The sequence below is a fragment of the Tachysurus vachellii genome, chromosome 7 (genome assembly GCF_030014155.1).
Source record: "Tachysurus vachellii isolate PV-2020 chromosome 7, HZAU_Pvac_v1, whole genome shotgun sequence".
Taxonomy (NCBI): Eukaryota; Metazoa; Chordata; class Actinopteri; order Siluriformes; family Bagridae; genus Tachysurus; species Tachysurus vachellii.
In genome coordinates this window covers 19,061,515-19,119,014 of record NC_083466.1, presented here as the reverse complement: position 1 = coordinate 19,119,014, position 57,500 = coordinate 19,061,515, and the positions used below count along the sequence as shown (strand labels likewise).

General features: G+C 38.6%; 2 protein-coding genes across 3 annotated transcripts; both read right to left on the bottom strand.

Moving 5' to 3' along the window:
* Positions 1-10,960: 10,960 nt before the first annotated feature.
* tmem102 (transmembrane protein 102) lies at positions 10,961-24,458 on the bottom strand. 2 transcript variants are annotated; one of them, XR_009648766.1, is made up of 4 exons: positions 24,269-24,458; positions 22,948-23,159; positions 13,221-15,145; positions 10,961-13,091 (listed from the first exon to the last, which is right to left on the bottom strand). XR_009648766.1 is itself a non-coding variant. In XM_060874780.1 (3 exons), exons 2-3 carry the CDS (start codon positions 23,147-23,149, stop codon positions 13,785-13,787), a joined length of 1,563 nt encoding a protein of 520 aa, XP_060730763.1. In that variant the 5' UTR covers positions 23,150-23,159; positions 24,269-24,458; the 3' UTR covers positions 10,961-13,784. The 2 variants fall into 2 exon arrangements, 1 of the variants encoding a protein (XP_060730763.1); XM_060874780.1 differs by having other exon boundaries at positions 10,961-15,145.
* Positions 24,459-29,116: 4,658 nt separating this feature from the next.
* On the bottom strand, positions 29,117-30,618 carry tmem256 (transmembrane protein 256). Its single transcript, XM_060874779.1, has 4 exons — positions 30,468-30,618; positions 30,239-30,276; positions 29,914-29,994; positions 29,117-29,761 (listed from the first exon to the last, which is right to left on the bottom strand). Exons 1-4 carry the CDS (start codon positions 30,547-30,549, stop codon positions 29,618-29,620), a joined length of 345 nt encoding a protein of 114 aa, XP_060730762.1. The 5' UTR covers positions 30,550-30,618; the 3' UTR covers positions 29,117-29,617.
* Positions 30,619-57,500: the final 26,882 nt, after the last annotated feature.

Genomic DNA, 57,500 nt, shown 5'->3' with positions numbered 1-57,500 from the left:
CACTGACTAGGGTGTAATGTGGAAGTAGAGGTGTCATTAAAAGGAAAACACACTATCTGACTATATGATTAATGCCAAAATGACAGAACACGCATAAGACACACTGACTGATATACACTACGTGGCCAAAGGGTCAGAGGGTCATGACCCTTTCAGAGTTTTATAAAAGCAAATGTTATAATAATATGAATAATCTACGACATCACAAAATCTCAAGCCATTTTAACATCTATGGAAGACATTGGAATGATGAGCAATAAATGATGCAGTCACTGCTGGATTTCGTGATTTTGTGATAGCAGAAATTGACACAAAAGTAAGCAAACTCCACAATATTTGAAGATGCTTGCAATTTGCAAAATTACCATAGATTGTCAGCCGAGATGCAACAAGTGATGTCGTCACAATAGACATTCAGACAAAGCCCTCTTCTATTTATTTGTGTCAAACATGAGTACAGCTATATGAGTATATGAGTACAGCTATAGAAAGGAATTACATGTATCTTTAAAGCTAGTAGTTTAAAAGAGAAATCCTGTGCTTGCAATAGTGCTTTGCAAAGCTGCAGCAAAATAAAAATAAAAAAATCACAAAGAAACTGAGAAATTTTAAAGAATATTTAAAATATATTTTTAAGAGAATATATATATATATATATATATATATATATATATATATATATATATATATATATATATATATATATATATATAATATTTATTTATTCTTATTTATTTATTTATTTATTTATTTATTTATTTATTTTAAGAAAAAAATCCACGCATATGTAGAACTGATGGGAAGACACACTTGTGGCTGATAGTCGTAAAACACCACACTGAGACACTTCACAGTGGTGTTTCCATTTAATTTCTTGCAGGTCAGTATTTCTAATCTAATCTAGTTTCTAACAAATCAAACCAAAGACCACTCCTCATTTTCTATATTAGGTTTCTTGAAAACTGAATCAGCACAAACTGTTAAGTTGCCAGAGGACCTTGACAATGCATTGCAGTTAGACATTGAACATGATGATAAACGATATAATCAACTGAATAGAAAAGAATAGAAACAAAGCTTAAAGTATTTTGGAAAGCAGTAATCATGTATCACAAGCCCGAGCAGAAAAACTACACAGAGGGCAAGAGAGTAAGACAACAGCACTGCAATATGTCCTAGTCCAGGGACAGATAAACTTATGACTGCAATCAATAAGCTTTAATTACATTTAGCACTTACAATGAACCATCAGATCACAATTTTCACTTCAGCCATTCACTTCAGCCATGTTATCTGAAATCACATGACCTTCAACCTGTTAAACAGGACATTCTGGATAAGTGGCTTTTTTATTTACATTTCTACACACACATTTTCAAGCTCATTACTGAATATAATTTAAAAAACCTCTAAAGTTTCCCTTGAAAATAAAAACCTAATTTAAATCTTTTTACTTTGTTGTCACTCATTCAATTTTGTATTATTTGATTTTGCAAATCTGTACACCATTTTAACAATGTTATTCATATTTTTAACTATAACTTTTAAATATAGAAACATAGAAACAAACCAACTTACTGTACATTTGGTTGTGCACATTGCAAAAACACTTTAAACTGAAGCATATCTGCTCCACGAATTCTGTTGAGACAGACTATCAAAATGATTTCACTGGCAATTGTGGTCATGGTCCCTAATCAGTCACAGCTTTGTTCTTTTCTAAATAAATTCATACCCATGTTATCATCTCCATAGGTACCTAGTACAGTACATGGTGACACACACACACACACACACACACACACACACACACACACACAAACACACACAAATACTGGCAGAATGTTGCACTGGGGAGACTGGCTAGGGCACAGTGATTATTGTCTCCAACAATTGTTTATGGAAGAAAAAACCCAGAAACAATCTGGGACCGAACTATTAGTTCCAGAAAACATGGTGATAACTGTGAAATAATAACAGCAAACAGGAAGCTGGGGTATTTGCTAACGTGTGTGAAGCAGAATAAAGTTATAGGTGGTAGTGCATATACATGAGACAGAATTTTATTTTCTTGAATATCACAATTTGCTCCTCTGAGGTGCATTTAACACTCATTATGAGCTCTATTTCGTCTTAAACAATAGGTGGCAGCAGTAGAGGTGGTAGCTTACAAAGCACAAAGTTGGAAAAGTTTGAACGTTTAAACCTAACCTCTTCAAAGCAATTAATAAATAGTTTAAAAATTTTATTTAATACTTTTTAAAAATTTAATTGCACGTGTCAGACACTTCAAGGTTTGAAGTGTCGTTTCATTTAGGAGTATGAGTGATGATGACACTAACTTGTTATTTATTCATTTAAGGCACAATCTACTGTCAAAAAAAAAACAGTCTTTCCATAATCCATTAAATGAATTTATCACACTGAAGAAGATTTAAAAATGTAAAATGTCATGTTCTATTTAAAATTGATATTGCAGTGAATCTATCTGTTGTCCTTTCAAAACAAAAGTATTAAACTTTAATATTTTATGTGTGTCAGCAGGGGCTCATGAAGCCTATATTGGGTTATGTTTCATATCGGTAGCTGTAGCATGTGAATGCAGGGAATCTGTTTCCATTCTCCATCTTTCTGCAGTAAACATGGGAACTACAGTACAGAGCGGTAAAAAAAACTTTCTCCCTAGAATCTACTAATGCTCATGCATTTCTAATGGAGATAAATGGGAACAGGCAACAGAGCAGGACAGAGCATGTGAGAGGCAATATAGAAGTAGAAAAAAAAAAAAGAGCAAGGATAAATGATGGATGAAATTAGGTAGAAATGTTGTACAGTGGATAGAAAGGAACAATTTCCTGGAAGACTGAAACACCAGCATAAATATATAATAATAAAAAAAAAACAGTCATGACTGATCTGCACTAACATGTAAGTCACATGTATTGGACCATGTACTGACATGATAAATAAACATCGATCCGCTTTATATTCTAATTTAAAATGCACTATAAAAGAACTCAATGACATGACAAAAATTCAGACTTCTTTCTAAAGTGCAGTTTCTTTTTCACGTTCTTGATTGTCATTATTTTCACTATAGTTTATATATTATAGAAATTTGTCTCTAGATGTGGTAGCCTAGTGGTTAAGGTGTTGAACTACTGGTCGGAAGGTTATGAGTTTGAATCCCAGGTCCACCAAGTTGCCACTGCTGGGCCTCTGAGCAAGGGCCCTAACCCTCAATTGTATAAGTTGAAATAAAATTGTAAGTCAATCTAGATAAAAGTGCCTGCTAAATGACAGAAATGTAAATGTTTCTGTTGCCAGAAAGTTGAAAGCATTAAAGCTGGGCTTTGTTAGAGGCAGGGTTATTCAAATATGGCTTTATTCTATGCTTTATTTCCTTTATCAGAATTAATCCATAATGAACCTTTAAACACATGGGTACATGTAAGGTCCTGCTATGCTAGCAAAGATCCCAGTTAGGGAGCTAAAATGTGTATCAAACAGTAGCTCTAACCCTTGTCAAATACGTAGCTTAATTTAGCATTAATGACTTACTTTAAAACTCTTGAAATTAAGTGCAACAGGAAAAGAAATAATATGTAATTAACATAAATAAAAATAAAATGATTCCTACAGAATCCACTAACCTTATTTATATTTCATATATATTACATTTCTCACAATGATTCATACAGGTATATGTTAGCCAGTTAGTTAGCTTTGACTTAAAACTTTTGTAACGCTTTCGCTAGTCAAATAAATGTCAGCATTTGCAAGTTATCAATAAAAAAAATCTCTTAGCTCTGAATTCCTGTGCTTGGTCATCCATAATTTGATGCTATGACCAATTTGATAATTTGATAAAATTCTGCTTCCTGAGTACAGCTGTAATTGAAGTCTTGAGTGGCATCTTCACCAAGGTCTCTCTCACTCTCTCTCTCTCTCTCAGAAAAGTGACCGTTAAAATGTAGCTAGCTGTTGGCGGGCAAGGGATAGTAAACAGCTCGTGCAATGAAGTATACTTCAAACATTTTATAATATCAGATTAATATTTTTGTTGAAATATCTATTTATTCCTTTGATGACCCACTACTGCTTAAAATAAGTTTGCAGTAATATATAGTCACTGCACGTGCAAATTGTTTATACAGGTTTTACCTATTAATTGAACATTAAAAAGTAAAGATTTAATGTCATGCAGCTTAATTCTGTAAATGTGTTTAGAAGTACCATAATGCACTTAGAACTCTGTTTGGGAGATTACTGAGCTTGCTATCACAAAGCAAGGAAATGTACAGTTTAGTATTTAATCATTTCTAATTATGCGACAGTTAGATCGAGTCCACCAGTTTGATTGGTCGAGCGACTTTTCAAGCTTGTCAGTATTTCCTGTAACTAGCCATGCGTCTATCATTCTACCTAGTTTAAAGCAGATACTACATTACAGTTAGTGACATCATGAGTATATGATGATCATGAATAATACTTTTCAAAAGTATAACTTTTGGCTGAAGGTTTGCCAGCTGAAGATTAACCAATATATGATGTACAAAAAATGTGAGTGTAGTTTGTTCAGGATCTATTGCTGCTAGCAGAACAAAATACAAAAATAAACAGAATCTATTATTATTATTATTATTATTATTATTATTATTAGTAGTAGTAGTAGTAGTAGTAGTAGTAGTTGTTGTAGTAGTTGTAGTAGTAGTAGTTGTTGTAGTAGTAATTTAACAATTCACATTGTCTCAGAGCAGCTATACAGAAGTATAGAAGCTGATTAAAAAATATTTTAAAGTTTAAAATTAAGTTTCTAACATCTATCCCTAAATCTAATGAGCAAGCCAGAGGTGACGGTGGCAAGGAAAAACTCCCTGAGATGATATGAGGAAGAAACCTTGAGAGGAACCAGACTCAGAAGGGAACCCATCCTCATTTGAGTGACACTAGACAGTAAATAATGCAAAAGGAAATAATGTTCAACAGAGAGCTCCTGAGGAACTAATGGGTCAGCGCAAATTCTGAGTTCACCACAAATCCAACACCAAAGTTTTCAAATGATCGCTGATGAAGACGCAACAGTAATAGTAGTAGTAATAATAGTACTAGAGAAAGAAGTCTGTTTTTATCTGATGTATGTAAGAAATATATAACACTTTTAAGTGTAGTGATGCATGACATATTTTTTTTACACTGATGATGCCAATGACAATATAAAACTCAGCTGGCAGATTTAGATCCGGCTCAGAATAATACCTAAGCCTAAGAACCCAAACATCTGTCCACATCTGGCAATGACTGATTATCACAATAAGAAGCCCAGAAAACAGCTTGAGTTTCCTCTGAAGATTTGAGCTTGACCTCAACATTTTGGCAGTTCGTATTTCTAAATAAAGCTCTTTTTACTGTGCAATGACCAATCTTCCTTCTCACCCCTTATTGTAGGAGCACAAGGATGCTAGGTCTAGAGCCACATCTGGGGGTTTCTTCCAGACCTTTCTTCATACACTGTTGAGACTGAAGTTGGACACGTGGCAGGCTTTTTAAAGTGGATTATAACTCTGAGCTTGGACCTCAGACATGTTCTTTCCTTAGTGAAAGACACCAAGGCATTAGCCTGCTGGAGATGCAAAGAATTACGGTAGTTAAGAATAGAGCTGCATCGAACAGAGGTAATACCATGCACACCTCACTTACAGGCTGGGGAGTGGCATGGTGATGTTGAGGACAACTTCCTCCTAACCAATGACAACTGAAGGCCCTTGTGTTTTTTACCGGTTTGTTCAGTCAGACATACAGTAATGGTCATTATTTCAACCATTAGGGTGGAATGAGATCAAGTAGCTCTCTCTGCCTGGGACAGAGTCTCTTCATGTGGGCACATTCACAGCTGGACTCACTGCCAGTAATGAACTCATTTGACAGTGCAGATGAGGTTTTGTCTAGGACAGTGGCATCTACACACAAAAATGACCGATTCTGGGTCTTCTTGCAGAACCAGACAGCCCATTGGGACAAGATGCCCTAGCTCATGCCTTTCCTTATCTAAAAATTCAGCAACAATGCCAAAGAATTCCACTTGTGGCCTCTAGATAGCCCTCAGGATCCTCTGGCCAAACTGCACATTTGTTGTTTCAGCACTAAAAACACCAGAATCAGGCAGCAGGAGGTGAACTTGCCTAGGGGCCATCGCATGCTGTTTAAGACACCTAAGGTTTGAATGCCAAGTTACACTTGCAATAGATAATAATGAACAGCTCATAAGAGAGCATCTGTATGCATAGTGCTAAAAATACAGAAGGGACTATACTTATCGCATTTATATAGAGTTTCACATTGACAATTATTTGGTATATCCTCTAAAGGAAAAATAATTGTATTGTAATGTTAATATGATACTTATAATTAGATACTTAGATCATTTTTATGTATTATTATTTTTATTTATTTATTTATTTATTTATTTTATAATTCTTACTGGGGGGGCACGGTGGCTTCGTGGTTAGCACGTTCGCCTCACACCTCCAGTGTTGGGGGTTCGATTCCCGCCTCCGCCTTGTGTGTGTGTGGAGTTTGCATGTTCTCCCTGTGCCTCGGGGGTTTCCTCCGGGTACTCCGGTTTCCTCCCCCAGTCCAAAGACATGCATGGTAGGTTGATTGGCATCTCTGGAAAAATTGTCCGTAGTGTGTGATTGCGTGAGTGAATGAGAGTGTGTGTGTGTGTGTGTGTGCCCTGCGATGGGTTGGCACTCCGTCCAGGGTGAATCTGCCTTGATGCCCGATGACGCCTGAGATAGGCACAGGCTCCCCGTGACCCGAGGTAGTTCGGATAAGCGGTAGAAGGTGAGTGAGTGAGAGAGTGAGAGAGAGAGAGTAATTCTTACTATCTATGATGGGTTGGCACCCCATTCAGAGTGTCTCCCTTCCCTCCTTGTGCCCCGAATTTCCTAGAAGAATCTCTAGGCTCCCTGCAGCCCTGTGTAAGCGGTTCTGAAAACGGATGGATGGTTTCCTCACTATTCGATATCTCACATGGTGACAAAGATTAGTCCCAGGATTCTTTAAGCTTTATTATTGCAGGCTATGTGTAGAGAAAGTTCAGGGTTCCCACGCGTCCTGGAAAACCTGGAAATCCTGGAAAATTAATGACCAATGTTCCAGTCCTGGAAAACACATGGAAAATGAAAGAAAACATCAACTGTCCTGGAAAAACTCTTGTTGTCCTGTAAAAAATATCATATTTAAATAGTGATGCGCCGATTGATCGGCCACCGATCATGATCGGCCGATATTGACTAAAAATAACTTGATCGGTGAACCCCAAAAGTGCCGATCAAAAAAGCCGATCACGTGACGTAAATTACTCGCGCGACTTTTTCACACCTGCATGCACGCGCACAGGTAAACAACAGCAGAGCGGCGCTTACCAGTGGCAACATGAGTTCTCCCGTCTGGAAGTTTTTCAAAGTGTCCGATAAAGTTAGCCGTTTGCAATGTATGTCGTGATGAAATCCCTCGAGGTGGAAGCAAGCAACGGCATTTTAATACCACTAACATGATTAGGGATCTTAGAACACGCCATACAACTGAATATGCCGAGTATGAGAAACTAAACCAGCCGAAGCCAACAACATCCCCATCCCTCAACCAGCCGACTGTGAGTGATGCATTTAAACTAGTAGTGATGTGAGTGTGACTGATGTCTTTTATGATTGAGACCTGAAGGATTTTGTACTCTGTGTTAGTAGGCCGAGGTCCAGCATGTTTTGGTCTGAAACATTTTGTGGCCAATTGTTTAATTTTAATATGTTAAAAATTGTATTTACATTTTACAAGTAGCCTGGGCCTGTGTAACCTCATACCATCCCAAGTTCATCTGGTTGGTAACTATCTGCTTGGCCTCCTTGTTTCTCTGCCTTGTTATTTAGAAAGGATGGCATTGGCTTACAGTAGCTTTCATTATTTTATTTTTTGGATCTGATGTAGTTGGTTCCTCAACTACATCAGACGTTCATAATAATAACAGAAAAAAAAAACACTTGCCCTAGTTTTGTCCTTTGTGGCAGTAGCCAGTTTTGGTGTAACAAGTTTTACATTTTGCTGCCAATTATAAAATGTAATCAGTGTATTAAGAGGCGACATCCCATTAAGCTGATCTGATGTGTGTTGGTCTGCCTGACGCCTCTTTGTTTGGAATAATTTTAAGTTACTCTAGCTTATTTGGGAAAGATGGCCTACAGTAGCTTTAAGTTCTCATTTTCTAAAATAAACACTTGGTGGTTCTTCAAGATCTTGACTGTAGCCTATTTCTACAGTTTTTTTTCTCAATACAGTTAATTTAGAGTTAATTTCATTTCTAAAAATGGTGATGATCGGCCCCAAAAATGCTGATCGGAGCATCTCTACTTTTAAATGTTCTTGATCATTTAAAGAACAGTTTACAACTGGTCGAAACAATTACTAACAGAAAGCGCTCTCTTCAGGGACGCTGAGTTTTGACGGGTTTTTTGTTATGCTGTTTAATCTCGCTGTGACGGATGACGCTGTCTTGTGTTGGCGGTTTCAGGTGCTAGGAATGGTTTAAGTGCTCGAATGTTTTCAGCAAATGTTGATGGGTAATCAGGTTATATTAACCTTGTTAATCTGAATATCATGTGCAAGGGGAATGCACAGCAAACTAAAGCATGCATGACGGCATTGGCCTGAGAAAGGAAAGGGTATTAATATGTGCGGTCTTTTTATTTTATAAATGTTGAAATTTGTCTTTAAAAGTATAGTTAAGTAATAGCCATAAAGTGTACATTGTTTTTAAGACTTCTGGAGAGAAGAACATATTACTTTAGGCTGTGAATCTGTGATCCTTGTCTTTTTTTTTTTGCTAAATTTGAAATGTCCTGGAAAAGTCCTGGAAAATGATCTCTGAAAAAGAGTGGGAACCCTGGAAAGAGTCTAAAGTTTGACCCCAATGATGCATAGTTTGATGAGGTTTAGTTTTTCATCTCTACTAAACAAACCTGTCCGGAGTAGAAGCAGTTGTGGCGGATCGGTCTCTTGACTTTAATTATCACCTCTTTACTGTTTTGCTTCTTTTTATCTGTTGTGTTTTCTATCAAATGTACCTGAAATGTAATTTAACGTTACATAAACGTACTGTCATGCTATTGTGTTACTCCCACTTGCTGATCCACGAAACAACATCCACAAAAGTGAGCGTATTTCAGATGCTGCCAGAAAACTTGCAGATAGTATTTGTGTTTTGTATGTGTCCTTGGGATCCTCTGTAGCCTAATAATGAGGTAAGCTTACATGGTGGCCTGGTTCCTGAACTGCCTGAGGTTCAGTGCAGTCCTGACCCACTTTACTGATCCTGGGACACCAGACATTGGGAAAAAGCATACGTTAATAACAAGGCTATATATTTCATTCCTGCATTCTTATTGGGCCCCGATGGTGACTTAAGGGCCCTTAGCGACTACTTATACTGCTCATAGCTAGGAATGACCCTGTTTTATGGTATAATTAAAGGTTTTGGTAGAGGTTTTGGTAAAGTAGATGTTCTGAAACCTAAAACACAAATACACCGGCAGGCAATGTGAATGGAAGGCATATAGATAATGTTTCTTTCTTCTGTTTAGCTGGATAATATGTTGGATTGGTGATTGCTTTTTTTCCGCATTCACAGAACCTGGGGCATTATAGAGACTGAAGGTTTAACTGAGAGGCTCGGAACTTCAGCAAATATGTTGAAAAGATAAAAACTCAACTAATGTAAAGTGTTGTATGACAAAGTTAACTCTAAGGACTACCAGATTTCAGTGTAGCTCCTTATTCAATCTTTTGTTAAAATGTACAACCAGAATCTGTTTAACATGAAGTCTACTTAGTTCTGTGTGAGCCACCTCTTCTGGGATTGATTCTGCCTCCAGCTCCAATGTGCCTCCAATCGAGATAGTGCTTATGGACAGCAGCTTGAAAGAGGAAAAGGGCATAGTCTTCTGGATGAGTTAGGATGATGTCACGTAATATCCAGCGGTGCTGGAGCAGACACGGTGTTGAATGATAAGCAGGGGTAATGTGAGAAATCCCATGTACCAAATGATCCATGTGTCAGACTGCAAGATGACTGTGTGTGTGTGTCTGGTTGTAAAACAAAAAGGTCTAACACCTCTTCTTGCTTCTCATTATTACTGGCACACCTCATAAGCCAGTTACCCAAAACTTATTTTACTGTTTATGTGCTTATTTATTTTTTTTTTGGAGTTCTAAAAATTGACTAGTTGCATTGACTAGTACCAGTATGGACATGAGTCGTATGAGGAAGTGAGTGACGTGGGCATGATATAAATATTGAAAAATAAAAGATACCCTAATGCACACTAATGAGAACACATGTTGCAATCCTCTGCTATACTGTCCGTTATACCCTTGCCTATGCATTTAGCACCAGCCTGGTTATCTGATTAAAGCAGAGCTGCAGGACAGAGGCTGCGATGTGCTGTACCACAGCATCCCCTCTTGGTGCAATATGGCACTGCAGCCACAACTGGTCCCAATTTCTATTTCTCCTGTATAAAATCAGCACAGGCAAGTTATTAGGAAAAGACAAACGTCTAAAAAAGGTATATTATTGAAAATAATAGGTCATGTACACCAGAGGTTCTCAAAGTTTTTTGCACCCAGGACCTCTTTTTTAACTGGGTGCAAGCAGCGATCCTTTAACTCCAGATTTATTCTACAAACACAATCTGATCCAAAGTATTCAGATATTAGCCACATCATTTAAAATTGTACAATAATATATTTATATGTCTTGGATATATCTATGGTTACTTATAAATAATAATAATAATAATGAAACTAAATCATCATACCCCTGGTGATCCCTTGAACCCATTATTCAAACCATGGATGCACACTAATATGATGTGTTGGTGTGATAACATTGTCCACACACTCATTTTCTGATATAATATTTTATTTCATGCTACGATTAACAGTATCGCACATGATTAAAAAGATAAATAATAACCCAACCAAAATGCCTTTAGTGCATTACAGCAAAATACACACACACACACACAGAAATCAGTAAATCATTTGATACAAGAAATATATGCAATATAAACTCCTTTACATATCACTGCACAAATTTATTTTAGTCTTGTTTTCCATCCAGATTCATTGAAATGAAAAGTAATTTTCAACATAAAACGTGTATACATTCGTTATCGTTGTTCAGTCTCTTGCATTACGGCCACGTTGCTGTACAGTCACTTTAATAACTGCCTGTTTGATAAAAATTACAGCCCTGCTTTGTCAACATGAAATGACTGCAAAGAAGGGGAAAGTAGCGATGGTTCTAAGCTTTGGTTTTTATAAAGTTATCACATCCAAATTGTGGCTATTAGAACATCCTGTCATCCCCTGAGGCAGAAACTGTTCGATTTGTGCCACTGTGATCATTTTTCCTCTGTATGAAATTTTCTTGGTAATTACCGCAGCCAGGGCAAGGGCTCATATTTCACTAAAACAGATACGCTCCCAACACACACAGCAAAATTGCATAGGACGATTGTTCATACGAGATTAGGCATTGTACGGTACAGTGATCAGACTTGAAGAAAACACATACATTAACGGTCTGAAATGTTATAAACACTTATATAAATAGTGTACACGATTCAAGCCTATTTAAAGAGCCTGTTTTAGCAATACGTTATACCTCCGTTACATTCTGCAGTATCCGAGCGTGATCTAAACTCATCCTTTGGTTTCTTTTTTTTTTTTTTTCTTTTACGTTTTACTGTATATGACAGTTGTGTGCTTTCAGTCTATTCAGTAGTATCAGATCTCTCAAGTGCATGACTTCAACCTACCAAATCTATGACACTTACAAGCAATTTACAGCTATTCAGAAAAGAAGACATAATCATGACGAGCCTGTTTTTTTTTTAGTACACATCGTTCAAGAGCGTGACTTCTGCTCTCTGGATACATTTTGGGATGCGTCAATCTCAAAATGAAAGAAAAATTGTGCCGCGTTTATTTCTATGATGGAGAGAAATGGATAAAAGAGAAAAATGAGGATGAGCAAGACATTGAGGGAGGGAGGGGAAGAGAGAGAGAGAGAAGCAGCTGTCTGAACTCCCAGGTGCTCCATCACTTCTGGCTAATCTGCCAGAGGAGACTGCTGCTGGCTTTCTAACTACATTCATCCCTCCATTCAGTCATCCATCCCAAAGCAACCACGGCACATCTGTGAAGAAAGATCTTACCCGATACCACATACGCAGGCGTTTGCCAATATGTCTGCAGATCTTTTGCATCACATGTGTACTATTATCACCCTCTCTCGCGATTATCATAATTAGCTTAGCTGATGAAACTAAACAGATACAACAGGGTAATTCAAAACACATTAACAGGAGCTTCTGTATTTATGAGCTGTCTCACACACGCACACCGTTTTTGGTAGCAAAAAATATGAGCGTGAAATTTACGATACATACATCTATATTGTAGAGAATACAGTATAATTAAGCACCAAGCTGAGAGCAAATCAGCAAATCAGTGTCAAAAGCTAAACCAAAAAAATCATCATACACAATTATAGGACACTTTACCAAATATAATAAATGATCTGTTGACAGGCAGACGTATTGTCATTTCTTCTTCAGAGTAGTCAAATCAGAACTTGTTTATTTGTGCCACTAGCAGAATTTCGCTCTGTAGTTGATTGAATGCAGGTAAACAAAAGTGTGTCAAAAAAAATGCACCAATTCCTGATGCTGTTGTAAGAAAACTAAAGTTTTGACAAGCTTCAGGCCCGTGGCTTTTCCTAAATATAGCTTTAGTGCAGTTAGGGGGTTCAGTCTAGTCTTGTGTAAGACAGGCTGACTTAAAGTAATGCACTGGAGACTCACTAGACCTTTATCTCATCCTCTCTCTTATCACCTAGCCATCATGGCTTGCGGGCCTAAGGCTGCCTTTTAACTGTTGTCTGTCATTTGAGACACATAAAATAGTAGGAGGCACAGAGGCAATACCATACACACTGGAAATGCCTTCATCTTCGCAACAAAAAGTACCTGAGAAAGAGAACGAGATGATTAAGAGATAAAAGTAGAGGAGTGAAGAAAAAAAAGCATATTCAGTGTTAAAGTCCATCATATTTCTTTGCAATAAAAACATTCAACATCCAGTGATTTGAAATATACCTTGGAGTAGATCACTGCCCACCTTCCTGCTTACCAGTATATAACAGAAAGAAAAAAATCTTCAGCATTATGTAGCGGGATTTAAATCCCTTAACTGAACTAGTGTTTCAGGCTGTGCAAGATAATATAATCCAATACAGATTGCAGGATTAAGATTTCACTGAGCAATACAGCTTCAAGGCCTCTCATCAAATGGCATACAAGATCCCAAAACAGCCGCTCATGGGCCTTCCTCCATTTGGTGACTTCTTTTTTTTCTTTCGGTAGCAACAGCCATGTAGCTGACAGCAGACTTGATTTGGGACAGATGGTCTCTCTAGTAGCAGCTTAATCATATTTCGCAGAGCTGGCTTGCAGACTGTAGCGTTGGCCAAAATAGATCACTGATTATGCCCAGCCTGCATGTGAGGGCTTTATTACAGTACAGCACAATGCACAGTGAAGGAGTGTGTGGGTGTGCTCTTAACTTTGAATATTAGCTTTACTTCAGTGGATAAAGGAAGAAGGAGGGGCGTTATTTATTCCTCAGGCAGTGTATGGTGCTCTTGCTGGGGCTCCTCCAATTCAGTAGAACTTATCATCAATGCGAAAGTGTGGTCTCGTCACGTCGTCTGGGTTGAGGAAGACCGAAATAGACTTGCCAGGGTTTTCCGTAACCAGCTGCTGCAGTCTCTGGGCTAGACGATCATCTTGCGGGGAGGTGGCTTTGGAAGGGCCCAAGCTTGGCGATGATGCCCCATGCCCGTTACTCGTTCCAGCAGCTTCTCGTTTCAACTGGCATGCCTGCCGAGCTTGCTCCAATGCCGCACGCAAATGTTCAGCTGGATCCGAGCGCAAGTGTGCTAGTTTCCGGGCAACCAGCAGAGCTGCATTGTCAGTAAGATGTTCCAACATGTTGTACTGAGGGAGGAAATAGTTGGGGCAGTTTTTACCCAGCACACAGTGTGCCAGGTCATCCAGGAGACCCAGGAACAGACGGGCTGGTGTCTCTTGCTCTGAACAGCTCAAGTAGGCAGCAGGTAAGCGATCACAAGCCCAGAAGAGTAGAGTGCGTAAGTGGTAAAGGCTAAGACCAGTACGAGGGCGTGCCAACAGTCTGGACACAACAGCTTTGGCTGCCTGGAAGGCTGCGGCCATAGGAAAAGGCACACACTTCTTCAACTGGACCTCACTACGAGAAAAGGCCAGTCTCCATTCACGGTCTGGTCTGGAAGCGGAGACAGCTGTTGGGGAGCAGCAAGGCAGGAGATAAAACCCACTGATTGCCTCCTCCTCTGTGATTTTTCCGTCCCAGAAGTGATTGGTAGTGAGCCAGCTTTGTGCTACAGCTGGCCAGCCTCGAAACGACACAACGGGTAAGAGATCATAGAGGACACGGCTGGTGCCTGCTTTGAGGATCAGCGTCGTCAAAGGTCCATTGCGTTCCACGCGATCCGGAACTGGAATCCCTCTCTGAGGGTGCCGCTTTAGCTCCTCCACTGCTGTGCCAACTACGTTCCAGAACCATTCCGTGACCAGCAGGGGTGAGAAGTAACATCCATCCAAGGACTGCGGAGAATGGAGGGAAGGAATTGAGCCCAATATGGAACCACCTTCTTCCTCTTCACCATCTTCCTGGCGCTGAATGTTAGGTTCGTCTTCGCAGCAGATCCCCCATCGGGCTAGCATGCCTGGGTCGCAAAGCCGTAAGCTGAGCCAGGAGTGGCACGGCGGAGACTGGCGCATATCTAGAGTTACAGGTTGATTGCGGTCGTGCAGTTTGAGGGCAGGCACCAGAAGCGTGAAGTCCAGGTCAAAGTCCACACCTCTGACATAGTCACCCAGCTCCTCTGGGTTCAGATCAAGAACACCCTCTCTGGCGCCACCGGACAAAAGCAGGTACTCATTTGCGACTGGGAGCCTCTTGTCCACCTTCTGGACCAGGCCTGAGAGAAGATACATGAAGTGAGTCAGACAATGCATTTATTACACATTGGGAGAAAAAAGAACTCTGCCTCTGAATGAAGCATGGTACAGAATGTTCAATGACATTATCACTAGGGTTTGAATCCAATTGCCTTGAACTTTATGCTTTAAATGTCAGCCTTTCACAACCCAAGGCAAAATTTCACTGAACAGTATGGTTTTCAGAATTTTGCCAGCCTTTGGAAAAGATAAAGTCATTTTGAAGTCTAACAAAAGCTCCAGAGACTTTCCATGTTAACAGGACACAATAGATATACATGTGAGAGACACTGAAATCCATCAAGCATCTTCTAATATAATTTCACTCATTTAATTATGTGCAAAGTAAATCAGCGTGTGAACCTTGTTCCACCCAGTGATAAAGGTGTGGGTGTAAAACTTTTCCTGCATGTGTGAATAAGTGTGAAAAGATGGAGCTTAAAAGGGAAAATAGAAAAAGAGTGGTAAAGAGTGTGAGAGCAAACATGCTGTGAAGTATACAGTAGCATGTAAATAGAAAAAAAAAAGTCCTTTTCTTTTTATTTGATCATTGTACCATGAAATAAGCAGATACTTTAGATGCAATATCGTAAGGTTACATTCATTTCTCCTGGCTAGTCACCATGTCTGTGTGCACTCTGCGGAAATATCAGCTGAACCACAAGTCCAGGCAACAAACTAACCAGCATGTAATATGTTTAAAGATGAGAAAGTCTAACCTGCCCCTTCTTGCCCGTCTGCACCACTCTGAGCTAATAAAATAATACTTTATAGATCAGTAACTTAAATCAACTCAATAAGTTGAGTTGATTGCTCTATTGCTCTTATACCGCAGCAATTTGCCAACAATTATTAGTTTTATTTACTAATGAATGACGTCATACCTTTTAGACAATTTTAGTTACAATTAATGTTGTGGGATGGCTGTGAAAATGTAGTTCTTGAGTTTACTTTAAAAAAAATACACACACACACAGATGGCAGTTTTTCCGCTGTCCTTTCGTAAAATAAAAACTAAACCGTTACTATAGTAACAATAACCTATTAAAAACGGCCACATTGATATAAACCCGTGATCTGAATTATAGCCAGCACCATTGGCAGAACTGCAGTTACTGAAAATCAATCAACACCTTTTAACTAATAAGATTTGAGTATTCAACAACGCTGTAGTATAAGTAAAAGGTACGGTATATTTAACATAGCATATTTATCACATACACAGATGATATGATTATGTTGTTGAGATGTGCATATCCCTCTGCCTGAAAAACATAGACAGCGTATTCTCAAGTAAGATAAAAGGATAATAGGAGGAGAAATGAATAGTCAAGGGAAACCAGGCCTTGCAGAAGGGTAGTGCTGTAACAAGGCCCTCATTCAGGTATGTTCAGTTTATCTTGTGAGTGAGATACGGAGAGCAGAAAATGGAGAGTAGATGAGTAAAAAAAAAAAAAAGCTCATCTCAGTGTAATAGCTTTATACACACAAACTTAGTCATTTTGCCTCTTTGTTCCACTAAAAATCTACCAAGCATGGAGGAAGTGGGTGATGGATTTGTGCAGACTGTAAATTAACTTAGCAACTCTTGGCATTGACACCTTTTTTCTTCAAATGTGACAGTCAGTCTTATGCCCTGTTTTACTACACATTATATACGCAGTGATGCTGAAGCTGTCTGAAGTTTCATAGAGGAGTAGAGGGGATCATCTTCCACACTTAAACTTCTGTAGAAAACATTTCATACAACAGCACGGTTGTTGTTTTTTTCTTTGATCGGTGAGGAGCGAATTCATTATCTATATAAACACTGACAATATTTATATTCGTGCATTAGTTCATAATGATAACAGGAACCAATCTATCTAACGGATGTTCCATAATTTTATATTACGTTATAAATATGTTGCTTTTTTATAACAGGATTGTATCTCAGCTTTTTACATGAAGCTGCATGGCACTAACCCATCATTGATTATTTATCTGTAACAGCGTGCCCTGTCGTCTTTCCTTCCTCGTATCTGAAGGTAGAGTTTAAATTATCTGAGGATTAGTGAGCTTTCTGTAACGGAGTGGAAGCGCTGCATAGTTAGAATATGTCTTTTTACAGTCTTTAGCTTCAGGTCTAAGCGCACAGCCTGTCAGCACCAAATTATGTCCATCATGGCATAATATGCATATGCACCAATGTAATTATGCAAATGTGTCCCCTATGAGACGTAAAATCAGTTTTATCTCAACTCCGTGACTACTCCATCTCTCTAACTAGATTCATCTAACCTACTTAAACAAAGAGATGAGGAAATGCATTTAACTCCTTATGAGATATGCAGGTTAACACGTGTGTGTCAATAAACAGACCAAAGTGAAGAGGTTTTTTTTATCCAGAACCAAAAGCGGAGCTGCCATTTGATGCACATTTATTCTTTCAGTCACTCGTTGCTCAGCTGTTTCAGGTCAAGTTATGGCTGAGTTATGATAGGAAAGAATCAGAATGTCATGCACAGTATTACTCACCACAAAGCATCACGGCAGTAAGCACAATTATGGATGCCAGGGTGTTACTCTGTAATCACACTTTCTGGTACTGTCTGATCCTAATTACACACATGACACATGCTCAGGAGTGTGAACTCAGCCCGGTGACTCACTCGGCCCACTCGAGTGCATAAAATAAAATGGCAACAACAACAATAATAATTATTATAATTAGTATTATAAATACTCATTACAAAATATGAATTAAATAAGTTGCAATAAATTATTTTACCAATATACTCTAACACAAAAATCCCCCCTGACTGACATGTGATCCTCAGTTGGAAAAAACATGAATTTTATAACCGTGGCTAATAGTTTCCTAAATTACCTAGAAAGTGGATTAACTTTGTTTGCCTTACATATATACATGTTTGCCTTTAGTCTGCCCGGTGCTTTCACCTCCTCATCTGTACGCTCAGCTCACACTGAACTCAGTTTCTCCACTGGATTTCTTATTAATTATTGTATCTTACTTGTTCTTCAATGTTACAGGAAACTGGTGAATAAAGACAGAAGCTCTTGTTTTCTATTGAACTTTGTTTTAGGAGTTAACCGAGAAATTTGGACTTTGTTTTAGGACTTGTGTTTGAGATCACTGTAATCGTGCCCCACACACACACACACACACACACACACAGCGAGAACTTGTCTCCCGAGACTTCCGCCACACTCACACACCGCGTTCTACAATTCTGTACTGCGGTAAGAAACAATTATGGTTGATTATGAAACAAGATTGTGAAACATGATTGTAGCTTGATACTCAACTGGAAACACCAATCGATAGTCGAAGCTAGTGTTTGGACCAGCAGTTGCAACACTGCATAAAAGATTGTGATTTTATGGAGGAGTTTAAAATAAAAATAAAAAAGCCAGGGGGGGAGCCCTAGAATAAACATTTGCACAGTAAAGAAAATCTGTGTGTAATTATAGGATGTTAAAGCGTGAACAGCTCTTAAGCTAATTATCTAGTGCTGCTCTGACTTACATGTTATTGTTACACAGATGGCTGAACAAAACCAACAATTTTCATTCACATCTGAATAAACATTTTTTAAACCATATTTAAAGCTCTGTTGTCGTTTCTCTGGAACAAGATGGTGCCAATGAGGTCGCGGCTCTCACGAATGCTTTGTTGTTTTTTCCCCCCTTACACTAACATTTGAATTCTCAGAATATGATCTCGTAAATAAGCTGTTACAGCGAAGCCGGTTACTTTTTTTCAGTAGCTCAGATAACAATGGCAATGTGCTTGGAATCTGAATCTAGGCATCGACATGCTGTTGTGTCGTTCTACAGAGAATAGAGAATATTTTACTTTGTGCTCTCAGACGGTGAGACTCGTCTCTAATGCCGTGCTGTTGGAGCAGGACGAGATCTTGTCAAAACATTCAGCATCATTACTTGACTCCGCTGACCAAACATGCAGCAGATCCCTAAATGACACCTGGGCATAGTTCGCTGTCCTTGGGGTTATTTATTGATTTTTTTTTCTTACCTAATAACCTGCAAGGACAGAAGTCCAGCTGCTTAGCTGCCTTTTGAGCCCTCCCTTAGTCACCGAGGCTAATAGTGTTATCATGCTGCTACAGTATAATGAGTCCTTCTGGGAGAAAAGAGCCGAGTGCTTGACTTTATTTCACAGATAAACATAGTGAGATTATGTTAATGTCTGTAAGGGAAGTTGCTGTGAGGTAGAGCGTGCTGGCGGATAATGCAAATGTTTTTGCTGCCTTTCATCATCTGAATAAATTCAGGATGAGAGACTATAGAATATTACACAGACTATAGAAAGACTATATAAACTTTAATGTGTCTCTTTCAGAGAAAATCTGGACCAAAAACAGACAGCTCATGTTTCTAATCTTATACTTTATCTATTTCTGACCGCAAGCGAGTACAGATCTAAAGTAATTGCACCCATCAGCCTAAAAACAGCACCGAAGCCTGTTTGATCTGTTCAATATTAAAACTAATTTTGAATCATTAAACAGCAACCAACCCAACGAGGAGTCAGTATGGAGTAGAATGATGCAGCCTCGAGTAAGATCTTCACTTAGTTTCCAGACACTGATCGACTGGAAAATGGGAGGGCACAAATGCTGAACAAATAACGTATAGAGATATGAGTGGAACAATGTTTTAAAAAACAACAACAAAAAAAATGGAAATCTGTTTGCACCCTCGGGGGTGGGGTGGATAAAAAGAAACACTCGGCATACAGGAGATAAATAAATCTCTCCAGCAGGCGGAGAACGGAAAACATAAGACGGATTATGTGGGAAAACTCGAGGCGACAATGAGACAGACAGGACAAAGAGAAAATGTCACAGAGAGAGAGAGAGAGATGGGCAGAGATGGCTGAGAGAGAGAGATGGCTGAGAGACAAAGGGAGAGAGAGAGCACGAGAGAGAGAGAGAGAGAGATGGCTGAGAGACAAAGGGAGAGAGAGAGAGAGAGAGAGAGAGAGAGAGAGAGAGAGAGAGAGAGAGAGAGAGAGATGGCTGAGAGACAAAGGGAGAGAGAGAAAATGAGAGAGAGAGAGAGAGAGATGGAGGCTGAGCCAGATGCAGAGAAGCTGTCAGTGAACTAATCCAGTGTTTGACAACATTATGGGTGGTTTTGATCTTTTCAGATGGAACAGAACTATAAAGAGCTTCAGCACGTATCTCATCTTATTGTCACAGTGAGGAGGGAAGGCAGGAAGGATGACAGTCACCCCATGTGCGTGGGCGGGATAATGAGAAAAAGCGAATATTCAGGAGTGAGATTTACTTTATAAATTGAGAGACAGAGAGAACTAGTGGTGCTGTCAGAGAGAAAGAAAGAGGATGAGAGCAGAGCAGTGCCACCTATTGGTCACAGGAGATCACCTTAACAAAGAGAACACTAATGTGTGTGACAATATCATCACTGAGACAAAACCTATATGTCACTATTTAGACTTTAAACCTGAGACACTGGTAGTGAAGTGTGTTTATTAAACACAGTGTGTGTGTGTGTGTGTGGCAGTCGGGGGAAAACGCTCACATTTTGACAAATATAGCATTTTAACCTACACAAAAAAGTTTAAAGAATGGAAAGAATCACATTTACAGAGTTTGTTCTGGTTTCAGTGAAGGATGATCTGCTAACTCTACTTTCGCGACTCGACTACAACAACTTTGCTGTTACATTTTTGCATTTCCATTTATTCATTTAGCAGATGCTTTTATCCAGAGCGACTTAAGAATGAGGAAAAACAAGCAAAGCGATATATCCAGCAGAGGACAAAACAAGGACAACTAACTGTGTGCTAAACGAGAAAAGTGCACAGCGTATTGATTTAAGAGATTTTACTTATTTATTCACGTATTTGTGTTTCTCTTAGTTAAGCGTTCATGGAAGAGGTGGGTCTTTAGCTGTTTCTGAAGGTACTGATGGATTCTGCAGTCTGAATTTAGTTAGCACTTGCTGTTTTGGTCATGTAGATCAGCAACCAGGAAAATAGCTTGTGTTTGACCAAAAAGAAAAAAAGATTTTTAAATCATTTTTTTTTTTTTTTTTTTACATTTGTGCGCAATTCTCAATTTAGAAACAGTTCTTAAGCAATGCATTTATACATCTCTAATCAGAATAAATGGCCACTACGTTTTTAGCAATATTACCGCTAACAAAAAACAATCACAGATGTGTCCATATTTCTTTATCTGTGAGGTGAATTAAATTTCCCACTTAGCCGGCAAGTGGAGTGCAGCATTACGTTCTACAGTTTACTTGTTCGTCTGTCTTAAACTCGTACCAAAGCCATATCACTGAAGTGATATTTCCACCTTCCTCTGCTGTGAGCTTAGTCCCTGGTGTAGGGCTGCCTGTTTATCTTGGTGAGGGTTTTTTTTTTATCTAAGGGCAGCAGTGTGGATGCCAGAGTTTCTTTCCTTCATACTGGTTAAACATTTACAATAGCTTTTATAGATTTTTTTTAATGAAATCATTTGTATCTTCATTACAACAATGGTGTTAAAACATTTATTTGAATTCATTGTGCAAATCCTCATCGATTTCGATGATAATGATGTTACCAATTCATTGTGGACATTTTGACAGTCGATATCCGATCACAAACTGAACCGATTGGACTTGTGTCCATTTTATTATGTTTGTAGCGAGTCACAAGCACACTTAACTAGCAAGATTTTGGCCATCTTTAGCTCTGACTGCATTTGAGTGCATTTGAGCAAAATGCAGTGTTTGTTAAACTCCTCCTTACACTGTATGATCTCTGTATAGGGTTGCAAAATTCCGGGAATTTTCAAGGCTGGAAACGTTCCATGGGAATTAACGGGAATATATGGAAATAAACTGTGAATTTTTGCAGAGTTGCCTATAACAAAAAACTTAAATGTAGTTACAAAAAATCTTGCAGCATAATTTTGTTTAAAACAACAAGATTTAATGCAATTTAAGTTGAATTTGTACCCTGCATTCCTCGGTCACTTGCACACAGCACACTGCTTACTGGAATTATGCTTACTGCTTATGTTTGGAAAATACACATCGCTTAAAAAAATATAAACTTGCTTACTATAACTATTTTGGCCTCATATTTGTCATCCATTTTTAAGCCTAATGGTAAAAATATGGTTATAACATATATATTTTCGAAAATAAAAAGGATATTTGAGCAAGAAATAATGTATGGCTGGACTTTAGGTTTCATTAGGATCCATTAGGTTTTTATTGGCCATTCAATGCCCAAGCCAATTACAGCAATCATTTCTGTGTCTGTGCATAATGGGTTATGTCATCAAATATCAGGTGATGTGTGAAGGCTGGTAAAAGTCTGTATGTTTTTTTAATGAACGATTATAGAAAGAGATTGATACTGCTGTATCACAATATATAAACAAATACATTAAATAAAATCATCATTAATATGCCATAAATGACACAGACTTCTATTAAGAGTTATAGTTGTAATGTAGTTATATTTACACATTAAATGTAACTATAAATGGATGAAACATACACATTATTATTACACGGAAAACAGCAAGCGCAGAATATTGAGGTATAACAGGAATAACACTCTTGGGGAGGTGCTGTTATTGGAAATAATCCCAATTAATCAATCAAAACACTGTATTGTTGATGATCCTTCTAGAACAATCTGACCCAAAGTGTTTTAATCCTTATGCAAGTATCAAATATAAATCTCTTTCCATTTTATTTAAAAAAATAAAAAACAGCAATTTCTTCTCACCAAGCATGTTGAAGATGAAGTCTTTGGCTGTGTGCACCTCGAGTGCAGTCTGGTCCCCAAACTCGCCTTGCTCAAGCTGCACAAGCTCCTGCACGTGCGAGGCCAGCTGCTCAAGCGCCGTGCCTGAGCGGAAGTCCACCTCAGACACACGCTTCACTGGTGCCGGTGCACGTGGAGTCACTGCGCTCCTGATCACCTCCATCGAGCCCAACCTGAGAGAACACAAAAGCATGCTGGGTTCCTTAGCACAATGACAACAAAGGACATCTTGACATTTCCATTCCAGCCAAAAATAGGGGCTTTATGATGTCAATAGTTAAGATCATACTCAATGTCAGTATAGTGATATATCAGTGTAATATACAATTATATCATCATTAATACAGTAGTATACGCATAGCGATTATAACCCTAGGATTCCCTTTCCATGTTAAAATAGATTTTCATCTTGTATATGATCTGTTTTCTTGCTCACAGGAAAAGATTGTATATATATAATATAAACAAATATATATATATAATTTTTCATGTAATTATTTATAATCTATATTTATTTTACATAAAAAAATAATAAAACAGACTTTGTTGTTTTTTTTTTCACATAAACAACTCCTTCCAAGGTCTTGAACTAAGTGTATAGAATTGCATCTTAGCAACGACGCTAATATGACGCAGCACGCGTACTAGCGTACTATGTAGTACGTGAGAATCGTCCGGTCGTCACGGTAACAAAGCTCCTCGTGAACTATGTCCACATACTAATTAGTACAGTAGTATACGGATTAGACTAATCCTGTGTCTGTTCGCGTTCTGTAGTGTTCAACGGTAATTAACACACCAACTACTATGTTAATCACGGCTTCCACTAAACGTTACTGATGCAGACTGTGCTTGTGTTAATGACATTTCTTTTTAATAATAATAATAATTATTATTATTATTCCACTACCCAGTGAGCGGTCTACTTAGCACAGTGGCTAACTAATTAGCCGGCTAATGTCCAGCTAACTTGCCAAATACTACAGAATTGTTTATCACTTCAGGAAGCTAGCTCTCTGTGTCTGTGATGTCCAACTGCTGTCTGAATGACCAGAACAAACCGGGTTATGTAGCTGAGAAAGCTGAGCTGTCGACTGGAGAATATCTGCACGTTTCATTAGTAGCTAAAAGTCTCATCGGTAAAACCGAACAGAAGAAATTCCACAGCTTTGGTCCAGCATTAGCTGGCACGCTAGTCAGAGCAGGTGGGACCAAGTGCTCGAATCTAGCGAGATAATCACTTTAAATAGTTCATGCCGAGCTTACTTAAACACAAACACACCCTAAATCGCAGTGTCCAAGCTCTGTGCCTTATGCCCCGTTGCTTTTGTTTAGATACGTGATCAGGAATCCGGTTACAGCTCCCGTCATTTCCAACTAGTCTCCTCGGCTCGGCACACGCCTTCACACGGCAACACCGAACCCGGAAATCCCGGCTGCCCCAGAGGATCCTGGGATTGTAGTGTTTTAACCACATCTAGATGCGCACAGAAAACACAATCAGGATCAGAATCAGGCTTATAGACAAGTGTGTTGATGTTGACACGCACAAGGAGTTTGGTTTCAGCTGTTGGTGACTCTCAAAAGTGCAGATATAAATACGTAACACTATATTATACAAGACAAGGCAATGCAGATGTGATACAATATAGACAGTATGAGTATTAAATATGAATACAGAATATATGACAGATCACTTATGTACCAGTTAACTTCATCTTCTCGATATTCACTTGCATTCATGAAATCTAATAATTTGCATTCATTACAAGGAGAATTTTCCAGAACTATATAATATATATAAACAATAATTAACTCACTCACTCACTTTCACACTCACTCACTCACACTCACTCACTCACACTCACTCACTCACACTCTCTCACTCACTCACTCACTCACTCACTCACTCACACTCTCTCACTCACTCACTTTCACACTCACTCACACTCACTCACACTCACTCACTCACTCACTCACTCACTTTCACACTCACTCACACTCACTCACTCACTCACTTTCACACTCACTCACTCACACTCACTCACACTCACTCACTCACTCTCACTCACTCACTCACTCACACTCTCTCACTCACTCACTCACTCACTCACTCACTCACTCACTCACTCACTCACACTCTCTCACTCACTCACTCAAGCTGAAGCTAAGCCCAGACTTCTAGATCCACTTTAAAGATTCCAGCTCTTCCTGAAAGATTCCCAGAAGTTCCTAAGCCAACTGCACCACTCTCCATACAAAGGAACAATGCCAAATAACTCTCTAAAGAGTGCTGATTATAGCCTATCTTCAAGTAGATTCATATCATCTATATAATTAACAGCACTTAGTTTGTGTTTAGATTCAAAGTTGACATTCTTGACATTGACACTTATTGTCAATTTAGAATTCAAAATCTAATCTAATAATATAATAACTTAATTGTATGCAAAAGTTTGGACACTATTGGCCGAAATTAGAGATTTTGTTGATTTAAGTAGAATAGAAAATGTATAGTAATTATGTTATGTGCAAAAGTTTGGACACACTTTCAGTTCTCAACACTAAATGTACAAGATATGAACTCATTAGGAATTGTTTTGTCTTTAGGAATAATGATATCCGAGTATAATAAGTTTGGACAGGATATACATACAGGGTTAATCAAAAGTGTATAGCTGTGTAGCGGTGCTTGTGCAATCATGTGCATTTAATAGTCATCAGAAAGAAACCTGCAGAATACAGACATCTGATATAGAGAGCACAATATATAAATTAAGTAATTATGGAACTCACTGGTTACAGTCAAAGCTATGTTTGGAGAAAAAAAGGAGCATTATATGTTTGATTTAAAGTTACACCTTTCAGATATATTTTGCTTTGGACTGAGTGGCAGCCAGTGGTAGAGGAAACATTACAGGGATAAAACAGAAGAACAGAAGGAAATTTAGCATACAGTAGTCAGTCAATCAAGAAACCGAAGCTAAAAAGAAACTGGTAACTACAGCTGGACAATAATTCAAAGCAGACTTTAAAATCCAACATTGGGAATGACCCTGACAGACCACTGACTTCAACATCGTTGAAAATATGTAGGTAGACTTAAAGGATTTCTGAGCATTTGGGAATATTTTAGAACTATATGCATTATGAAAAGAAAAGAGGGTGAACATTTATAAAGTGGTGAATAAAAAGACTCTTAGCTAAAGCTGTATTTGGAGCTGTGAAATCAGCCAACGGGGGCATTTTTAAGTAACGACTTAGAGTCAAAACCTTTGTACATGCCACAATTACTTTTTAATATTTTCCTAATTTGTAGAGTTCATCAAATATAAACTTTGCATTGCACTTTTTTTGTGAAAATTGCAAAGCCCTTCTTGTTATTTTTGGCACATCGAGAATCCTTGGCCTAAATGATCCACTATAGCTTCTTACAAGTCATTCATGTGCGACTTACATTCAATAGTGTAAATGAACGTGAATACCATTTCAGCCACCAGAGGCACTTTCAGGCAAACCCACAGACTGCTTTTAAATTCTTCCACTCCCAATTTCGTCCTCGCTTTTTTAGCATGAAGTAAAATGTGATCAAAAGAAATCTTCAGAAGTACTGCTGGGTGCAGCATCCCATCTCCTAACCCTATTCACTGCAGTGTCACCTTGAAATGCCACCCTTTTGAAGTGGCATCTGAGAGACTGGCAGGGCTGATAATTGGTTCTGTGGTGGGAGAGCCAAAGAGAGTTCCTCAAAGCTGCAACACACTGCCTACCTCACAGCACTCTCACATCCTTCAATATAATAAAGAGGCGGAAGAATGAATTTTATTTTCCAGTAGATGTACAAGACAAGTCTGTAGATGCCTGGGTACAAAAACATTCATATACATTAGACTGAATATAACAACAGACTGGAAAAAAGTGTGCGTGTGTATGTGTGTGTGTGTGTGTGTGTGTGTGTGTGTGTGTGTGTGTGTATAGACCTATAACATTTATCTTCCCCCCATGTTTTAAGAACATTCTGCTTGCACTTCTTTTAAGAACTAATTTAAGTTCAAGTCTTTCCTTTTCTTATCTTCTTTTACTTTGCTTTTAGTTAAGTAAAGCACTTTGAATTGGATTAGCATATGAAGTGTGCCTACAAACGATCCCCCCAAAACTTAAGGATCTGAATGCCAAGAAAAAGTAAATCTGGCTGTTTCATTTGTCCCAAAAAAAAAAAAAAAATCAATTTAATCAAATTAAAATCAATTTAATTCGCCAAATATGCAGTAGAGGTACACAAAGTGGTAGCCAAGGGTAAAACAGTTCAAGTAAGCTTTGTTGATTTTAACCCTACACATCATCGTAACTTTTACACAGTCTCTGTAATGTGCATATCGAGTTACAGCCACTATTTCACCAGACCATATAGTGGGGATTTAATAACGGATTTGATGAGCTAGAAACGCTAAATCTCAGGTTCATATGGCATTTACTTTGAGAACGGTTTACTGCAAGCCATAAAAGCCCTCTAGAGGATATGGTCACCTTTAGAGCAGAGGGATCGGGGAAGTTAAGAGCAGATATAGTGCTGGAGTTATGTCAGAGAGACACGAGGTGACAATTTCAGAACTCTACATCAAACATTTTCATAAAGAGAAAATCCAAGCTGAATATTTACTTCAGTTTACTTATGTATGAATGAATGAATGTTAAAAGGGTTCTACAAAAATGTTTGGCATAAATGTTCGCAAACGATATTAACAACTGACCCTTAGACTTCCAGACTTAATTTGAGTAAATAGGTTTTCTTTTCTTATCTCAATAAAGACAAACGTGCTGAAATCCTTGATTGTGGTAATTACACATGCAGTACAGATAGAGTTAAAGATTATTCCCTTAAAGAAATGTGTGTCTATGGGTATGTGAACAGGACAGAGCAGATAATAGAGGGACAGGTGAAATGCAATTAGGGATATCTTTTGTGCAGCCCTGCCTACCATACCGGACTGTGGTTAAGCTAAAAGCAACTTAGCCACCACTTTAATTACCCACAATTCTGTGGCTCAGCTCTGTGCTTCAGCACACAGAGATAGCCCAAAAACCAAACAACAGAGTGACCGCAAGACCATGGCGAAATCCCAGGCATGTAAAACAGTGCAAAGCTTCCCAATCAGCTGAAGGAAGAAAGAAGAGACAGTTTATGGTCCATAAGAGCACAGCAGTTCACCCAGAGCAGAGAGGCATGCTATGCCCTTATGGATTTTAAAAAGGAGATACTGATCTGACTCGGGTAATGAGTAGGCAGTACAATTCCTGCACTAGCAAAATGTCAGGGCAAAAAGAAAAAATGCAAAGAAAAACAAACAAAAAAAGACTTATCAAAACAGCCTCCATGTACAATTTCTATAACCCTGCTATAACACCGAGATCCTCAGGAGACCTCAACTTCAAATTAGGCCCAATTAAATGTGACAGTGACATTTAAAATCATTATAAAATGTAGTTAGATCAGCTGAGACCCTTATTTTCAAGATAGATGTCCTATTTGTGCTCGGAAGTGTGCGCTCACCCACAAGCCTGATGCAGTGCGGACTCAATTGGCTTTGATTGCTTGACCTCGATTTGTGCAGTGGCGTTAATAGTCCCAATTAATGAGGGTTTTATGAGAGACTATCAGGGTTTATTGGGGCATGCAGTGTCTATATGAGCCCCACCAACCCCCTCCCACCCCTGTTTCATGCTTATGAGAAAGCCTTGCTTTCTGAGCTGGAGATTTATTAACCAATTTTCTAAAAGGTCCCCAAACCCGGTGCTCGGCATAAAGTCAGGGATCCAGGATTTAATGCTTCTATAGATTTCTCTCTTCATTTAAATATAGAGATGCTGGAACTCTGGCCACTTTAAAACAAGCACTGACAATAATAGACAGCTTTGTGCCATTTTACTCGCAAGCTCAATCCCCAAAGGGTTATTGAGACATCTCAAAGCTGACCTGTGAAGCTTATTCACCAAGCCTTCTCCGGCACAATATCAGAAGGTCAATCTGGCAATCACTTTCTCAGACAGATTTATTTTTCTTCCTGAGAAACAAAGGTGCTAAATCACAATTTAAAAATACACACACCTGGACTAGACTCACATTACAAGCTTTTGTTCAAATATATATTTTTTATTTTTTGCCTGGATTCAATCCATCGGTGATTCAAATGCGTAAATGAAACATTTCTAAAATCAGGATGACATCCATAAGCTAATACATTATAGGGAAATGAACAAGCAGATAGCAATAGATTCTTTAAACACTTGAAATTCTTTAAATTCTTTTAGCACTTTAAAGATTCTGTGCCCTGGTGGTCATCTCAAAGATTCTGTGCCCTGGTGGTCATCTCAAAGATTCTGTGCCCTGGTGGTCATCTCATTGGCCGTTTATGATTAAGGAATAATGGCAAAAATGCTAGTGCTGATTGTGTGGCCAAGTTCTGGATATGTATAATTTTTTCTGTAAAAAGGAAAGTATGATCCTATAGCTTTATCATTATTTTCCTTACTTGATTAAACAACTTCACCCACCACACCATATCTCCAGCTCTTTACACTTAAATTAAACGCTCTGCCAGAAAGTAATTGCCAACCACCAGGAGATCAAAGCTCAGAGTGCCATAGCAAGCCAGCCAACAATGAAAAGTACGCCCCCGACAGGTGCCAGCTTGCCAAAGGAGGGATCACCCGTTAAAGCCTGGTGGTATAGAGGACCACAGAAGCAGCCCATGCCTGTCAGGAGAATTGCCCCAGCCTACAAACAGAAAGGCAACATTACAATAGGGAACATTTGCATCAGAAAAACCCAGCAAACAAAAGTCTCTCATATGTTCTTCTGTAAACATGCTGTTATGTGTAGATGTCTATAAAACAGCTGTATGTTATTTGAGGTGCAATTGCGCTTACCAGAGCAGGTTTCCTGCATCGAGAGGCTCCCAAAAGAGCCAAACTGTGGTAGAAATGATAGGTATTGGCCGTGCTGTAGAGCTGAGGAAAAAAGATTCTTTTTTAAAACATATTTTTCACCTTCTATGCAAGTCCCTGTCGATGAGTCTAGTCTGTACTATACATACAACAAGGTACTGGAACAAGTGCATGTAATGTCAGGTCATATAACTGTACTAACTAAAATAGTGTTATAGTAGAAATGCAGTTATAGAAAAGTAATCAACACCTTTGATGTGAGATTTCTACAGCACTGTAGTATAATAATACATACAATGATACACACCTCTCTCTGGTACTCATTCCTGTTACTCAGCCTGAACCCTACAACAGAAATAATAGGATTTTAATATACAGAATGATTCATTATAGTCACAGATACATATAATTACATTATAAACCACAGTATTAATAGTTTTTATTATTGTACAAAGTTCACTACTTAGCTGAAGTTAGTTATTCAGACTTTCACTATGAAAACAATCCTTAAAAAAACAAATCCATCTTTAGCTCACCATGAGCTCCATAAGCGCCGGCGGTGACCGCCAGAGCCCCGCTCAGGGCAGCGAACCTCTGCACTATTAACGACGCGCTCATGTTTCTGTAACACACGTACAACACCACAAACACGTGACTTTCACAAGAGACAAAACTTCCTGCAGCTACTTCCGTACTGAGCCACAATGGCGAATCAGGGCACGGGCTGTGGTCACGTGACAGCACGTCAATAATCACCCAAAAAAAAAAAGCTTTGAGCTTATTAAATTATAAACGAGATGAAAATTTTATTTGCAGCTTTAATCTTTTTACTGAAAAATTATTTTAGACATAAGTAACTATAGACATAACTCCATTTTTGTCATTTTGAAAAAAAAAAGTTTGTGTAAAACCTTATTATTATTATTATTATTATTATTATTATTATTATTATTATTATTATTATTATTGTTGTTGTTGTTGTTGTTATTATTTATATTCTTCTTATTGTTGTTGTTAATATTATTATTATTATTATTATTATTATTATTATTATTATTATTATTATTATTATTGTTATTATTTATATTCTCCTGTCGTGGCGGCAATCCCCGAACCCGGTGGTGGACCCCAGGAGTAAGGGGTGCCGTCAAGCTGAAGAGGGAGTCCTATCGAGCCTGGTTGGCTCGAGGGATTCCGGAGGCAGCTGATAGGTACCGGAGGGCCAAGCGAGCTTCAGCCCGGGTGGTTGCGGAGGCAAAAACTCGGGTCTGGGAGGAGTTCGGTGAGGCCATGGAGAAGGACTATCGGTTGGCCTCAAAGAAATTCTGGCAAACTGTCAGGTGCCTCAGGAGGGGGAAGCAGTGCCCTGCACACACTGTTTACAGTGGGAGTGGGAATCTGCTGACTTCGACTGGGGACGTCCTCGGACGGTGGAAGGAGTACTTCGTGGTTCTCCTCAACCCCACCGACATGTCTTCCATTGAGGAAGCAGAGGCCGAGGGCTCAGTTGTGGACTCGTCGATCCCCCAAGCTGAGATCACTGAGGTAGTTGAGAAGCTCCTCAGTGGCAAGGCACCGGGGGTGGATGAGATCTGCCCTGAGTACCTCAAGTCTCTGGATGTAGTGGGGCTGTCTTGGTTGACACACCTCTGCAACATCGCGTGGTGGCTGGGGACAGTGCCTCTGGACTGGCAGACGGGGGTGGTGGTCCCTCTGTTTAAGAAGGGGGACCGGAGGGTATATGCCAGGGTACTGGAGAGGAGAATTCGGCCGATAGTCGAACCTCGGATTCAGGATGAACAATGCGGGTTTCGTCCCGGTCGTGGAACACTGGACCATCTCTATACCCTCGCCAGGTTGCTGGTGGGTTCATGGGAGTTTGCCCAACCAGTCCACATGTGCTTTGTGGATCTGGAGAAGGCATTCGACTGTGTCCCTCGTGGTGACCTGTGGGGGGTGCTCTGGGAGTATGGGGTCCGGGGCCCTCTGCTAAGGGCTGTCCGGTCCCTATATGACCGGAGCAGGAGTTTGGTTCGCATTGCCGGCAGTAAGTCAGACTTGTTCCCGGTGCATGTTGGACTCCGGCAGGGCTGCCCTTTGTCACCGGTCCTGTTCGTTATCTATATGGACAGGATTTCTAGGCGCAGTCGGGGGCCGGAGGGAGTCCGGTTTGGGGACCACAGGATTTCGTCTCTGCTTTTTGCAGATGATGTTGTCCTGTTGGCTTCCTCAAATCAGGACCTTCAGCGTGCACTGGGACGGTTTTCAGCCGAGTGTGAAGCGGCAGGGATGAGAATTAGCACCTCCAAGTCCGAGGCCATGGTTCTCAACCGGAAAAGGGTGGCTTGCCTCCTTCAGGTTGGTGGAGATCTCCTGCCTCAAGTGGAGGAGTTTAGGTATCTTGGGGTCTTGTTCACGAGTGAGGGAAGGATGGAGCGGCAGATCGGTGTATCTTCTGCAGTGATGCGGTCGATATACCGGTCTGTTGTGGTGAAGAAAGAGCTGAGCCGCAAGGCAAAGCTCTCTATTTACCAGTCGATCTACGTTCCTACCCTCACCTATGGTCATGAGCTTTGGGACATGACCGAAACGACAATATCCCGGATACAGGCAGCCGAAATGAGTTTCCTCCGCAGGGTGGCTGTCGCTCCCTTAGAGATACATTAGGGTGAGGAGCTCGGTCACTCGGGAGGAGCTCAGAGTAGAGCCGCTGCTCCTCCACATCGAGAGGAGTCAGCTAAGGTGGCTCGGGCATCTGTTCCGGATGCCTCCTGGATGCCTCCCTGGGGAGGTGTGCAACCGGGAGGAGGCCCTGAGGAAGACCTAGGACACGCTGGAGGGACTATGTCTCTCGGCTGGCCTGGGAACGCCTCGGTATTCCCCCGGAAGAGCTGGAGGAAGTGTCTGGGGAGAGGGAAGTCTGGGCATCCCTGCTTAGACTGCTGCCCCCGCGACCCGGTCCCGGATAAGTAGAAAATGTATGGATGGATTCTTCTTCTTCTTCTTCTTCTTCTTCTTCTTCTTCTTCTTCTTCTTCTTCTTCTTCGTCTTCTTCTTCTTCTTATTATTATTATTATTATTATTGTTGGTATTATTATTATTATTATTATTATTATTATTATTATTATTATTGCGTGTGCATTTATTTGTCTGTTTGTTGTACATTAATTCATTTGTAGCCTCCCCAACATTTATTTTGTTTATATTGTTTACATTGTCTGTATGTTTATGATATTCACATCTTGTTTATCCATGCATTATGATAAAATAAAAGGAATAAAATGGACTTGATTTTCGAAAATATTTAATCAATATAACAATCTTATATAGCTGTCAAAAATTAGATAGCAATAAATGTTGTAATAATATATATAAATGCAAGGTTATCATCTTTGCTTCCTAAATGAATGAGTTTAAGACCGCTGTGTACTTCATCTTCTCAGTCCATAAATATTAACTTTCTTTTAAGTTTTATTTTTTAGGTTAAAGAGGTTACAGAAGATGAATGAATGTGTTGTATTCAATAGAGCAAATAAACACATTTGAAATGTGAAATAATGTCTTCAAATAACTTACTTTGTTTCTCTCTATTTCTAAGATACTACATGACAGGTGAACAAGGAATGTGACTAAAAAATAAACCTTCAGCCCTTACAGCTAAACAAGGACAGAACTATTGTAGCTGAAATAAATAGACCACATAAAATACATTTATGGCCAAGTTTATAACCAGCGTTACACAATTTTCCCACAAAGGTCATCGAAGACACCAGAAAATGGGCTAAAACTAAACATTTACAAAAAGAAGGTGCATGTCAGAAGATAAAATGACTAATTCAGTGAGTTCAATTAGTTAGCCTTTCCTCTGAGTACTAAAAACACAGATAAAGGTAAGAGATTCCAAATGGTTTTGATCTCCCATTGCTACCTGAATGACCCCGATTCACAGTTTAAAATATCACAGGCATTTCATCTAGCTTAAAACAACATAATTCATTTGCCATCTGAATTAAATGATTGTGGTATTGTGAATTTATTAATAAACCGCCTGAATGGTACAACTATCGTGCCTGTTTTTTATAACAACATCAAATAAGCAAATAAACCTTTCCACCTCAATTGCATGTCAACTCAAATCCCATTTCTGAGGGATAATTGATACTCCTTGATACTCCTATGTAATTCATCTTGGTAAATGAATCTGAGACTTTGATATTAATAGTCATTGTAGCATTGTAGGTGTATATTTTTTAAAGGTCGTGAATATGAACTCGTATTTTCATATTATAAATTCAGTTATGTGGCTTGCACCCATGACTTTATGAAGTTTGTGGAATATCATACTTAATACATGGCCTCTAGTATTTACTTTAAGAATTCTCTTGATATGATGTGATATTTTACGTCAAGATGTATTCATGTTGCCACACCACTGACTCCAGGATGTCTTTGTGCACCATTCCAAGCATGAAGTAAAGTGTAATATTATTAACTAATAATCTCCATGCTTGGGTGGCAGGGTGGGTGTTGCAAAAGACCTCACGGTTTCTGGTCTCCTGTTCCCAAAGATAGTCCGATTGCTTTGATAAAAAGTATTATTATACTGTGTACATGTACTAATGTACTAATATATTATACTGTGTACATGTAACATGTACATTCTACATTTTTTTCTTTTTCTCCCCTAAAATGATTCTAATTGTGTGTATATATATATATATATATATATATATATATATATATATATATATATATATATATATATATATATATATATATGATATTGGTATTGCTACTGAAATGATATCATGAGGCAGGAGGAAATAATTAATATATATATTATTTCCTCCTGCCTCATGATATCATTTCAGTAGTGACATTATAAGTCTAAATAATGCACAGATGTCTTATTCTGCACACATAGCCTTGACCTGAGGTAAGCATGCTGGTCCTGCATTTGTTACTTGACTGCTTAGTTGATAACTTTGTTTATTTCATTCTGAATCTGCAGGATAGATGTTGCAGACTCCAGTGGGGGGCACTGTTTTTCTATCACCTTAAACACACCTGCCTTGTTTATAGACTGAAACAGTATCTGGGGTGACAGTAAATCCATAATGCTTTTAAAATTCACTTGTAAAGAGGCCAGATTTAAATATGAGTTTATGATTAATTCATTTTAATTACTACCCCATTAAAAAGCAGCCTGTTAGATGATGCTGCAGCAGAGCAGATTCTGCATCTCTATAGTATGAGAATGATAAGCAGTTCTACCATACAGCAATGAGCTTGACCTGGCTGTCATTTATCTCTATCATGCTGCAGCTCTCTTTATAAACGCTTCGTTTGATTTCCGGTGTAAAGACCATACATGAAGCGATAATATGTCACCGAGTGGGTCTTTGAATATCTTTAGAACTTTATAACATGACACTATTTTCAAATTCACATCTTCCCCGTTTTATCTGTGAGTGGCAGGCAATACTGAGCATGACAGGACAGTTATAAAAGATTTTCTTGTAAAAGTGGAAATGATTCACTCTGCCAGGATAGCAAGCCTCCATTTTATTACAGAGCATCTGTGTTTTTTTCTGTAGGTTGGGACAGACAATTCTTTTTAACCACCACTCTAACAATGTTGGTAAATAATTAAATAACTTGGCATTCCCAAATTCAAACAATTAACTGGCCCAAAATCAAAAAAGCAATTTTATTACTCATAAAATTTCACAATTTGAATTTGTGTTCTTTCTGTCCCTTTTGTTCCTTCTGGTTAGAAAATCCTGTCAGAGTTTACAGAGTCCTGTAGTAGTGAAGCAGGTTATACAGTAAAACATCTACCTGGTTGTTAGAATTCAATATGATTCTATTTTATTTGTATAGCGCTTTTAACAGTGCACAATGTCTAAAAGCAGCTTTACAGAAATATAAAAATTCTGAATAAAAATGCCAAAGCTTAAAATCCCTGAGATGATATGAGGAAGAAACGGTGTGAAGAATCAGAATCGGAACCTATCCTCATCTGAGAGCCCAAAGAGAGTGTGATTATAAATAATGTCCTGTCTACAATTGTATATTTATAACACGTGTACCATTACAAATCTTTATTCTACAAAGACAAATATTATGTTTTAATTTTCAATATGAATTCATTTTAGTTACAGTTAGGCCTGTGCTGAAAATCAGTCCAAACATATGTAAGGAATAAAAATTGATAGGTCATGATTTTATAGAAGAATAATCAACATTCAGTAATCAAAAGGGTGATATGTTACCATGGAAGAAGTTGATTGTTTACTAATAGAAGCATGTCCTTTTGTGCATTTTTACATGACATTTATGACATTCAGCAGACACCATTATCCAGAGTGACTTACATTTATCTCGTTTGTACAGCTGAGCAACTGACCTTTGCTCAGGGATTCAAACCCACAACCTTCCAAGAGGTGGTCCAACACCATATGCACTGAGCTACTATTTCCCCCTTTATGCTACATTCACACATGCAGCAATTCCACTAGCTACCAGCTACCACTTCCACTACCACTAGCATTACACTTGACAAGAATTGTTTTCTTGCAGGGAGGTTTATCCTTTGTGTGTAAAATTCATCACTGTATATGTGCATCATATCAAGGGAGATAAAGGAGAAGCGGTGTGTGCTCTTTGCCTCGGATCACGTGCGCTCTACTGTCTTCATTCCCACTGGTAGCTGCTACAATATGTTGCACCACATTTGCGCAAAATTAAACTTTTCTTAATTTGTCACATCACTGAACATGTCCACATATAGTCAAAAATTAAAGCTCACCGGTCCATGTGTATTTGTGAGTCCTTGTATGTGTGAATGTAGCATTACACCCCAAAAGTTTCTCAATGCTACCAATTTTTATTTGTTAAAGAATAACACACTGTACTGTATGTTTTATTTTATTAAATGTTGTGCAAAGTCCCGGAAACAGGTTAGTTCCTTTTTTCACTTACTATACATTATAACAGCTGGTCATTCTTCACCAGCCTGTCGTTTACTCTTTCTTCAGTTTTAAGACATTTGAAGAAAAAACAAATGCAGCTTGATAACAAGACATTGCAAAGCTTTCCTTCATCCTGAAGAAAGGTTTCTTGTTACAGTTTTTCCCCTCACCTCAAATCCCTGACACTGAAGACTTTAAAAGGAGAGACATTTTTAATTTGTTTATGTAAAGTGTTAACCATTCTATTCCTTAAGAATTTGCATTGCAGTCAGAACTAACACTAGAACTGCTCTTATACGAAATCAAGCTCCTGACCAATCAGATATTCTGTTTAATTCTATTCTATTTTACCCTTTTTGTTGAACAACAACAGATAAGTTAGGGCTTACAAAATCACACTCTTTTACAATGTTTTATAACAATTTCCTGCATTTGACCTTTTTACATCCTTGAACCATGGCGCTTCAATAAAACTTGAGACTGAGCAGTAGCAGATCTGGCAACCAGGATGTCTGTACTTTCATTACAGAGATGCTTCCTGCAGTGAAGGAGAGTACCATCAAATAAGATATGCAGGAGGCTACAAGAGGAAATCTGACATTTTAGTGCTGAGTTTGCACATTTTCAGATCACTCAGCACTTACTATATGAAATAATGATAAGTAGCTGATGTGTATAACTTGACACCAGCGCCTTATTTGGAATGATCACATGCTTTATCTTCTAATCTTTTCTTAGCTGATCTAACTTCTAAAGAACTTTAAACAGTTTAATGATGATTTAACAAGGGAACAGCTTGTGGGATGGTAGATCATACAGTATTATGGTGACCTACTTTGTGTATATAGCATTGCCATGGCTAGCCTTCTATTGCATGGTGTTGTGTCTGGGTAACACTTTAGCCTTTCACAAACACAAAACACACCAATTAAAAAATATCCTTTGTAAAAGGAAGGAAAAAAAGGAAACCAAAAGTGTGCTTTTTTGATCATATGACCTTTCCCAACTCTTGTCATCAACTGCCTGCATTTGTAGCAGCCATATTATTTTGTATCGGCAAAATTGTCTAAAAAATGGCACCATCTTTTCATAGATTTCTTTTTGCAGATTTATAAAATAGCCTTGTTTATTCAAAGCAACATCATGCATCAGTGGCCTGACGATTCCATGTTTTCCTGCTTGTTAGTAATATGGTCCTTGACATATGAGTAAATCCACAATTATTGTACTCTCACTGCAAACCATGTTTTTGAGATGAACGATAACAAAAATTTCATAATAATATTTATTGATTCAGCTAATGGTAGTCAGATTTTCATGACAGAAATACATCTATGTTTACAGGTCTGTAGCTAATGAGTCTTAATATTGTATGTCCTAAAAGCATGGGTAGTATCACTGATTGTTCTTTCATATGATAGATACCTGTAGTACAATAGTGGATGCTTGGCTGTGCTGTAAAAACTGATTCCACTGTTTGTGGTGTCCTAAAGATAGAGCAACTCAGCTCATTGGACTTTACAGCCGAGGAGGGAAACTGTCTCTGCAATCAAGAAAAATCTGCAGCAATAGGGAAAGGCTTTGGGAAATGAAATGAAAAAGAGGCTGTCCTCTACCTTGTACCTCTACCACCAATCCCTGTCTGTCTGGAGAACACAGTCTGCTGGACAGTCTACAATAACTGTAGAAGGAGGGGCAAAATTCTCTGGATGCAAGGGCATCGTCAAGGTCAAGTGCATTAAGTGAGAAGATTTACTCTGTTTCACTCCTGAGAAAAAATACTTTTTTTTTTCTTCCACACGCATTAAAGCTGAAGTAGTGTTGTACCTAATGACAAAGCAGCTGTGACTCTTACTTTCTCACATTCTGCAGTACATTTTAACTATGTTTAAATAATGTCAGACTCTTTTAGAGCCTCTGCTTCATTTTATAATATAAAAACTGAACTGAAAATAAATTTTGTAAAACTTTTTTTTTCCTTTGATGGGAATTGTTGCTTATAAGTAACAAACCTCTACTAAAAGGATAATTAACACTAACCGGCTTTGTTCGTGCCAATGTTTCCATTTATATTATAAGTACTTTTTTAAAATATGTTTTTGTTTTTTTTAAATAAAATTATGCATCTTTAATTAAAGTTTTTTAATTACACACTGCTATTGCATGTTGTTGTCCCAAAGTTACGTATTCAGATATACTCCTCGCTCTAAAATATATTTAAAAATCTTAGCACAATAGCTTATTATACACCATGATAAGTAAAAAGGTGTGGCTAAATATTTTTAATCTATTATTTCATAAGGTATGCAGTAGTAGGGTAGATTTAAATCAAATATTTTATACATGACATGAGTTTCAGTCCCAGTCCCTTGTTTCAGCTGTTACAAAAAGGAAAACAAGCAAGAAGCACTATTGTTAGTGTTCATTAAGCTCATCTGCATCTTCCCTTCAATGGCGATCAATGCAAATTGATGCAGTTTAGTCACTGGTTGTTTTTTTTTACAAAAGCCCATCACTGCATAGCCCCGTCTGCTCCATTCAGCCACTCTGAATGCTGTTCAAGGAAAATAGATGCACTTCCTTTAGTGTTTCCTTCTTTTTATCCGTGGTCTCGCTTGTTACCAGACTGATCCTTTTTCCTCCATTCTTTTACTTTATCTTCTGTGTAAGTAGAGGTTGTTGTGAAGGCTGTGATTTTGAGCAAACTATTCATTTAGCCTTGATAAGGTGTAGAGGATTGTCATTTAGGTAATACAAACAAAATACCAGTTCTGGAATCATGTTTCAGGTAAAATGGTTCAAATAGAAGGATCTCGCTCTGTGTGTTTGCAGTCTGCTGCACAGGGTTTCTGCAGCGATGACGTGCTATCACTAAGCAGCTCTTTCTGGGGTTCAGCGAATATTTGGGTGGTTGCTAGGTGATGTTCCATGCCGTCTCCAAGAACTGGCTCTCAGACAGTCACGTCTTCTCTCTCTCTCTCCCTCTCCCCCTCTCTCTCTTGTTTCTTTTTTATCTTTGACGGTGTTTCTTAGAGGTCATCGACTTCATCTAATAAGCCAAGATTCTCTGCTTTCCCCAATTCGATCCTTGAGTAATGACTGCAAGGTAGAAATTGCTTTAACTATCATAACATGGGGATCAATGTGCATGGATTTTTCCATAGTGATCGAATGATTTGGTGGTGGTGGTAGGGTGGTGGTGGTAGGGTGGTGGTAGGATCTTATTAAGAGGTGAACCTCAAGTTCAACTGCTACCTCTTGAGCAAGGTGTTAAAATAATTTGCAAAATAATATTTAAAAAAAAAAAAAAGGAAAACTGATTCATTGCTGTTGGCTCTTGCTCATGACTCCTATTAGCAAGGTTAATTGTAAGAGGATTAGGACTGTACTGGCCTCAGGGGCTACTAGACTCTCTCTAAGAAGATATGGTCAGTAGCACAAGTGTAGTTATGACGGAGAATGTCATTTTCAATATATGCCTAAATACTTAGAGGCTAGTTTATTAGGTTAAACCAGCATATACATAGATTTTCACTAAACTATATTGTTTTATACTAAACTTATACTAAATACTATATATTTGACTAAAGAGTGTACAGTAATAGAAAGGAGATTATTTACAATTGCACTAGCCGGTGTCACACAGATGAGAAGAGGTTCTCTTTTGGATTTGGTTCCTCTAAGGTTTTCTTCCTAATCTTTTACATGCCTCCATTGGCTCTGGTTTGCTCACTGGAAATAAATATAAAAATAAGTATACTTTTGAAACTTTGAAAAATGTTCTTTATTCTAAACTGTTTCAATGTCTGCTTTGTGGCAATGAATGTGCTGTAGTAGCCCAGTGGGCATGGTGTTTTAGTGGGTGCCATGTTTGTCTTCCTGTGTCCCCAGGTACTCTGGTTTCCTCACACAGTCAAAAGATGTGTGTTGTAGGCTGATTGGTACCTCTCAGTGGTCTGTAGTATGAGTGTGTGCATGATTGTGCCCTGTAATAAGTTGGCTTACTGTTGTCTTACAGACTGTGCTCATGACCCTACATAGGATAAGTGGAACAGAAAATAGCTCAGCTTATCATCCAGAATTTACTCCATTCTTTAAATGAAATATAACTTCAGATATAGATATACAAATGATATATATATATATATATATATATTATATTTCATGTTTATATATATATATATAATATGTCATTCTACCAAAACTGTGCATAGCAACAGATGAGCTACAGACAGTAACTGAATACCTACACCTTATATATTCAGCCGTTAAATGCTTTTATTTGAATATATTTGCATTACTGTACCAACACAAAAAATATGTTTTAAACACTACTTTCTCACCAATGAATTTTAGTATTATAGAAAGGTTTATATGCCAGTACGCCCAGAGTCCGGATGACAAAAAAGGAGAGTTGGCCGAGGGGTTAGAACCATGATGAGCCAAATGAGACAATTTTGATATATTTTGGCCCTGAGATGGGATAGTTCTTTAACAGGAGAACATACAACAGCTGATAGTGAAAGCCATATTTATATTGTTTCTGTACCAAAAACAGAAGATTAAATATTGATATCATACAGTGCTATGCCCCAGGGAATGAAACCAAGGAGAAAAACAAACAGGTCCTAAACAGATTATATACCATTATCCAGAGCAGCTCAGGACATAACATAACTGTTATAACATCTAAGATTGACAGCAACAACAGAGGCTTTGAGAAGATCAAGAGGCCTAGAAAAGAGATGAACAACAACAAGGAGCGACTTGCAGACCTATGTGCCACCAGCAACCTGGTCATCAGAGGGATTTTCTTCTATCACAAAAGGATACACAAAGCCACTTTGGTATTACCAAACCTGCAGAAAGAAAACCAAATCAATCGCGTGTAAATCTAGAAGAGTTTCAGTAGATCTCTGTAAGTTGTGCACGTTCTGCAAGACACCAATGACACCAAGGATTACCATTTACTAGTTATCAGAATAAAAATCATGTTAAAGAGGAACTGGACTAAAGAAACACCAATGACAGTGATTTAACACAAAACTCCTAAAAGAAACCACCAAGATTGAAGAGTTTGAGATCACATTCTCCAACAGGTTCCTGCAAGGTTTGCAAAAAAGCCTATTGACTGCATGTGGCAAAAAAGTAAGGAGGTTATAACAGCAACTTGTAAGGATGTTCTGGGCCCCAAGAAGTACAACCATAAGTAGTGGGTCTCAGCAGACTCTGTAAAGATGATATAGGACTGGAAGAGGAAGAAGGCATCAATCAAGAACAGCTGCAGACGAGCAGGAAATTTAAAGGCCCAGGAGGAGTACATGGAAGCAAACAAGTGTGCAATGAGAAACATCAGGGCAGACAAGAGAAACTACCTGGAGGCACTGGCAGCAGACGCAGAGGAAGCAGCAGATCATGGGAACATGAGGGACCTGTATGTCACCATCAAGAAGCTGTCGGAAAAATATAGTATAGAGAGGCCCGTGAGAGACAAGGAGGGGAAGACAATACCTGGCAAGGATGGTCAAAAGGGCAGATGTGTGGAGGCAGCTAAGCAGCTAAGAACCGGAAAGGCTAGAGGATGTAGAGATTCTCTGACTCACCTGGATACAACTGGCAAGGTTGTCCCAGGATCAAAATACCTGGCGAGATCTTATTTCCTGATAAGAGCCACAGGCAATAATGATGATGATGGTGATGATGATGAAGGTGACAGTTGATAACAGATTATACCAGATTTTCCAAATGAACCAATCAGACACTGCACAACATGTACCTGAAACCTTTTTAAATTTACAGAATTTCTTTGCATGTGTTAAAAATACAGAAATGCTCCAAAAGATGCCATAAATATAAATTTGAATGCTAGCCTAAAAGAGAAATGTAGCTAATATAACAAAATGCATTGAGTTAATTGAAAGTTCAGAACTTCCATAAGGCCACTGTACACTAACAGCAATCACTTGAGTCCTGAGACGCTAATTAGTTTTGTCCTGTTGGTCCAACTGACAAGTAAAACGATTAGAGACACTGACCTAGATGAGTGGTCAAATGTATTAGTATATTTAATTTAAGACATATTTCATCAAGTGCAAATGAAATCGATAAATAGTAGTTGCTAACAGGCAACATGTAGATGTCTTTCACTGCATTAAAAATTCATTCATTCATTCATCTTCTACCGCTTATCCGAACTACCTCGGGTCACGGGGAGCCTGTGCCTATCTCAGGCGTCATCGGGCATCAAGGCAGGATACACCCTGGACGGAGTGCCAACCCATCACAGGGCACACACACACACACTCATTTACTCACACAATCACACACTACGGACAATTTTCCAGAGATGCCAATCAACCTACCATGCATGTCTTTGGACCGGGGGAGGAAACCGGAGTACCCGGAGGAAACCCCTGAGGCACGGGGAGAACATGCAAACTCCACACACACAAGGCGGAGGCGGGAATCGAACCCCCAACCCTGGAGGTGTGAGGCGAACATGCTAACCACTAAGCCACCGTGCCCCCTTGCATTAAAAATTAAAAAATTTAAAATTCCACACAACCAGGGATCAAAATGTTTTGTAATGTTTTCATAGATTTGCAAAGAGAAACCTACAAACAGCAATAATAAAACCTCAAGCTCGATAAATGTCCAAACAAAAACAAAAAGGACACCTGTAAGAAAGACACTACCTTATGATATATTGACTATTACGGGCAATAGAATGAACAAAGAGTGTTGAATAGCAGAGCTGGCTAACAGGTTTGTACTGCCTTGTGGGAAAACGATGACTTGCAGGAAATTATACTGCCTACAATTTCCTGTCACTGGTAGGCATGTCACAATCAGTCATTTAGTTTTGTTTTCTATTCTACTGTGTTGTATTCTATACAGTAGCTGCCTGTTTGTTCTCCATCCTTCAAACATTCATTCATTCATTCATTCATTCATTCATTCATTTATTCATTCATTCATGCATTCATCTGTTTATCCATACAGGGATTGGGACTTAGGAGATGTAAGAGCCATACCTTTTTTTCTGACAGTTTCTATATCTCACTTACAGTGTAGCCTCTTTTTAGTGTTGTGCACATTCTCTCCATCTACATATGGGTTTCCACAGGGTTCTCTGATTCCCCACCATCTCCCAAAACCATGCTTATTAGTAGATGTCTCCATTTAATTATCCCTAGTTTTCCTTGGATAGGCTCCAGATCCACAGCGATTCTGACCTGAATAAAGTAGTATGAAATTAAATAATGAAATATATGCCATTCTTACTGTCAGTGATTTAATGGACAAATGTTTTTCTCTGGTGAAGTGGTGTAAACAAAAGTAAAGCCTTTAAATTAGCCAAATGAACACAATTTAATTCACTGATCAAACGCATATACACAGCTGTTAATAATGTTCTGTTAATAACTGAAACTGTATTATCAGACTTATCCCTTGTAATAATTTACATTTTTATTCAATTACAGTACCACGGCTCAGCTGCATTTTCCATTTTTATTAAGAAAAGGTTTTGGCTTTTTTGAGCACCATCCCAATTTAACCCCTGCCTACAACCACCTGTCTATATGATTTATATAATGGTTTATGGTCCATGATTAGTCTTGTTTCTCATTTTCTCAAGCTTAATGCATGATTTGTCATTCTTCATTTCTCCCTAATATGCTTGTATAATCAGTTCCCACAGACTGTAATGTGCGGCAGTAAACAAACGCAGAATTACAAGCAAAATAACAATGAAGCCAACAAATAAACATACATAAATGAGAATAATTACTCAAGTCAGCACTACACGGTTGAGACTGCAGGGAATTTTTAAGAGAATGGGGAAATGTGTTCGTGTTAGAGAGAGTTAAGGTGCAAGTCTCTTTTTACACATTGGCTTATGTGACTCTCAGGGAGATGTGAAGTGAGGAGTGAATGTCGTGGTGTTGCATAAGAGGGAAGACAAACAGTGAAACTCAGCAATCCCTGCAGAGCGCAATAAAATAGAAAAGGGACAAGGTGACAGAGCTAACCATAGCAACTGGCATTAGTGTGGGCATGTATCAAACTGGCCTCGATTCATGCTGCACATGTGTGAGGGAGCAACACTACGTCTCCTTCGATGCATCGTTACAGATTGAAAACTCCCTTCAAGAAAATAATGAAACATCTACACACTTTCTCATGCAGAGATTTTTATGAGCCTCCTGTCATGGATAAAACATCAACCACAGGGTTTCATTCTCAGTGGGGCAGAACACACACACACACACTCACACGCACTCACACACACACAACATTAACTTTCAGCTCTAATCATAACCATTATGTATTGTACATACAGAGGAACATAGAGCTAGCTGTAGAATAACACTTTTCATTCTACCTGTCAGGCTCCTAACATTTTCATTCTATTCTTCATGAAAACAGCAAACCTAACAACTTCATTCTCTGCTGCCGGCATGTTGTGAGAAAGGATTTTTAGGTACATAAGGATTTTTGCTGTAATTATAAAGACGGCCCTGTGTATATATCCCAGGATTCACAATATGTTCATACTGAACATCTTTTCAACACACTTAACACAGTTGGCTGACTGCACGAGTCTTGCAGAAATCATGTGTTAGCCTTCAATCTTCCTGGTTAACAGCTGCTAGACTGAGATAATTGGCAGCTCACCAAATTAGAAAGTAACTGAAAAAACAAAACAAACAAAAAAAAATAAAAAGCAAATGTCACAGCACACATTTTAACCCATTCGCTTTCAGTTATGCCTTCATCAATGTCAGGTACACTGTGTGTGAGGTGGAAACACAGATGGGACATCAGTCCATTGCAATGGCTTTACTTTTAGATAAACTTAACATTTTATGCTTCTGTTGGATTAAAATATAGTCTCAGATTTACTTTTTTCTTACTTACTTTTTTTTCTTATTACTTCAGTATACTTCTCCTCTTTCTACTTTCTTTTCCAGTGAGGATAGGTGGGCACGATGACTGTCCGTCTCCTTAAGCTTCTCCAGCTGAGTCGATCTACTCCATACCAGAGACCAGGGCTCCAATGACATCAGTTAACAGCAGATGCCAAGGGAGTGTGAGACTGTGAACACACATGCACGCACACACGCTACATCCCATTAGTACCAAACTTAGCAATCTGTCTCTGATCACACGGATGAGAGACAGTGAGAGAGAGACGGAGTGAGAGAAGAGAGAGAAAGAGGGAGAAAGAAGCAGAGGGATGGCAGTCTCCGCTGCCCCCGGCGACTGCCTGTGTTTCTCTGCCAGTGCCAGGTGGTAGCCGTACACAGATGTCCGTTCAGTCGACTGGCAGCGGATTGACACGGAGGTCATTGCTTCTTAATTAAGATTTAAGTGAGAGTAAAAACATTTGCTTGCTCTGTAAGACATCCCAGAAAGTCCTGAGGTGCTTTTTAATGCACTTGCACTGCCTAGATATCCCAATACAGTAGAGCTCTGTCCTGCAATCTTATACTGTATTTGCCAGTAGAACATTATCAACAGTTCTGTGTTGGCACCAAAAAACCTCTGCCGAATGCATTTATCTCTGCTCTGCTGCTTTGCCTTATGCAAGAATGAGAAAATCTCATACTACCTTATGTAATTCAATTTACTGTACAACAACGACGCGAGAGAAGCTTTGAATTCATGGTCTAGTTTCTGCATCCTCTGCTGAATACTCAGGATCTGGGCTCTTCATTAACACAGATGAATTCCAGGACAATATGGTGGCACAGCAAATACTTTTAGCTGGCTCACTGCGGCAGGGTCAGAGGATCAGTACTGAGCTTCAGTTGCTGTCAGTGCTTGAATCTTGCAGCCAGTATTTCTGGCATATTCTCCAGATCCAGTATGACGTGATAAATCACGCATCACTTTTGCTCTGTGTACCTTTTAGCAAATTAGGAGTCAACATCCTTTTATGGTCCTAATCAAAGCTTATTTAAATAATTTTCTACCACAGCAATGTTGGATTCTTTAATATTCCCTGACTGCACATGATGATGTAGTTCCTCCCGCAAGCCAAATCACAGGTTTATATTATTTTGCTCATTCTATTGTTTCTATAGTAACCACTCATTCACTTGGACTTTATAGTAGATGCTCTGGTGAACATTTCTGAAAAGAGCCTTTTTAATGTATGAAAGAAAACATGCTTTGAGGTAAACAGGACAGAGGATTTTGCACTTTGTGATTTCTCAGTAACATGACAAGCTGCAAATTTTACTTTAAACAGAGAGAGAATAATAGTAGTTGGTGTAAAATCAAATGTTTATAACCAGTAAAATGTAAGAAACAAAAAACCTGATTTACGGATGTTCCACAACATTAAGTGTTACTATAACTGCGTAAAAAATTATGTTTTCTGTTTGATAATAAATAAAACATACAGTATATATAAATCTGTGCCCTGGTGCAAAATTAGTTTCCATAAAACTCCTGGAGAAAAAGCCCTTTTAGAAATGGTGTTTAAACACCTTAAAATGATATAGTATTATGGCTATTATGCCCTATAATTCTGCTGAATTTCATTTAACATTTCATTGATTCAACGTCACTATTTACTTTATCCTGATGGCAGTAAATCTAGAGCCAATCCCAGGAACACTGGGTGTGAGGTGAGGATATATCCGGACAGTCCATTGCAAGGCCCCATTCACACACATACCCATGCCTTTACACTTTTTATTTATTTTATTTATTTTTCCCCTGTAAAAACTCCACACAGAGAGTAACCCAAGCTCGGGATCAAACCAGAGACCCTGGAGGGGTGAAGCCAGACAATCTGCCACCATATCATGCTGCACTTCAAGCATTTCAATGAGGAGGAAAGTCAGATTTATCCAGGTTTATTCCTCCCCGATATCTTCCTCAAGAAATGCCAAGTGTGTTGAATAGACTACTAATTATACACTTTGCGCAGTTTCAATGCTTCAATCTTTCAATATTTTACACAATCTTATGTTATATGGTGGAATAAAGAAGTGTGAATGTTTTCAAAATGAGTAATATATTAGCACCAGTAATACATTTAGTTTAGTAGATTTCACAGATGGTCCTTTATTTAAAAAAAAAACTTATATGGTATAAGTTAATTATGACGATTTTGAGACTTTGACAGATGCAAATAAAGGTGGGGCAGTTTTAATGAAAGTTCAGCACACAATCCAAAACACAAGGCAACCTCGAGGTCAAGAACACAGGCACAGATCAGACGATCAGCAGACAGTACAAACTGAGGTAGATAACTAGGCACAAATGAGGTCGAACCAGGAAAACATAAGCAAAAGAACAAAGGTTTGGTGCTGCCTGAAATGAGTTAAATTGAGTGCAAACCTTACAAAGTGGTTGGGACAGAAAATGTCTTTTAAATAGGATCTATGAAAGTGTGAGTACGACTTAAAATAAGTGAGCGTGATCAAAAATTTAGTGAGTGTGAATGAGGAGGGGAACCGGGTTTTTAGGCCGAAGCGCAAGTTAGAGATCTCAGATTTTTGCTTTTGTTAGACCTGATATTTTGTTATACCTGACTGATGTATTAATATTGAAGAGGAAAAGAATTGACTGTGCTTTTCCCTTTCTGAATGTAATATATGTTTACTAATCATTTTATCAGGAACACCTTTAGATACTCCTGCTTCTGTATGAAATTATGAGCCAATCATGTGGCAGCAACGCAATGCCTAAAAATCACACAAACTAATTGGATGGATAGATAAGGATGTGGGTGGATGAATGGATGAATGGACAGCCCGAAATGTTTTCCAATCATCTGTGAACCTGAACTCTGTGTACTGTAAATTCCTGATCTTGGCTGAAGGGAGTGGAAACCTGTGTAGTCTTCTGCTGTAAGGTTTGATTTGTTTTGCATTCTGTGATGCTTTTCTGCTCATCGTGGGTGTAAAGAAAGGTTATTTGAGTTACTGTAACCTTCCTGTCAGTTTGATCCAGGCTCAAAACACCTGCTCACTGGATGCTTTTTACTTTCTGCACTATTCTGTGCAAACACCAGAGACTTGTGCATGAAAAGCCCAGCAGTTTCTGAAGGACTGAAAATGCAAGTCAACATTAACTGAAGCTCTTGATCTGTGCAGTGTGTTCTTAAAACCTATGTTCTAATAAGTTGTACTGTATTTCTATAAAGAAATTGCTAACCACAATAAAACATGATATTGAGGAGAATTTCTTGCATTTGCTTTTGTATAGTGATGGTGATCTACTTTAATGAAATGTTGAAGAATCATGCTGCTTGTCACCAAGCCAACAATCCAAATTTATTTCACCACAGGTTATGCTAACTATGACTTAGCACACAAACTCACATAGCACGCAATGCTATCTGCATCCTGCTGTCTAGACTGAAAGTGTTTTGACACCAGCGCCTGTCTTTGTCTGATGTTCATAGCGGTGACAGGTGTCATGGTGCAGTTCAGACGCAGCTTTGGAGACGCTGAGGCGGGGGCTGTCAGCTTAGCTTTATAATAAACAAAAGTGCTATCAACAAGGCATTAAAAGATTTCCCTTAGTTTTCCTGTAGCATGGGGAGTATTCTTCAGTTTCACGATTCTGTCAAACAGCCAAACATGGCCTCCTGTCGTGTGACAAGGGATTTTGTCCCATATGAGAATAGCAAGGTGTAAATCTGCTGTGTTCCATGTTATAAGAGATGGCTGCACTGTGTATTTGTTTGTGTGTGTGTGTGTGTGTGTTAGATGATCTGTAGGTGGGTTAAGGTGTGATTGTACAGCGATAGAGGTGTGAGAGTGAGTTCAGTATCATCTAGGTGTTGGAATCAAAATGAGAACAAGTGTTTTTTGTATGAAAGGAAAGCTGAATGCCTTCATAGAATTACAGCTACAACATGAGTCACAAGCTCAGATTAACAAATATTACACTGTTACAGCTTTCAACCACTCAATATACGTTTTCAGGCCTGTACCTGTGTATATATTTTTTTAATTATGACATCAGGTACATTTAAAACTCTAATATACAATAATGTTATTTAGGGTTTAATTAAAATATTACACAAATCATGACATTTACCTTTCAATGTACAAGATATATAATAAAGGTATAAGGTATAAAAGATGCACTTGAGTGTATATTCTCCAGAATGTGGCATGTTCATGGTCTGCTGCGTGTGGGCATCTAAGAGTCCGAATGTGTTGAAATGATCTTTTTAAAGACCCCATGGAGTGAAGCACGGAGAAAAAAAATCCCTTTAAGAAACTTCAAAGCACCTTTTCACTGGTCACTTAACGAGATTGACATCAAACACAGATTCGGTCAGAGATAGGAAGAAGTGTGAGAGAGAGAGGAGTGAAAAATAAGTATGTCTTCACCGGCTATCCAAATTCATTTCACCCAATGCACAGCTTAAATGAAACTCTGTGGGAGTTTTGATGCAATTCGTGTGCAAATCTGAATACAGAAGTATCATGTTGCTCAGGCTTTCATTGAGAAATCATGCCTATAACTGATTTATTACTTTCAGTATGTTCTTGCATTTACATTTAGCAGATGTTACACTGGTCAAGTAGCTAAAGGTGACACAATAGCCAGTAATAAAAATAAAAGGGTTTGGACAAAGTGTTACTATTTAGCTTACAAACACTAGTAAAGAAACACAGACAATCAAGGTACCATACAAATGACATCCTTAACACTAGCATGTTCATCTACTATGTCTACTTATTTATGACTGTTCTGCTGACTGTTCTGGTCAAAACCAGTCAGCTTCAACAGGGTCCCAGTTCAGGGTCGTTTTGTTTTCAGTCACTGTTGAAGCAGAGCTCAGGCAGACGCACACATCCACTGAGACCAAAGCTCTAGTCCCGGCTCTGCCTCAGGCAGATGTTTAGATTGCTTTAACAGATTTACTGCACCTGCTGCCACCTAAATCAGTTCATATAAAGATGAAAGCAGTCAGTACACGCGCCAACTCTGTTAAAGTTTGCCTGCATTACATGGAAGTAAACTCAAGATGATGGATAACCAATGTTTTTGCCGTTTCAGTTTGCATGAGTGGTTCAATATTATTTTATGCCTTATTTTGTGTTGTAGACTTCATACAGGATCACGAACAAAAGCATAGAAAGAAGAACTTCAGATAATTACAGAGGCAGAAGTTGCAGACTTATTTCTAAACATGCAGCCTACTGTAAGAACAGGGCTATGGATGGCAACAAAACAAACAAAATACAACAGAAGCTTGAGAACGATACACTGAAACATAGGACCCAAAATAGAGATGCTCATCAGGGTGAAACAGGTCACAGGTGAGTATAATTGGGACATGTTATGGGAGTATTATGATCAGGTGACTTGCCGGGGCTTAATTCCACTTGACTACAAACTGTTGTAGAAATAACGTTATTCACATTGACATCATTTCCTGTCCAGTGTCACCCAAATGAGAATGAGGTTCCCTTCTGAGGCTGGTTTCTCTCATGGTTTCTTCCTCATATTGTCTCAGGGAGTTTTTCCTCACAATCGTCACCAAGGTTTGCTCATTAAGGATAAATATTAGAGATAAATAGTAACTTAATTTTATACTTTAAACTTAATTTTTTTACTCTGATTCTATACGTATGTAAAGCTTCTTTGAGACTATTTAAATTTTTAAAAGCGCTGTACAAATAAAATGAATTGAGGGCAGGACACTACATGTAGGACAACAATTATGGTCACTGTCAGTGTTATTATTATTTATTTTTTTAATAAATTGAGTTAACGTGTTTAACATAAGTGTAGTAATAAAACATAACTAAACAAAAATCTTCTTTTTTCCACTGTTTTTCTCCCATTGTAAGGTATGTGAATATATGCCGTTGATGGCAGGGTAGAAGCGAATTAGACCCAAATGCAGGATTCAAGTGCGTACACCGTTTTACTAAAAGAAATGAGAAACAAAACAAAACTTACATTTAACATAATACCTAAACATGAAAACCATAGGTAATAAACAAAACAACCTGGACATGACAACATTTTACGGCGCACTCATGACAACGTTAACACATACGACAATTACTCAAAAACAAGAGAACAAGACAAGCAAATACAAGGCAACAAATCAAGATAAACATGGAACAGGTGAGATGGTGGGAACATAGGACATGTAAGGGCATTGCACGGTCCACATAGAAACAATAAAGTAGTAGCTCCTGACACCCATTTATGACCACTACATTTATATTTACATCATTTGGCAGAGGCCCTTATCCAGAGCAATGTACAAAAGTGCTTTTAAGTCTCTATCATTGAATACATGAACTCTGGTTCACTAGGTTACAGACTTCAGATACTATGAGACAAAATCACAAGTTGTTTTTTTTTTTTTTTTTTACAAATGTACACACATACAACAAACAGGGAAGAAGTTCATTCCACCACCTTGGTGCCAGAACAGAGAGTCTTGTAATATACTCACCTCTTACCCTGAGAGATGGTGGAACCAGTCGAGCAGTGCTGGTAGATCTGAGGGTGCGAGGTGCAGTGCAAGGAATGATGAGAGCTTTGAGGTAAGAGGGAGCTGGTCCGTTTTTGGCTTTGTAGGCCAGCATCAGTGTTTTGAATTTGATGCGTGCAGCTACCAGAAGCCAGTGGAGGGATCACAGCAGCGGGGTGGTATGTGAGACCTTAGGCAGGTTGAAAACAAATGCAGCTGCATTTTGGGTCATTTGCAGAGGACAAATTGCGTTCATGGGTAGACCTGCCAGCAGTGTGTTGCAGTAATCCAGTCTTGAAATGATAGGAGACTGAACAAGTACCTGAGCGGCCTGTGTGGACCACTACGTTATCTGAAGGGTCTATAAAGAAGAACAAATATAAAAGATTTTCTGAAATCTATGTCAATGTACTGTATGTGTCAATGTAATATACATGTTAGTTTCATTTACAAACATTATAAACTAGAGAAAAACTTGTTAGTCCACATTTTTGCATTTTATAATGCAAAAATTCATCTTTTTCTATATCAACTGAAGTTTATGTTAATTCCTATCCTGTAAGGATTCATTCATTCATTCATTCATCTTCTACCGCTTATCCGAACTACCTCGGGTCACGGGGAGCCTGTGCCTATCTCAGGCGTCATCGGGCATCAAGGCAGGATACACCCTGGACGGAGTGCCAACCCATCGCAGGGCACTATTACAGAGAAAGCCCAAAAATATTTACTATTTTTAAAAATAGTTTTCTTGATTAAACAATTTTAAAATGATATTTCAAAAGACTAGAGTACAATTCTGTCTCTTGAGCATGTATTCACAGTGAAATATTTACATTTAAATAACACGGAAAATTTGGATTGTTGTGTTATTAAGGATTCAGATTTATACAATTTATATTTATATAATTTTTAGCCACAGCCTTACTTGGAAATAGTACTTTACAAATAATTCCAATAAAATAAATAAATAAATAAATAAACAAGCAAGCAAATAAATAAATAAATGTATCGTACAACTAGTAAAGATTGATTGTGGTATTTACTGTGATATAAAATGTCCATGTGTAGTATAGTGTTTTGCATTAACTGACTCATTAAAGGAAAAAAAAATGGACTAGATCCATGGTGTTATTTTAAACAAAGGCTTCTATAAATAAAAGCAGAGGTTATGGTATACTATTTATAATCAGTCTCATTCCACTTCTTTCTCTTCTTCTCTTTCTCTCTCTCACCGTAGCTGTCAGTCAGGTTAATGAAGACTAAAATAGAATCACAGAGCGAACAAAAAAGTCATCCAGGTTAGATGGGCTATAGAAAACATCTGCTTGTGTGCTATGTATGTTTCATGAGTCTCTTTGATAAATAGTCTACATGATTACTTGATTATTCTAGGCTGAAATTAATCATTTCAATCTATTCATATAATTGATGTTGCTGAATTGATAACAGTGTTGCTGAACTATAGAAGGAACAATATCTGTCTTTGTCTTTGATTTGGTGAGGTGATCATCATTTCTAAATAAATTGAATTGAATTAAATTTGCATTTAAAATGAATGTTTCCTGCCCTGATTATTAATTAGTCCTAAATAGCTGTCAATTTCAAACGGTATCCTATTATTCAGCAATATAGTACAATAGATGGAAGGAAATGTTTTTTCCCTTAAAATATTTGGTCCCTTGAGGATTCCCAATAAATATTCAATAAGTGCAATCATTTTTTCAGTCTCAAGTGCCGTTTGAGTCTCAAGGCTTCTTCCTGTGTTATGGATTCTTTCTGTTCTATGGACAGTAGACTTTTAAGGAAGTTAAAATGTTCTCACTGTTCTAGTTAGCACTTTGCCCTGGTCATAGTTCAGCAAGAACATCCTAGGAATACTGGGTCTGAGGTGGGAATACACAATGGATGGAATAACAGTTTGTTAAATGGCACCATGCACACACACATTCATTCCTAGGGCCAATTTAGTGTGCCTATTCCACTTACTGGTCAGATTTTGGAATATGGAAGGAAATTGGTGGAAACTTAAACACACACACACACACACTAATCTGAGATCTCTAAATGTCTAGTCTAATTGGGGACTGTACAGCTGTGGCAGGAAAGCTACCTGCTGAAAAGGCACCTTGCCACATTAATTTAATTGCAACTGCACAAAAAGTTGCATCTTTATCCAGTGTGTCAGGTCAGTCAGGAATTCAGGCCACAAATGACTGTCACCAAATTGCAATGTTTTATGCCAGCATGCCTGTAACTAGCTACATAGCATGTCCAGTTGTCAAATTCAATATGGAAACAGCGATGTCCTGATAATGGAGTGACAGAATGTTGCCTGCACACTTATACAGAAAACCTTGAACTAGTAATGATTAGTTCCCAAATGTCTTCGGAATAGCTAATAAAGACACTTCAGGTTTGTTTAATTATTACACTGAAACATTTAATTGTTAGCTCTTAAACAATGCAACTCCTTCAACTTCTTGAGAATTATGCAACGCACAGATCTGCTATGATATATAAAGGTTTGAGTTTATGCCACGGCATATTATATATATATATATAAATGTGCAACTAGGCTATAAATTGTAAACTACTTGTAACGTTGCAGGTCGAGACAGTTTGCTAGCTGCAGTAACATTATCTAATCTCAGTAACCTCAGCAGATGTACCCTGTGTTAGCTGTGGGCTACATTGCAATTTTAATGTATGCTTTTTCCTGTGTCAGTGTGGAGAAGCAGAGAAAGGAAGGATGAGCAGACACCAGCTGCTAACTCACATCTGAGTGTGTGCTGGTAAAATGGAAACAGTTTCTGGATGGTCGCTGTGAATGCTACACTATAAGCAAGTTGTGACTTACAAAGATTAGTTGATTAATAAGGAAAATGGGAAATAACTTACCAGGTGAAGTTGATCTACCAGATTGATGAGCTCAGTTTTTTTTTTCAATATGTATGACTTCTAACTAGTTTGTACAAATCAGACAAAAGTATGTCTTCACAGCAAAAGAGAGAAAATTGTAAACCAAAATACAGTTCAATACAGAGATCACACTGAAAATCTAAGATCGTTAAAAAAAATCTTGAATTTGTGAAAATCAGAAAATCATTAAAAATATGAAAATAAACAGAAGGTGTTATGGTAGACAGAGGGAGAAGACAAAGGAGTAACAACCAGATGTATTTATTATAACACACAACATAAACCAGGGAGATCGTATGAACGATAGCAGGGATGCAGATAATGGTGCAGGTGAGAGACGCAACTCCAACACACAAACACAAATGACAGTCACAGATAGCAGATGAGATTTTTCCTGAACTTGACTGATGACAGGACGAAGACGTGACGGTGAACAGGTGACGGTAACAGGTGACGGTAATTAGTAGTCAGGTGAAGCGGAGAGTTGCGAGAGAGTGAGTGTGGAGCCTGGCGAATCCTTAACAATACTGTACAATATATCTTCTGGGATACCGAAGGATCTGAACACATGTTGGAAGAGCAACTCTGCACTTTCCATTGCAGTGGGTAAACCCTTGAGGGGATGAGTCGAATTGACTTAGAGAACCGGTCGACAATGACCTTGGAAAGCTGGGAGGTCTGTGGCAAAGTCTACTCCTAGATGTGACCAGGGACGGTGTGGAATGGGAAGTGGACAGAGTTTACCGGTGGGAAGATGGCATCTCTTGGAGATGGCACAATCCTTACACCCACTCACGAACCTTCTGATGTCCTGGGCCATATTATGCCATCAGAAGCGATGCTTCAGCAGTGAGAGGGTTTGATGTATACCGGGGTGACCAGTGCCAGTAGACGTATGCGCCTTATACTGTAGATGAGAGGATTTCAGTGGTGCTGAGGGACATTTTGTGTTTACGGAATCGTGTCCTCCATACTCCAATCAGTTGGGCAAACCACCAATCTTTCTGGGAGGATGGTGTCAGGGATAGTGTTGTCTTCATCCAGGGAAAGAGTCGGGAAAGAGCATCTGCTTTGCAGTTTTTATTTCCTGGGCGATAAGTGATGGTGAAATCAAATATGGTGAAGAAGAGCACCCATCGAGCTTGTCGGGTCTCTTAGCTTCATGCAGATATTGTAGATTTTTGTGATCTGTCACTACCATGAAGGGATGTCTTGCATCCTCTAGCCAATATCTCCACTCTTCAAGGGCCAACTTGATGGCGAGTAACTCCCGGTTTCCTATGTCATAGTTGGCTTCCGCCAGGCTGAATTTATGGGAATAGAAGGCACATGGATGAAGAACTGGAGGCTTCCCCTGCTGCTGTGACAGGACGGCTCTCTTGGGACAGAACACATCTTGAAAGTCTGTGTATTCCTCAGTTATGGTGATTGACATATCTGCGGTTGGGCTTTATATACAGGAACATACAGGCATGGGTGAAGAAGGACGCTGGCAAGGAATGAGTAGTTGTGCAAAACAGGATTGGAAACAGTGATGACTCCATCTTCTGACCTCACCCGTATCCCAACAGAGCTCCGGATGATGTTGCACTAACCACGGTCGCCCTAGATCAGGGGTCGGCAACTCCGGAGCCATAAGTGGCTCTTTCATCCCTCTGCTGCGGCTCCCTGTAGATTTGGAAATATTTAATTTAAATGTATTTTATTTTAGTTAGTTAGTTCTTTAAAAAATGTAATTCTTATGATGCTCTTGTAACATTAAAATAAACTGTGTTTCATTTTTTTGTCGCTCAAAATATGCGTCATAACTGCCGACTTGCGAAATCCGACACACAGAAGCATTTGTGGGTTGCTGCAGCCGGCAAGTTAAAATTTTGATGTCATGAATACGAAGAGGACTCAATTAGACATTGATCATTTTATTTGAAAGTAACCTTCAACCCAGCGTCTTTTTTGTTAAGGTTAGTTCAAACTGTTCAAAATATGCCTGTTTGCTTGCAGAAATAAAATTTTGTTTACTCGGTAGCAGTTCATTGATTTCATAAATGCAACACACTACAGTTTTTTCTATACTTTCCATAAAGGTAGAAAACGATATATATGCAGTGTTATCTTCATTTTAGATGTCAAAAGGGTTTTGTGGCTCCCTGTGTTTTTTTTTTTCTGTAGGAAACGGGTACAAATGGCTCTTTGAGTGT

Excerpts from the sequence above, each read along its gene's own strand:
- tmem102 (XM_060874780.1), bottom strand. The coding sequence starts at position 23,149 with ATGGAGGTGATCAGGAGCGCAGTGACTCCACGTGCACCGGCACCAGTG. Across the intron at positions 15,146-22,947 it reads CTTCATCTTCAACATGCTTG|GCCTGGTCCAGAAGGTGGAC; the intron begins GTGAGAAGAAAT and ends ATCTTCTCTCAG.
- tmem256 (XM_060874779.1), bottom strand. The coding sequence starts at position 30,549 with ATGAGCGCGTCGTTAATAGTGCAGAGGTTCGCTGCCCTGAGCGGGGCT. Across the intron at positions 30,277-30,467 it reads CGGCGCTTATGGAGCTCATG|GGTTCAGGCTGAGTAACAGG; the intron begins GTGAGCTAAAGA and ends TTTCTGTTGTAG. Across the intron at positions 29,995-30,238 it reads GGAATGAGTACCAGAGAGAG|CTCTACAGCACGGCCAATAC; the intron begins GTGTGTATCATT and ends TTTTTTCCTCAG.